At 39.1% G+C, this 71142-nt stretch overlaps 5 protein-coding genes across 15 annotated transcripts in view; 4 read left to right on the forward strand and 1 right to left on the reverse strand.

Moving 5' to 3' along the window:
* Nucleotides 1-10601: 10601 nt before the first annotated feature.
* Nucleotides 10602-16104, forward strand: LOC122014758 (uncharacterized protein At1g51745-like). 4 transcript variants are annotated; one of them, XM_042571168.1, is made up of 4 exons: nucleotides 10603-11267; nucleotides 12478-12827; nucleotides 13040-13513; nucleotides 14310-16104. In XM_042571168.1, exons 1-4 carry the CDS (start codon nucleotides 11071-11073, stop codon nucleotides 15581-15583), a joined length of 2295 nt encoding a protein of 764 aa, XP_042427102.1. In that variant the 5' UTR covers nucleotides 10603-11070; the 3' UTR covers nucleotides 15584-16104. The 4 variants fall into 4 exon arrangements, with proteins under 4 accessions (XP_042427105.1, XP_042427102.1, XP_042427103.1 ...); XM_042571169.1 differs by having other exon boundaries at nucleotides 12478-12710; nucleotides 14253-16104; XM_042571167.1 differs by having other exon boundaries at nucleotides 10604-11267; nucleotides 14253-16104.
* Nucleotides 16105-16665: 561 nt separating this feature from the next.
* Nucleotides 16666-23460, forward strand: LOC122014887 (lipid phosphate phosphatase 2-like). Of its 3 annotated transcripts, none has more exons than XM_042571387.1 (9): nucleotides 16666-16803; nucleotides 16875-16996; nucleotides 18788-19009; nucleotides 19102-19189; nucleotides 19285-19394; nucleotides 19472-19565; nucleotides 22447-22635; nucleotides 22735-22794; nucleotides 22947-23460. In XM_042571387.1, the coding sequence occupies exons 3-9, from the start codon at nucleotides 18794-18796 to the stop codon at nucleotides 23135-23137; spliced, it is 948 nt and encodes a 315-aa protein (XP_042427321.1). In that variant the 5' UTR covers nucleotides 16666-16803; nucleotides 16875-16996; nucleotides 18788-18793; the 3' UTR covers nucleotides 23138-23460. The 3 variants fall into 3 exon arrangements, with proteins under 3 accessions (XP_042427321.1, XP_042427320.1, XP_042427319.1); XM_042571386.1 differs by lacking the exon at nucleotides 16666-16803 and having other exon boundaries at nucleotides 16834-16996; nucleotides 18788-18861; nucleotides 18934-19009; XM_042571385.1 differs by lacking the exon at nucleotides 16666-16803 and having other exon boundaries at nucleotides 16837-16996.
* Nucleotides 23461-25491: 2031 nt separating this feature from the next.
* On the reverse strand, nucleotides 25492-27770 carry LOC122016079. Its single transcript, XM_042573257.1, has one exon. It carries the CDS (start codon nucleotides 27558-27560, stop codon nucleotides 25725-25727), a length of 1836 nt encoding a protein of 611 aa, XP_042429191.1. The 5' UTR covers nucleotides 27561-27770; the 3' UTR covers nucleotides 25492-25724.
* A 9044-nt stretch (nucleotides 27771-36814) lies between these two features.
* On the forward strand, nucleotides 36815-38870 carry LOC122015635 (40S ribosomal protein S13-like). Its single transcript, XM_042572634.1, has 5 exons — nucleotides 36815-36932; nucleotides 37031-37103; nucleotides 37189-37327; nucleotides 37446-37632; nucleotides 38619-38870. The coding sequence occupies exons 1-5, from the start codon at nucleotides 36910-36912 to the stop codon at nucleotides 38650-38652; spliced, it is 456 nt and encodes a 151-aa protein (XP_042428568.1). The 5' UTR covers nucleotides 36815-36909; the 3' UTR covers nucleotides 38653-38870.
* A 16163-nt stretch (nucleotides 38871-55033) lies between these two features.
* LOC122017042 (AFG1-like ATPase) overlaps nucleotides 55034-71142 on the forward strand; it is a 22473-nt gene continuing 6364 nt past the window's right edge. For 2 of the 6 annotated variants that reach the window (XR_006121249.1, XR_006121250.1), the window contains exons 1-8: nucleotides 55034-55403; nucleotides 57044-57180; nucleotides 57297-57439; nucleotides 58154-58299; nucleotides 58585-58664; nucleotides 59702-59959; nucleotides 60329-60439; nucleotides 65300-65422. Coding sequence is in view for 4 of the 6 variants with exons in the window: in XM_042574507.1 (XP_042430441.1) it covers nucleotides 55244-55403; nucleotides 57044-57180; nucleotides 57297-57439; nucleotides 58154-58299; nucleotides 58585-58664; nucleotides 59702-59959; nucleotides 60329-60439; nucleotides 65300-65422 (1158 nt within the window). In the remaining 2 variants the exon portion in view is untranslated. The remainder of the gene's footprint in view (nucleotides 55404-57043; nucleotides 57181-57296; nucleotides 57440-58153; nucleotides 58300-58584; nucleotides 58665-59701; nucleotides 59960-60328; nucleotides 60440-65299; nucleotides 65423-71142) is intronic. The other 4 variants (XM_042574507.1, XM_042574508.1, XM_042574510.1 and 1 more) reach the window with 3 other exon arrangements.

A 71142-nucleotide genomic window follows, 5' to 3' on the forward strand; every position in this document is an offset into this window, starting at 1 on the left:
CTTCATTGCTTGTTGAAGGCGCCTTGAGCCAGGTCAGAATGACCGTTCGAGCACCGGATAAAATTCTATCCACTCACCGAGCTGGAGGCGCCTTGGACCTTGTTGGAGGCGCCTTGGACCCTCGGGATAGAATTTTCCGGAGCTATAAAAAGGCCCCTGGAGCTAGGAATTAAACAACAACTCAAGCAATCATTGTGTAGCCATTCCTAGCAATAGTTCTAAGCTTCCAAAGTGTAAAAGGCTTCTCCGCCTTCAGCAAAAGAGATTTTTCTACTGAGCTTTTTCTACTGCCCTGGATTAACAACCTCCTTGGTTGTAGCCAGGTTAAATCCTGTCTACTACTTAATTTCTATTTCCTTGTTTTAATTTTACTATTGCTTTTCTGAGTTGAAATCCGAGGAGGGTATAGTTTTATTTTTGTTATCAGCAATTCACCCCCCTCTTGCCGGCCTCCGCTGCACCAACAATTGGTATCAGAGCCTGATCGCCTCAGAAGGACTAACCGCCAACTGAAGCACTACGATCAAGACGATGGCCGGAGCGAACATCCATCCCCCGAAGTTCGACGGAGACTTCGCCACATGGAAGCGCAAAATGGAGGTATTTTTTAAAACCGAATTTGACATTCTGTTAATAATGAAATATGGCTATGCAGTTCCGAAAGATAAGGAGGAAAATACCTGGACGAAAAAGGAGCAAGCAGATTTCGTCGCCAACGGAAAGGCTGAGTTCCATCTACTCAGCGTTCTACCACCGCAGGAGGTAAATCGGATCGGAAGTTACGACTCCACGAAAGATCTCTGGGAAAAAATTTTGGAGCTTCACGAAGGTACTTCCGAAGCGAAGCTAGCGAAGCGCGACATCCTCCGGAACCAGTTAACGAACCTTCGGATGAACCAAGGCGAGAAGGTAGCGCAACTCCAAGCGAGAATCAAGGAGCTGATAACGCAACTAACGAATCTTAGAGAAGAGGTAACCAACCGGGATTCTATTCGATACGCGCTCAATGCCTTCCCGAGAACTCCAGAGTTAGTCTCATTAGTAGATGCATACTACATCTCTAAGGACCTCGAGGTAAGTACGTTAGAACAATTATTTTCAACTTTTGAACTTCACGAATCTCGAGTTTCAGAGCCAAATGGAGTAGAGAAGACCAGTCAGAACATAGCTCTAAAGGCAAAAGTAAACGGTTCTGACTCCGAAGCCTCAGTCGACGAATCCGAAGCGGCACTACTGGTAAGACGGTTCAATAAGTTTTTCAGTTCTAATAAATTTAAATCGCAGAGGCATCATCGAAAGAAGAGGACGGTTCGTTGCTACAACTGCAACGAAGAAGGGCACATCAAGGAGGACTGCCCAAAATTGAAGAGAAAGGAGAAAGAAAAGGAAAAGTCAAAATACAAGAAACTAGAACCCTCCAAGCACAAGAATCTGAAGGCTACTTGGTCAAATTCGTCAACCTTTGAGTCGGACATCGAAGAATTCTCAGGGTTAGCGTTATTGGCGAACCATCAACCGGAAGAAGACTCAAGCTCAGAGATGAGCATCGATGAAGGGGGAGGAACATCAGAAGAAGAAAGCAGCAGTGAAGGGGGAGCGTCACCAGATCAGGTAAGTAAGGTACGCAATCTAACCCCGTCTCAGTCATTTCGATTTATTAAATCGCTTTCTAAAGACTTATTCGAAGTAGAAAAAGAAAATAAAGAATTAAAAATGAAATTAGCAAAAGCATGTCCACTTGAAATGTATGATAGTGTAAAATCAGAAAATGATAAATTAAAATTAGAAATTGAAAAACTGAAATCTGATGCATGCTTAAATCAATTTCTAAATTCAAAATTAAGAATTTATGGTAAATTAAATTAGTATATAAGGAAGCATCAAGGTCAACTTAGGAAAATACCAAGAAACTATGAACCCCCTAGATTTTTGAATAATCTTGTAGGAAGGAACCTCTATTGGGTTCCAAAATCTGTACTTAATTAATTGTTCAAAAATTAAAAACTTACAGTGAGAAAATTAAACATTGAAATTCTTTATGGAAGCTTTGTCTAAGGAAGTGATTGTTGCTCCAATAACCAAGAAGGCCTAGTGCCTCGCCACGACCTGGAAGCTAAAATATTGAAAGAAAATGTTTAATTAACTTTCTGAAAAAGCATTAAACAAGAATTAAATAATGCTTTGAAAGTTTATCAAATATTTGTTAAAATAAACAAAAATTCCTTAGAATTTTTTTTAAAAAAATTCTAACTTAATTTTTTTTGGGTTAGAAATTTTTTTTTGGAAAATTCTAAAGGTTCTTTCACTTGACTTAGAAATTTTTTTTTTTTTTGGAACATTTGAACATTTACTTAGCATTTTTTTTTTACTTAGAAATTTTTTTTGGAAAATTCATTTTGACTTAGCAATTTTTTCAAAAACTTCAATCTTACTTGAAAATTTTTAAGTCCCCATTTTTACTGTGATCAAAGGGGGAGAGAAAAGTACAAGTTTAGGGGGAGTTAGAGAAAACTTAAATTAAATTTAAGTTTATATAAAAAGTGTTGCAATTTTACTAATTGCAAAAATTATTCTTAACTTGTTAGTTTAGTAATTTTTCTTTAAAATTACTGTTTATGTACATTTTTAACCCTAACTTGAACTTGGGTTGATGCACATCAAAAAGGGGGAGATTGTTGGACCCCGTGGTAGTTTTGATGTGATCAACCAAGTTGGTTAGGTCCTGCCGTGTTTGATCCCTGTGTCTGAGTGTGCAGGAGCTTAGGAACACAGGAAGTCGAGCGGAAGGCACTAGCGAGAAGGGACGGAAGGGAGTCGGCTCGGTCCGTGCGAAGGGAGAGAGGAAGAGTACTCGGTGGGCGTGAAGAGCGTGCGGCGTTCGAGGGACGTTAAACCGAGATGGAAGGCTGCCGAGGAGAAGGCCGGAATTGGGTGAGCCTATTGGTTGGCCGCAATCACCCAAAAGAACAGGAGCTTCGGAAGCCAAAGCGAAGAAGAAAAGGAGTCAAAAGAGGCTGGAAATTACTGTAGCAGAAGTACTGTAGCTTGAAGGCGCCTTAAACAAGCATTGAAAGGCGCCTTGAGCCAGGTCAGAATGACCGTTCGAGCACCGGATAAAATTCTATCCACTCACCGAGCTGGAGGCGCCTTGGACCTTGTTGGAGGCGCCTTGGACCCTCGGGATAGAATTTCTCGGAGCTATAAAAAGGCCCCTGGAGCTAGGAATTAAACAACAACTCAAGCAATCATTGTGTAGCCATTCCTAGCAATAGTTCTAAGCTTCCAAAGTGTAAAAGGCTTCTCCGCCTTCAGCAAAGGAGATTTTTCTACTGAGCTTTTTCTACTGCCCTGAATTAACAACCTCCTTGGTTGTAACCAGGTTAAATCCTGTCTACTACTTAATTTCTATTTCCTTGCTTGTTTTAATTTTACTATTGCTTTTCTGAGTTGAAATCCGAGGAGGGTATAGTTTTATTTTTGTTATCAGCAATTCACCCCCCTCTTGCCGGCTTCCGCTGCACCAACCGTCTATGCCTCCAGCGAGCGCTGCTGGCTTCTGTGGGCACCGCCCTCGCCTCTGGGCAGGGTCACCTGTTCCGCAGGTTGCCGGCAGCGCCTCTAGAGGCCACCACTGCCGCCTACAACGAACACTGTCGCCACTGCCATCGCAGCCGCCCCTAGCGGCTGTCATCACCGCCTGCAGCGGCTGTCGCCGCCTCTGCCGACTTCCACCTCCGATGTCACCCCTAGTGACAACCACTAGCCGGCCTCCGGCCTCCACGGTTTGTATTATGCTTGGCGCGTTGTGTTCCGGCCATCGAGCCGTTGAGTCAGTGACATTATACGACCTGCGTGCCATGCGACGGCCTACGAGGTGCCATCACATCTGGCCTACGTGCCGGCTCTTTAGACATTGGCTGCATCATATTCTATGTCACGCGTCCTCAGATCGGGCTCCTCAGTTGGCTCATACCCCTCTACTCGTCCGGGTCGCTACGACTCGATCAGCACTGCGATCAGCTCACCGACCCATCCGAGGGCGCCCCCCGGGGCCAAGGTACGTCACTGTGCATATCTTGCATTTATGTCGCTATTCTATTATTATTAGGCTGCTTACATATTCGTGGGATTCACCTCGAGCACCGGGGTACCGGAGACCAGGGCAACCTAGTCCCTGGCTACAGGTAATGTTGGCCAGAGGATTCCAGGTGACTTGGTCAATACAGGAGACAGCTCATCATTCGGGTCATGGAGATGCGGTCAACATTACACGTTATTCCGACAGGTTCGTCTTCTCAGCTTCCCGACAGGAACATCCCCCTTTGCTAATAAATGAGCAATCACTCCCCCTTCACCTAAGCTCCCTCTTGAGCTAGGATTTCTTGCAAAGGTATGTAGGTTTCCCACTTAAACCTAAATTTCTCCCCCTTTGTCATACATCAAAAAGAGCTCCAACAATATCCCAATTATTGGACTCTTTGACCTCTAATGACCATAAACATCATGTATTAATCTCTCATAAGATTACATACATGTTCACCACTCTTTTGGTCATTTTCTAATGCAAAAAAAAAAAAAAATCAGACCGTATCAGTCGACTGCTATAAGTTCCAATCGACTGTCATCGTCAAAATGAGCTTACAGAGACATTCTGTGCTCATGAACAGTGTTACCAGTCGACTGGTATAAACCCAAATTGACTGTCATTGTCAAAATGAGCTTACAGAGGTATTCTGTGCTCAAAATTACTGTTACCAGTCGACTGGTACTCTATGTTGGCAAAAATCAACCTTTTTGACCCACTTTCAGAAATGTGCCAAAAATTCCACAGACCTCCAATAAATTCCAAATTTTGTGGAGAGGTGTATTTTATCCATATCTACTTGGGAAAAATATATATAAAACTATATTTATCACAAATCCCAAGATTGACACAAAATTTAAAGCTAGCTAAATGGTTCAATTGAACCTTAACCTAAAGTCTTAGTTTTGGCTTCCTCTTGATGTATCTGCTCATACTAAACATAATGCATCCCTAACATTGGTTTATATGGCATCTATACATCAAAAACTAATTTTCATGTAATATGATTCCAATGTCATATTTTCATGCATGATACCATCCTAATTGTGCCAACCCACTAGGTTAGAGACTCAAGTCCGTCTCCTAACCACTTGACACATTTGATAACATATCTGTCGTGGGTCCCAAAGGATCTTCCTAATCTTAGGACTCTTAGCCTTAATCACCTCCTTAGGTGACTCATCTACCATGGTTATACCCACATGATGTACCTTAGTAGACTTCCTCTTCTTAACCTTGGACACCTCATCCTTTCCATAATCATATGCAACCCTTTCATATTTCTTATCACAGACCTTAGATGATTTTCCCTTGCCCTTTGTCACTCCTCCCTTGCCATTTTCATATGTCACCCTAGCACTTGACTTCCTCTTGACATGAGAGGGACCTAATTTGACATTTTTGAGATTTTGACCACCCAAACACATGTCAAGTCCTCTAGGTCCAATAATGAACCTATCTAAGACTTTCTCCATTTCTTAAAGTCTTACCTTCAAGGCTCGATTTTCTAATTCTAGGGTTCTCCACTTTAGACATCCCTAGACCTACCCATCTTCCTAGGCATATGTCTCCCTTTCTTAGGATTAATGCTTAGGTTTTCACCCACTTTCCTTCCCTTAGGTAAAGTGGTTTGGGTCTTATTAGGTATACCCTTAATGCATGATTTCTTAGGGTTATCTACCGTGTTAACCCTATTCCTATCATTATACCTAAATCCATAATTATACATGAGTACATAATTTTCAATATTCCTAACAAGCATAAAGGAATTTGAACTTGGATTAAACTTCAAAATAGGGATTACCTTCCCTTTTACCTTTGAAACTCCCCCTTGACTTGTCCTCCTTTTCTTTTCCCATTTCTTCAAGTGCGCCAATTTCTTGAGCTCTCTTCTCCTTGGGCACTTTGTGTGGTAGTGACCTCACTCACCACATGTAAAGCATCTAATGTGTTTCTTCTCCTTCTTCTTCTTACAACTCACATTAGTTTCTAAATTAACTTTAGTGAGTTTAGGGTTTACTTCCTTTACCTTCTTGAGCGAAGGACACATACTCTTGTAGTGCCCCATCTTACCACACTCAAAACATTTTATGTGGTCCTTTGTGCTCTTCTTGATAGTTGAGGTGGAGGGTTGAGTTTCTAAGATCTCCTCTTCCTTGGATTGCTCTTCTTCCTCTTCACTTAAAGATGTGGACGGCTCCACTTCTTCCTCCCTTGATGATGTGGATGATACCTCCTCATCTTCCTTCTCCTCCTCGGATGTTGAACTCATGTCAACATCTGATTGGTCCTTCTCTTTTTGGACCAATGAGCCTTTCTCCTTGGGCTCCTTCTCTTCTTGGATTAGTGTAGGACTCTCATAAAGCGCAATTACCTTTTTCCAAAGGTCGCTTGCATTCTCGTATTCACCTACATTCAATATCGCATTAGGAGGTAATAAATTAATTAAAATTCTAGTTACTTCCTTGTCCGTCTTCAATTGCTCCCTTTGCTCCTCGGTCTAATATCGAGGTCGGAGACGCTTTCCCTTCTTGTTTGTTAGATCTTTAAACGGTTCCTCCAACGCAATCCATTGGTTCCAATTCATTTGGAACCACATCTCCATGTGCTTCCTCTAATAGTCGAAGTCCTTACGCTCGTATGGAGGTGGGATTCGGATGTCCCATCCGAGAGGTCCCTCCGACTCCATCTTCTTCCTTTAGTCACTCTCTTGGCGATTAGTCCAACAAGAGCTCACCTAGCTCTGATACCACTTGTTGGGACCTTGACGTCCGCTAGAGGGGGTGAATAGCGTCTCATCCAAATCGTTGCTTCCTACGTTTGTTAGTGCACAGCGGAAATACAAAACAAATCTAACAAATAGAAAACTAAACCTAGAGGCAATATCCAAGACAATCAAACATCTAACACGTTTATGTAACGTGGTTCGGAGATCACTTACTACTACTCCACGACTGTCCGTAAGGTGGATGATCCCGATCCGTCGGTGGATGACTCCTTGGTAAACTCCGGCTAGCTCACGTAGCTCCTTGTGGGTGGAGAAACATCACCACAACTCTCACAAGAATACTTGAGACGCTAGGGCACAGGTAGACTACTAATAGGGGTTAACCACCTCTATTTCGTCAACCTCAACCAAGCTCTCAAGTCTTGGTTATATAGGTCACGTGTTGGAAAATCCTACTTACCAGTCGACTGTCAAAACCATCAGTCGACTGCCCTCTGTGGAAATTCGATCGTTACAGCCTAACGGCTCGATACCAGCCCTCTGTTCGCTCCCAGTCAACTGCACCAGTCGACTGTTACAGTACTGCTACAAACTACTACATTAACGCTACAGTAACCCCTAATCCTAGGATTTAATCCCCGAGTACATTCACTCAGCACTCGTCCTCGCCCGACCAACCTAGACTTAACCTTCTAGCCTCCTCCATCAGCCTTGCGTCCCTCGGATGTCTCCCCATCCTTCACGTCTTACCTTCTGGAGCTTCCATCGATCTTATCATTATTGTCGGGTCTTCCTTTACCAAGAGGTCGCGCCTCCGAGACTTCATCCATTGCCAAGTCACACTTGGACTTACGTTGCCAAGACTACATGCTTGGATTTACACCGCTAAGAGTCATCCTTGGACTCTCCTCCTTTGCCAAGATTACACTTGGACTTTCCTTGTTGTACCTGCACCCTGCACACTCACAATGCATATCAAATACAACAATAAACATAACTTAAATATTTGCCAAAATATCAAAATTTAGGGTACCCAGATTGCTCCAACAGTAGCGTTGTGCCAGCGATAGCCAGCTACAGACCAAAAAGCTAGCACGGTAGCTTGCTGTCATAGTGGCAGTTGGAGAGAAGGATTTCAACAGAGCCAACATTGATGGCGTAGGTTCGATGATGGGGGCAGCCGACAGCTAGGGCATAAATCCAGCCATGGGGGCTTCCGACGAGAGAGGAGACAGGGGCGACTACGGAGCTGGCAGCCTTTGGAAGCGACCTGGTCGTGGAAGAGAGAGAGAGGGAGGGTCAACATCTGCATGAGGGGAAGGTAATCGGCGAGGCGACATCGGATGGTGGGCAGTGTGAGGAGGGCAGCGACGTGCGTGAAAGTCAATTGGTGAAAAAAAACGAAGAACCCCTTCCTCTTCTCACACCCTCCCAACCTAAAGGAAAAAACCAAACTAAAATGACCAAAATGCCTTTCTAATCCTCCATATGGTCATCCCCCTTCCATCCACCATATCAATTATTATTATTAGTGTTCCGGTTAAACAATGGATGATCAAGTCATCAATTAATGGGTTGATATGCGTTCTTTGGAAGTATTAAAGAGCTTGAAAAGCACTTCAACGGAGAATTATAATGTTACTGGAGAGGGATTTTGGCAAGCCACTACTACACTCAAAGATATGATTTACTTGATGTACTTTCCTTCTCAAGTAAAGGAAAAAAAGTAAAGATTCTTGGAGCCAAAGAGAGTGAGAGTCTCTTTCATTTACCTTCTCTAGTGTTTATATAGTTATCATAAGAGCATTTCTTCAACAGATGTTGTATTCTCCTTTATTATCCTTGTATGAGCAAGTGAAGGGACCAGAGTCGATACTCGTTAGTTGCATCTTTATTCACCAAGCGCCAAGTTTTTGAAGGAGGGCATTTAAAAGAGCAGACTTGATAACCACTTGATCACCTCTCCATTCATCAATGTCATGTGTTTCGGAAATATTCATCGCCATTGTATCAATGAGGTATTAATGAAGTGGTTATGTTGTTTCCTTATTCACACACCCCTCAAGTGTTTTTAGCGGCCTCATAGAGTGTGAATCCGATCTGAGAATTGATAAGGAAATGACATTAATGTCAAGTGGTATTGAGGATAGATGAAGTTGATGACTAAGGCTGAGCCAAGGAGAATGTTGAGATCCGAGATCGAGGCATGGAGGATATCGTCGATTGAGACTGAGGTAGGGAGGATGTCGACGATCGAATTCGAGTCCGAGTCAGGAGAGATGTTAGGATCTGAGGTTGAGCCGAGGGCGATGTCAAAATCTAATGTTGAGGCATGAATGAGCCTAGGATCTAAGGCTGATGTCGGGATTTGATGCTGAGGCATAAATGATATCGAGATCTAAGGCTGTGGCATGGATGATGTCGGGTTTCGAGGCCAAGCCGGGAGCGATGTCGGGATCTGATGTTGAGGAATGTATGATGTTGAGATCTAAGATTGAGACATGGATGATGTTAGGATTAAGATTGAGATAGAGAGAACGTGAGGCTTCGAGACCCAGACATAGATGATGTCAATTCCAAGACTAAGTTAGGGAGTCCAGATCAATCTAGGTAAATTATGTATTGTGGTAAAAAGCGAATGCGCTCGCTCCCAGTGCTCTCGCCAATCCGTCCCAAGGCCAACACGGAGGAGATAAATCACGGGCGACTACTAACATTTGGAATAATGACTAGTACATAAGGGAGATATTTACCTTGGCTTTACCAAGATTCGAATCCCAGATCTCATTATGACAACATCTTATCCGCTAATCATTAGATTCATCCGAGGGGACATAGGTAAATTATGTATGTAAATGTATGTTCATTGGGATGAGTGTGATGAGCAGATTCGAATTTTATCGGGGCGGATTCTGATTCCCTTTAGATTATGTCTGATTTATTTTTATTTTAATTGACAACTCATACGACTTTTAACCATATATATCATATATGTGGGAGTTGTTATATTGAAATTTCCCAAACGTAGAACAGGACTATGATTATTTGTGGCGCCGGTAGCAGCGCTGCACGCCAAACTAAGTTTAGCAAGTATAAGTAGGCGAGATACTTGTAATCGGTTTTGTAGCACAGTAAAGTTTCTATCATTGATGACTTGTGAATAGGTTCCTTTGAATACATTTTTTTTTTGTCGGTTTTATCGATTCAGCTAGTGCACAAAGAAAAAAACACTCGCACATTAATAATCCATGGAAAAATTTTCTGATGTAAAGGTTTTTACTTAAATTAAATTGGATAGATTCAACGTATGAACCACGAAAAACAAATAAAATAAAGAACTCCTCATTTGCTCCAGTTGCAAAGATGCCGAAGGTCAGGCAACAGGGACAACGAAAGAGCCCCAACTGCACCAACAGCTGCCTGGTGAGGAAAAATCAGTGTGTGTTTTAATTTTTAAAATATTCCATGTGCGGCTTTGTTAGCCAAATTGACCAAAGAATCGTGGCGGATAACGAAGCGTGTGTTGGGTGCCTGTTCCGTTTCGCGTTTAGTTAGTATCTATCTATCTGATCACGATGTCAGCAGCGTGTATTGTGTACATGTAATAATTTGCCTAGGCTGTTTATTTGGGTCCCGTCCAGGCATTGCCTCGTGCGTAGAACACGTGCCCCCAAATGCTCTCCTTCGTTGGATCGCCATCGCACAGCCATCTCCGACTCAATGGCTCGTGAGTCGTGAAGGCGGACGTAGAAAAAAATGTGAACGGCGAGCGCCTATTTATTTAATTACCGAACCAGCGATTCGTGGAGCGGTCTCCGGAGGTCGTCGTCACCGTCTTCCTCCATTTACTATTTTGAATAAAAATTGAAAAAAAAAAAATTATTCCTCCTTTCGTCTTCCTTCTCTTCGCCATCAGCGTCGCCTCATCTCATCCCTCTACTTTGTGAGCGAAAACGGGGTGGGAAGAAAAGGGTGAACTGCACATCGATTCGTCTGTGGTGCGAGGACGGCCGCCGTTCAGTTGGTGGTTGTCGCGATCGGTGAAACCCTAGCGGAGTAAACGAGGATGAGATCTCGTTCGATATCAGTGGGAACTCATGTCGGAGCTGGACTCTTCTTGATTGGATCTGTAAAATCCGTGTTCCGCCGTCGGGATCATCGGTGACATTGGCTGCCGGGCACTCGTCGCGGTGGCTTCGATTTCTAGGGCTCCTTTTAGTTCCGCTGGGCCTGTCGTAGGGTGCTAGGAAGGCGGGCGATGGGGGGTTCAGAGGGTGGGGATGGAGGAGGGATCGGCGTCGATTGCAGCGTCGGGACGATCGTTTGGGTGCGACGGAGGAACGGATCCTGGTGGCCGGGGAGGATTCTCGGGCAAGAAGAGCTTTCGGCGTCGCATCTCATGTCCCCGAGGTCAGGGACGCCAGTCAAGCTCCTGGGTAGGGAGGATGCCAGCGTGTGAGATCTCTGATTTACCTGTTGTTTTTCAACTTACATAGTAAACTCTTTATTTGTTGATGCCGGGCTCACAATTTTTCGTTCCCAGAAATGATGTAGTGTATCTTTCGCTGGCTCCATCCTTTGCTTTCTGATATGACTTAATTTTTGAGATTTCTTCTTTTGTTTGTAGTATGAAGACTCCATGCAATGGTTATTGTAACTGCCGAATGCTCATAGTTCAATAAACACTTTCCTCCCTAGGGCATTGTAATGGAATTGAAACCATTCCAAATATCTAGTTTAACTCAAACATAAGCTAGTCTCAGGAGTACAACAGTACAATATAATGCTGTGGCTAATTTATTGTTGAATAGATAACCTAGAGGATTGGTGTTTAATTGAGGCATAGGATTTGGTAAACTCTACAACTACTGGAACTATTGTTTATTGGAAATTGAGAATTATACATTAAATTATGGAAGCCTGTAGAATCAAAGGAAAGATAGTTATGTACCATCTGGAACAATTTACATTTTTCTCGACCAAGGAACATGTCAGTCTGTGTGGCTGCCAATTTTGATTTATATGTCCTGTGTTTTAGAAGAGCACTACAATTTGGATGAGTCGAAGTCCTTTTCATGGTTTTACCCTTCAAGACTATTTAACAATGGCAGGACAACCCTTTTACCATCAAATTCTTCTGGGTTCGGATGGAGGCATTAGTTAATAGTTGCATAATCATAGTATACATATAGGTGGGATTTAAACCAAGACCTTGGTTATAATTCATTCCTACAAATCAAACCATATTCAATTATTCTAATGCAGTTCCCTAATCCTAATGCTTATCAAGTCTAAAACAGGGATACCAGTGGCTTTTGAAGTTTTTCTTCTTTTGTTGTTTTTGAGGACTTGGAGGGGATTTGAAGTAAGACCTTGGCAATAACATCCAAGGGCCAGTTGAGCAAAGATAGAACCTACTCTTATCTTCATTAATTGGCACTGTGCAAAGCTGCAAACGCTTCCAAAATCTTTAGATGGACCTCCCAACAGTTTCCTTATTCATGGCTATAAGCTTCATATTGTTTTTTTTACCTTTTGCTATAAGTTTGCACATTGGAGAAATTAGTTACTTGGCTCATACAAACCTTGGATTATATTGAATTTTGTTTATCTGGTTATGTCTATGTAATAGTAGTAGTGATTTTTAAGATGAACCTACCTGCAGTGACTGGTACAATCTGGAAAAATCAAAGCGTGTTAAGTCATTTCGCTGTGGAGAGTTTGATGCTTGCATTGAGAAGGCTGAAGCTTCATTAGGAGTACCTATCAAGAAACGGGAAAAATATGCCCGCAGAGAAGATGCTATTCTTCATGCTCTTGAACTTGAGAGAAAGCAGCTTGAGCTAAAGCAACCAAAACAAGCGATTATCTCAAATGGAATTACCAGCAAGCCTTTAGGTACTCTGAAGATAGAGTTTAATAACTTGTCATCTTCAGATAAATTTACCAGAAATGATGAATCGTCATTTCAAAGTGATTGTGCCGCTCGCAAAGCTCCACTTATTAGAAAACCAGGTTTGTTGCTTGAATAAAATAGGAGCAATTGTATGATTTCAAATGATGTAAAAAAATTGTAAGCAAATAGGAAATATTTCTGAAATTATTTTTTGGAATGAGAGAACTCCAGGATTTTGGTTTGCCTATTGCTCTAAAGAAAAGGGTCTCTTTGTCTGTTTCTTTGTTGGCTAGCACCAAATTTGCTGAGAATGATGTATTCGCTTTTGTAGGTTCTGACGATATAGTCGGAGGTACAAGTCATGTCAATGGAGATAAAAGTAATTTGACAATCAAGAGTAAAAGGTCACATGGTGGATTTTCTGAAGAGTATTCAGTCAAAAAACGTGATAGACGTCGTCCACTTGTTCAAGTTCTACAAACTAGTGCAAAGATACCAGCATCTCATTCTTCTCGTTTTGATTGTTATCCTTATGATTTCTCATTGAAAGACGAGCAAATCCATATGGGTATTTATCAGGAAAAACAAAGTAGCTGCATCTATCTTTCTGCTGATTCAATTGTCTCACAGAATGATAGAGATAATTCTTCTGAAGAAACTCAATCATTGTCAGACAAGTGTGGTTTCAATCAACCTGGTTCAGTGGCAGAAGATTGCTCAACTTCTGAGATGAGTTTGACAAATGATTCAGATACTTCTCCAAGGGATTACTTGGACACTGAGATGGAGGGACATATCTCAGGAGGTATTGCTCTTGAATAGTGTGATCTTTTATCTTGATCTGCATCATCATTGGCACATTTAGGGTCTTAAGTTTGTAAGTCTTATTTTTGTTTTCTTTTATTTCTTTTACTTACCTAAGCAATGTTTAGTTTAGCATGACTCTGTGTCATATTTGTTGGTATTACAAATGTGGCCACAAAATATATCAAGTCCTTATATCACTATATTGCTTCAATGTAGATGATTGCAGTTTTGCGAACTAGTAGTTTGCTCTGTTGTTAATTAACAGCTGAAACCTTTTGCACTTCAGTTAATGGATGGCACTAATCCAAAGCTTCAAAGCTTTTGCAGTACCTTATAATAATAAAAATATATATATTCAATGATGCGGTCAAATGGTAAAAATAAACATTAACATGAAATCTTGCTGGATGAATTGTAGCTCTGAGCCAAACAACTTTAGTTACTGAATATTAGTGAGAATTTAGACTTGCAGGGGCAAAAGCATATAGTTGGCAAGTTGGTTATTTTTTATTGTGCACCTCATGCCTTGTTAAACGTTTCAGACAAACAAGAACTTAACCCTGCTTTCTCATTTGTACCAATCGTGAATAATACACGAATATAAATTTGAAAGAATGAAGGATATTTGTGTTATTTTCTTAACCCAGTATTAGTTTCTGATTTTGATGCTTATTTGCAGTATTCATTAACTAAATTTTCTATTATTCTTTATATTATCTATGTTGGTTTCGTTTCAGATACTGGTCGATCCCTTGGATCAAAAGATTGTGACCCTCCTCAACATTGTGTTTCAGATGAATTCGAAGAGATGGGCAATGATGAAGTGCCTTCTTCCCGCATCATATCCAACCTTCATCCTTTTGAACAATCTGCAGCCGACACTACTGGGGTCGGAATCTGTAAATGGCATATAAAAGGAAAACGCAACCACCGTAGTGTAGTTAAGCTGCCAATTGATGGAATGGATGGCAAGATCTGCATTATGAGTTCAGATAAATGGGATTGTTCTATGAGGGAAACAACAAATGTAATCAGGTGTGGTAGTTCAAAAATGGAGATGGAACCTTGCAGACAGAAGGCTCTTGATCAAGGTTTGTACATAAAAAAGGAGGTTAGTTATGCTTGTGATGAGGTTGATTTGATTCGTGAAGATTTCCTTCACGAGCAGGATGAGTACAGAAGACAAAGACATAAACTGGCCTCTAAAGCAGCTAGGGATCTTGGGCAAAACCATATTGGCTTTAACAATTTGGAAGATGATTCTCATTTGATGTCAACATCAGGCTGGGAGGCTGATGAGCCACCTTATGGACTTGAAGGTAAATACTGGGAAGACTCTGACGAGTGTTTTGATCCTGTTTATCCTGCTCATGCCATGAGAGATGTGGGAACCATTTTGTATGATGTTGACCTGAAAGTTAAAGCTAGCTATCAAGGCGAGCGTGTTCCTTTGGTTTCTTTGATGAGTAGGTTGAATGCAAAAGCAATTGTAGGGCACCCCATCCAGATTGAAATATTAGAAGATGGTTGCACATGTGAATACTTGTGCATCAATTATGCTAATACTGATGAAAATGCTGCTAACCAACCAGTTTGGAGGACTGCAAGAAGAACAGTTATGCAACGAGTTCCTCGTTCTCATCCAGTTGCATCTTCTTTGGAAGATGGTGAAGCTGTGGGGTCAAGATATCAAAATGCATCTCCTTCCTTCATATATCCCAATCCTTCTCAGAATGTACCTAAGGTAGCAAATAAGAAAGTTTCTCATCGCCACCAGCACCAATTATCATCAGGAAAAATTCAGAAAAAGTCCCATAAGAGAGTAAGCTTGTCGAGCCAAAAAACTAGAGCACTATCTTCTTTCACAATTGAAAAAAGATTTGGTGGTGGGGCTGTTAAGGTATCACATGCTAGAGGTAGCAATATGTTGGGCGGTTTGATAAAACCTTCAGGGCAAGTGCCTTCTGTTACATGTGTCCCTATGAAGATAGCCTTTAGTAGGATTCTTGAAGCAATTGGAAGGCCATCAGCTTTGAGCAATCGTGTCAGAATAGCCATCCAACAATGAAAAGATAATACATCATAGTTTACAGTTATCAGCTAGAAGTTGTTGATACTCTACGGTCCTGCATTCCATGCTTCATATAAACTATTTGACTCTGCATCCAAAGTGAATGCTTCTGTCAACTGACTTCATTAGATCAGCGATTATGCCCATCCGAACTGCTGCTGATTGTTGTTGATCGGTTATATATATATATATATATACACCTGGTTAGGAAACTAAGGCAGTATCTTGGTGCCCATGGCTGGCTGCCCTTTAGCAAAGGGTCCGTGTGGAACGTGGGTATCATGGAATGCTGGTGTGCTTTTCTGTTCAAGAATTCAACACCGTGGTTGTCTGACTTCTTGTAAATTACTAACTGCTACCGTGAGTGTGTTCTATCATTCGGAAATATACATGTTACAAATTTCATAAGGTCTTGTAGAAGAGCCAGTATCTGTAAGATTTATATCGGTACAAAGCTTGTTTATTGTTCAATGATGCAACTGTTCGTGGAAGAGTACCAAATCATACCGTTCAGCTAATGCTACTGCATTTTAAATTCTTATTCTCTTGCTGATCCAAAAAGATTCTCCGTTTCATGGTCATTGCACGGCTAATCATCTTATCAGGGAGTATAACCTGTGTGCCTTCCTGATTTTTAAACATACAATTCACTTTCAGGAACTTTGGTCAATCTGTCGGTGACAATAAGAAATTTCAACCTAAATACTTGAAGAGTGATCATTATACTTCAACTTTCAGATTTCGTAGGTAGTTTGCTTCAACCTAAATACTTGACAAGTTAAATGATTCTGGACAAATAATTGAAAATTAAGCTGAAAAATAAAGTGTACAAAACTACTTCTGGACAATTTAAATTTTCGATGTATTTTATAACTTTGGAAAATATAATTTGATATCGTTAATTTGTCTATGAAGTTGTTTTGTCAAACAATTTAATATAATGAAATTGAGAATTTTGTTTCATAATTTTTTAATAATAATTTACCTTTTTTTTTAAAAAAAAAAAGTATTTTAGTTCATCAACATGTTTCATGACGAAGCCTGATTATCAAGCGTTTTGGTAAAATAACTAGATAACTTTTTAGAAATTCTAGTCACTAAAAATACAAATAATTATAGAAATTCCAGTTTCTTCATTCACTAAAAATAGCCAATTTTTCTTCAGACCCACTGCCACTAGGTTTTGTTCGATGCTTTTGCAGCAATCATGATGTGACGTATGGTCTTTCTCCTTCAGCGTCGCTTTTAATTGCTTGATAACTCATCTCTTTCGATAAGATGCTTGCAGTTGCCGACACGGACGAGGACGAGGACGAGGACGAGGACGAGGGTTTACTTACGGAAGGTCTTCAGGTTCCGCTGCTTCCACAGACGGAGAGTACATCTTCTCCGATACGGCAAAGGAAATCTGTAAGATAATGAATCATCAGCCTTTCCGCATCCTCTTTGGTGTTTCCTTAGATTTGACTTCTATGTCGGGGAATTTTCTTCAAGTAAACAGTTGTCCTTCTAGATCTCGCTTTGTTGGGCGCATTGATCTTAAGAAGTAACAAATGAGTGGAAAGTATGGACTTATAATGTGTCCTCGTTTAGGCCCTGTTTTTCTTGTGTCAATAACTGTCAAAATTGTGACTTCACCCTTTTTCTCCTGACGGATGTAATTTCTCCCCTGATGGACGTAATTTCTCTCTGTCCTACTTCCGCTGGTTCTGTCCTTCTTTGGCTTAATTGGTTCTTGAGTGTTGATTAGATAATTCTAGAAAAGAAAAGTCAAAATTTTGGAGTTTTCTGTAAGCCCAATTTTGGGACTAAACTATTTTAGGTTTCTCGTGTGCTTGCTGTGTCCAAAAAGATGCACCGAGTGGATTTTCTAATCTTAAGCAGGCATTCAATTTCAAACTAATTATCTTCGTCCATCCATGCCGCTCACCCTAATCTGGTATAATTTGGCATCATAAACGCATACCTTGATTGACAATGAAATCTTCCACAGCCATAGCTCTTAGGAGGGAAATGGATACGGAATTTCCATGAAATTAAAATCAAGGTGTGTCACATGTAAAGAGCCATAGCTTTTCTGAATACGGTTATGTGTCAAATATAAATATCCTGTGTAGTTTCTGTAAATAAATTATAAAATGAATCGACTGTCCATTGGGTTACTGCAGATGTATGTTGCATTGAGCTTAAGAAACAAAGCATAAGTATAGTAATCTGCAGTTTATTTAGCCTAACAGGAAATTCATGCTTGTTTCTTCGCAACTTAGTGTACATAATAGTATTTTTTTCCCCCATTATAGCTGCTGCTTGGACCATAGCTCTCAGGGAAGCAATAAAAGGTATTGGTTCAAGAAGCATCATATGTTCTTCCTGGGAAAAACTACACATCATGTGCCACATACATATCATTTGAATTCATGTCATTCTTCGTACATTACCCTATTGGGTATGTAAAATAGATAGCTAGGGAATTATGTGATACATTGTTCACTGTAATCATGCATCTCTACTGATCCTCCACACCTGATATTCATGGGCAAAACCATATATACAGGAGGAACTAATATTACACATCGGTCCATAGAAACAATTATGCAGTGGGAATTATTAATACTCCACTTGTAAATAATAAAACCTTCCATTATGTCGCACTCTTTTTCTTCCTCATAAATAGATCATAGTATTGATTGACCTTTAGCTTTGACACATAATGTCAGTAGTCCTGGTCAAGAGATAAAGAATAACCATTGATAGGAAATGTTTTTATCATTGTAAATAGGTGCAGAAACTTCAGTGCGCATATTTCTTGCAGATATAACAATCTTAGATACTCTCTGGGCATCGTATTGACTCAATGAAGTTGATCAAGAGTTAAATTTCATACTTGTATCATTAACAGTAACAAGAGTGACATAAGTATTCATTATTAATTATATGGATCATTATATTGATTTCTGCGCCGTCAGTTCTATTAAGCTTATGTTGTTGCACTAGTCATTAAATTCTCTATGGTGTTTCTTGTTCAAGTGCTTATCAGTTTTTTCATGATGTGTTCATATCTGTGTCTCTAATTGCAATTTTTTTAATCCGGAAATAGATGAACTTACCTACATCTGTACTTACATTTAACAACTGTTAAAAATAGATAAATGCAAATTCAAGAATCATTACAGCGTAATTCTTTATCTATGCATCTTTCAGGTGAAAATGCCAGATATACAGCTAGAATCTCACACATTGAGATCCCATGGAACCCAAGTTGCAAGATTTCACATGCATGATTGGATCATACTCATCCTCCTTGCTGTAATAGATGGTTGTTTGAATATAATAGAACCCTTTCACAGGTTTGTTGGACAAGGCATGATGACAGATCTGATGTATCCGTTGAAAGGCAATACTGTTCCATTTTGGGCTGTTCCGGTACATTTAGTTGTCTTTTCTTAAGTGTTCTCCCTTATTTATTACTATTTAGTTTCACATTGATATATTTTGTAATAATATCTTTTTGGCAGGTGATTGCAATTCTATTGCCTTTTGCAATTATTATTGCAATTTATATCAAAAAGCAGAATGTGTATGATTTACACAATGCAATCTTGGGTATGCTTAATTTCTCTTTTTTGATAGTGATAATCAGTTTTGTTTGATAATAAGTTACTGGCATTCTTTGAGTTGATTGGTACATTTGTATTCAGGTTTGTTCTTTTCTGTGCTTATAACTGGAGTTTTAACTGATGCAATTAAGGATGCTGTTGGTCGGCCAAGGCCTGATTTTTTTTGGCGTTGTTTTCCTGATGGAAATCCTGTGAGTCTGGAATTTAAAATTTCACATAAATCATCATTTTGTCAAACAGGGTTGTGTACTTGTCTATTCATATACAGCTATATGATAACAAAACAACTGGTGTCATATGCCATGGGGACAAAAGTGTTATCAAAGAAGGGCACAAGAGTTTTCCAAGTGGGCACTCATCATGTAAGCATCAATAACCTCTTACTCAAATGTTATCACTTTTTGCTGTATTGACAACTATCATACATTGTTCTAAGTGCTGCAATGGTTTTAAGTTTAATATGGTCCAACTTACCCACTCGAAATGTCATTTCTTGTGAGCTATCAATATCACTTGTAAATAAAAAATTAATCACATTCTCTCATGGTTGGTGCATTTGATCTTCTAAAATTTAGGCTCATTAACTGAAATCATATGTATTTGTCATTGTAATAACCAGCCAAGTACGAAAACTAACCCACTTGACAGGTCCAACTTTTTCCAAAATGCTTAAGATCAAGTTAATACCAATTCAGCCATTATAACCGTATAAATTCCTTTCATTAGCTCACAATGTGCCATGGGAGAATAAATTGGGATGCCATGTCTTCACCACTAAGGTTTGACATCCCTATCAAGTTCAAAGTCTGACTCCAGGCCAAAATCATCCCAAGATTCCCAGGATTGTTTGTTATGCTCAAACTTTTAATCCATTTACAATCTTAGTTACACCACACACGAAGCTCTTTGCAATCAGAAACCTATCATTTCTTAGGCTTTGGTTTGCTTTGATAGCAATTATAAGAATCTTATTGAAATTAGGAAACTGGTTCAATAACTTGAATGGTCCAATGACTCCAATCATTCTAAAAAAAGTTTGAGCATAAGTGTTGATATGGGGAAATAATAGGGCCTCCACGTAGCGTTAGATATCTGTCTATGTGGATAGAGAAGTCAAAAAGGGACCAGCTTAAACCCAGCCAACCGGGACGAAGATTGCTTAGCCGATTGGTGCGAAGACAACTCAACCGGGGTGAAGGTCACTCCCGATCGGCTGAAGAATCGCTCAACCGACCAGGACAAGAAATCTCTCGGCTGACCGGGGCGAGAATCTCTGAACCAACCGGGACGAAGATTGCTTAGCTGATCGGAGCAAAGACAACTCAGCCGATCAGGGCGAGGATCGCTCCATCTTAAATGATCATTCATGGCTAATCCCGAGCAGTTAGGCCTCTGAGGTGAATGGTCCCGACAGGCTGATAATTCATTGAGATACAGTAGTATTCAAGAGGTTGAAGATGAATGGTCAAGGGCATTTAATGATCATTAGGTGTTAATAATCGTTAGGTATTAATGATAAAACATTAATAACCATTAAAACACCAGGAAGGGGAAACAGTAGCAAAAGAGAATACTCCATCTGCATTTATTACAGCTTCATTAAATATGAGGAAGAAGTGAAGACAAAGATTGCTCCTATTTGCGATTAATGCAGCAATATCATTAAACAGGAGAAAATGGAGGGTTTAGGCACTGAGAATGCTATAAAATGATATGTCAAGTACGAAGGAAGTAAGTTTAATCACATCTCTAAATTCCTCTACTATTCTTATTCCTTTTTCTACCACTGCTTCTGACTTGAGCGTCAAAGTGGGAACGTCGGGGCAATCCTAGCGCCCTTCTAACCCTCCATGCTTGTCTTGAGTTTTGGCCATTCCCCAGGGGCTCCGGAGAATGGTGGTTCCTCCCTTCAGCCTCTTTGGTGGTTCCAAGCAGCAGCAGCAGTCCAGATCATTGCCACATCACCGGTGATATCTCTAAAAGTCTTGGCGGAACAAGTGTATGGTACTTTATCAGGCCACAATACCCACCAGGGGGTGTCCCAATCTCCCCCAACATAAGTTTGGCAGTGTCATCAAAATTCAAAGTCTTATTCATAGCTAAGAACCATTCCAATGGCATCCCTACCAGTGCATTCAAATGTTTCCAGCTGTTACACTTCACCATGCTTTGGACAAGTATTTTCTAAAATGATTTGCGACAATCTCACCAAATTAGCAAATGAACCCTCATACTTTATAGGTCAAACTGCTAGCCCAAAAATACTTGAGCTCAATTTCATAGTAGCAATTAGCTCAAAACTCCTGTACAAAAGAAATTCTATATATGAGACTAAATTGAGTTGTTAGAATCATAGATGAAGTGTTATCATACAACAATTCTTGGGCAGAATGATAAGGATATTTCCTTTTATTAGTTATCTATAAGAGTGACAGCTTTCTAACTGTGTGATTGTAGTACTTCAGGAGTAAAATGCCTGTTCTTGGTACTTAAGAAACTGAGAAGTTTTAATCTAGTTATGTTTATGCAATATAGATATCTTCTCAGCTCTTATCTTATCCAATGTTTTGCAAGAACATAATTTTTTTAGTTCTTATGAAAAGTATTTTTCCAATTTACAAAAGAAATGGCATGGTCTTATATCAGATCTACAGGCGACTGATACTAGAGTTTATTCAGATGATCAATGTCAAGATCTGCAGCATAATAGGATTGAGAAAATGAAACTTGATCAATCTTGTATTTCTATTATGGTTATAAAAACGTATAATTAATAGTATATTCCTATCCAGCATGCAAAGGAGTTCTTCCACCATCTGCAAAATACATAAATCCACGGATTCTGTAATTCAATCAATCAGAAAAAAAACTAAGGACTCGAATACATCTCCTGATGTCATGTTGTATTTAACACACGACTCATTCTAGCATTATTTTTACTGTATTCTGATACATTACTTAATACAAGACTAATTGGCTATTTACTTGCATGGTATTTTTTTTTTTCCATTGAGTCAAATGACTGACTTTTCTACTGACCAGATCATTCTGTTTCAGAGTTTCTCAATCATAATGTCCTAACTGTTAGTCCTTTCCTCAGTATGGACTAAAGCAAATGCATGCAAAATTTTTGTGGACATGATTTGACACGAGTGCTGAAACGTAGCCAACATTAGATAATTTGTGATATTTTTATAGGAATTTGGTGGTTCTGTCATGCAACATTCTTTATGTTTTTTGCAGGGTCTTTTGCAGGTCTAGGCTTTTTATCTTGGTACCTTGCAGGGAAAATTAAGGTTTTTGACCATAGGGGTCATATTGCAAAACTGTGCATTGTACTTCTCCCACTGTTGTGTGCAGCTCTTATTGCAATTTCTCGAGTTGATGACTATTGGCACCATTGGCAAGATGTCTTTGCAGGAGGTTTTCTCGGTATGTTTTAAAATCAAGTTAATTTTCATATCACAGTGTCTATATGTTTGTCAATGGATGTCTTATGTGTGCCTATGACCAATTGTTTGTCATTAATAGGTTTGGTAATTGCTTCATTTTGTTATCTGCAATTCTTCCCCCCTCCTTATGATATCGATGGTACGTTCCTTTACCTGTTCAGGTATATGCCTTGAGTGTTTTTTTCCCCTTAAAAATCTAATAATGATCGTGTCAAACATGGAGTTGGTAAGATCTCATTATGATGTATCTTTCTTCTTAAACCATATTTACGGCTCACCTTGTTCTTCCAGGTTGGTTTCCTCATGCATATTTGCATGCCATGGCTGATATTAGAAGCAGTACACAGACAACTACAAACCCTCTGCGGTCGCGGCCTTTGGAGATGGAGACGGTCTATGTTTCATCTGGAGTTCAGCATGTAGCCCAGATGAGTGATGCCAATTTAAGTCTCGATACAATGGAAGCTGGTAGATGGCATTGACTCTCAAGTTTGGATGCTGCTGAGATTTAGCGTAGATTTTTACGTGTCAGAAAGATTTCAAATATTGGGATCCCTTGATCGTTAGCAACATGTCTCCTCCTAGATACGCCTGCGACATCTGTTTTTAGCCTCGTTTTTTTCTTCTTTTCTTTCCTGCCATTCACGTCATTTTGATGTTTCATGTATTTTGGATTCTAAGGTTTTCTACTCAGATAAAACAGTGCAAATCTTTGTCTGTATTTTAGCACTTGCAGTTTGCTTAAGTTGGTCAAATTCAATTGTGTTCATACTGTTTCGCATCAGAAAGTTACCTTGATTCTCAAGTTTCGCCAAGTTTGTCAATTATATTAATTGCATGCATTCTTTACACTCATTTTAGTTTGCCTGAAATCAGTAATGCTTGATGTTTATTTAGCGCAAGGAGTATCATATTTTTCATCCATTCGGCTGATGATAAATTGAATTAACGAAGTCTTCTGTTCGATGTTCAGTCAGCCTCCCCAGGAAATTGTGCTTTTGATTATATACTTGTGTAGCCTGAAAAGTTCATGCAGCAGTGATGCTGAGAAAGGAGCAACACTAACGCTCCAAAAAAGATTTCCAAGTTCTGCAATGCCAAGGAGGTAGGCGGCATGCTTCTTAGCGTTCCATTGCCAAGCAAAATGGTGATTTTGTTCATCCCCACCTCCCTCGTTATTGGTCTCATCGTGAGATGAAGTGAGATAAAAAGAAACCACCAACTAATCTGATAGTGAGATGAAGTGAGAGAAAAATAAACCACCAACTAATCTGAAAAAAAAAACAAAAGATAATTTTGCTGATCCCAAATAGTTTAGTCAGAAAGATAAATATTCCCGAGAATCTTCCTATGCCCAATTCAATAAATCTACCATTTGAGTACCAATTGCGCTACACCAGTGGGGACAAAGAAGCCACCAAATTGAAAGTAAAAATATGATAACGCTTACGTCAAGCACTCCTCATCACCAGTCTTACGTTCTTACAATGAAATGAAGGGAGATAAATCAAATACTAATCGATCCTGTAAGTGGGAGAGTTATTTGTCACAGTCATAACTCAAATTCTTACCATTAATATAATATAAGTTTAAGGCCAAATCCTCTTGACCCCTTTTGCGATCCAGAGAATGCTCACTTTGTATGTATTGGTGGGGATGCATGATCTCCAATTGTAAAATAGATGGGAACCATATATCCCCACTAATACATGGAAAAGGAATATCCTTTACAATTCCTTTTCATGGAAAAAGAATATCCTTTGGACTGCAAAAAACAATCCAGAGGATTTCCTCTCTATAAGTTTACCACTTGACTACTAACCCAGTTAGGAAGTTAGCAGACAAAGAAGCCACCAACTTAGCTAGTGGTCAAATTTCCAAGCACAAAACTGCTCACATTTGTCATCATCAACTTTTAAATCTTTGTGCAAGATTATATCTTTCTTGATATGAAATTAAGAGTGTAAATTTGGAAGAGTCAGATATATTCGGATTGGATTAGAGATTGGTTATTAAAAAAAAATTCACCCGAGTCTGATCCAAATCGAACTCAATCCGAAAATCGTAAATCCAAATTCAAATCCGGATAATCTGATTTTTTTTATTATTTTTCTATAATTTTTCACTTTTATTAAAATATTTTATCATTATTATACATTAAGTACATAAACATTTTAATTTTTAAAATAAAATTTAATTTATCCTTACAAAAAAAAAAAAAACTTTTAAATCCTAAATCCACGCCCTCCTCATCACCACCTCGATTCTCTCTACCGATCACCTCTTCGCGGTCACCAACCTCCTCCGATCATATGCCTCCCACAACAACCTTCCTTCTGCCCGCCACCTGCTCGACCTGAGTCCCAACAGGACGACACTCCTCTGTAATTCCATCAAACGAGCACACGCACGCGGCACGCCTCCGCCAATTCCCAGTTGCCTACGCCCTCTTCAACCTAATGTGTCAAAGCCTCTGCATCGGGCGAAGAATTGTGATGTCCATTGCAATGGAGCCCATATGATCCATGCATTTGTTTTCCGTAATGGCCTTGGCTTGGCTCCGATTTCATGGTCAGCCCTTATATATCTGCTCTCCCGCAAGCAGGACAATAATCTAAGGAAACTCTAACGTTGCTTGGAGAAATGACAAGTTCGGGTAAAAGGCCAGAGAGGAAACAATACTCTAACGTTGCTTCAGAACAATACTCTTATCATTTAAAGTTCTACGCAATGCAAGAAGTAGCCTTTGTATCATCCTGACCAGTATCTCAACTAGGAAGAAGGGAAGAAGAGTACAAGTATCACATTAAGCTTCCTACTGTATCAAATAAAAACATAAGAGTAAACATGATGAATTTGATTAGGACAGTAACCACTGATCAATAAATGATAAATCTATTAACCAACAAAAAGACATAGCAAAATAATCAAGATGGCGATGGGGGAAATATGAAAGGATACAGATCAATTATGCTCACACGACAAGAATTTCAACAAGTACCTGAAAAGCATACGCAAGCGCGAATAATATCTGCATACTCCTCAGCCTCCATTCCTGCTCAAGTGGTGCTAGCATGTGTTGATACCATCCTTACAATCCCTCGTCAAGTTGTTGAACGTCTCTACTCGATTTTTTGCTCTATACAGCACCTCAGTGTCCACTGCCACCCTCATGTACCCATCAAACTCAACAGGCCGCCCATTGTTGAGAGACATTGTCTCGTTATACCATTCGCTTCTGCTCCCCCATAAATCCTTGTAATCGTCAAGCAAATGCACCTTGTAGTGCGATCGCAGCTTATCAAAATAGTTGTAGAATGGTTCGTTTGTGGCAACGTAGAGGTTTCTCCATTCACGAATCATCTTTGTTAGCTTCTGCGCAAGAGCCTCGGGGGAGGTATCTGTGTCCAGATTGGGCCAGAGCTGCTTGTTCCTGGCCTTCTCTCCCCTGATCACATGGACAGCATCATAGTCCCAATCCATTCTTCCTGCGATCTGCGACACAATGTTCATCAGTCGCTTGGATTTCCAAATGGAATGCCATGGCCGCTGGATGGACTTAGCGGCGCTCCCCTCGCACACACGGTACCAGTAATTCTCGGGCTCGGCCCCCTCGAATTGCCTCCAGATGATAGCGCTCTTGTCCTTCTGGAGCTGCATTGGAGTGACCTTGTAGGTGGGCACCTTTCGGACCGTGATCTTTGCGCCGCGCTTTTGGCCGGAGGCCTTCTCCCACCGTCGCCAGTCTCTCAAGAATTCACTCTCCTCCACCACCGAAGCTGACTCCTTGAGGTGCTCGAAATCGAAGTAGTATCTAAAATCCTTGCTCTCATCGTTCCGCCCACTGGGATTGTACGTGGCGGGGAGGCAAATGTTGAGATCCAGCACGAACGTTCGATTCAAGAACTGGGCCTCGCCGAGGCCGCAGAGGAAGCTCCACAAGTACTGATTCATCCCCTTGCAGTAGTCGCCGCCGCGCGTGTAGTAGAGATACTTGCCCTTTCGGAAATCCGACTCGGATCCGAGAGTCGGGATGGTGTCATTGATCTCGGCGTCCGGGATCTGGGTGGGTGGGGCAGGGGAAGAGGAGCGGCGAGGAGAAGGAAGGGGCTTAGGGGCTGCATTGGAACCGGAGTGGAACTTCCCGGCAGAGACGACCACGTAGCTGCAGTTGTCGGCGATGGCGAGGTGGAACCGGCGGTAGTCCCTGTACCGACGCCACGACTTCTCGCGTCGGTTGCGGAAGCGCCAGGAGGCGTCGCACTCCCCGGTGACAGATCCCGGGACGGATTTCTCGTAGTTGAGAAAGATGATGGAGCGGCGGAAGACCCGGGCGTTGAACCGTCGGATAGCAGCCAATGCGCGCGGGTCAGAGCAGTTGATTGGGGCGTCGGACTTGCAGTCGGTGGAGGGTGGCGGAAGCGTAGGGACGAGGGCGGAGGTGGCGTTATCGGCCGCATCAGGGGTAGAAGCGTTGTCGGCGGGATCTGGGGTAGAAACGTTGTCGGTGTCATCAGGGGTGGAAGCGTTGTCAGCGGGGTCAGAAGAAGTGGGGGCGATGTCGGAGGTATCAGTAGAGTTGTCGGAAGCATCGGGCGAGGCTGTGGCGTTCTTGGGGGAGGGGGAAGGGGCAAGGTCTTCGCCGGTCCGGAGGACGGAGTCGTCAGTGCGGAAGGTGGCGTTGGGGAGGGTGGCAGCTAGGGACTTGGAGATGATTGCTTTGGGGGAGTCGAACCATGGGTCAGGGGGCTGGTAGGTGATGGCGACAACGGTGAAGACGAGGACGAAGAGGACGAAGGCGGAGAAGCAGACATTGCCGAGCACCTTGATCGCCTTCTGGCTCAGCGGCAGCTCCCGCACCGCCGCCCTGCCCACGAGTGCATCTCCTTCGCCTGGATCCTTCATGATTATCTCGAGATCCAGAAGGAGGAGGCCGGGATTTGAAGGCGGTGGCGGCTGGCGGTGGGTGGAGAGGAGATCTCAGAAGAGTGAAGCTGATGGCGAAGCGCCAGCGACCTGCTGCGGTGGCCGATTCACCTATATTTGTTCCGTGTCTAAACCAGGCAGGCTACAGGGACTTATACGCTCAAGCCCAGCGTGACAGACATCCTCTGGTCGCACCCCGTGTAATGCAGTGATAAGTGGATATAATAACCCACTATTAGTGATTGATGGATTCAATGACTCCATTGATTAAATAGGTATAGATGATTAAATCTCGTCTATCATTATTCTTGGTCTAGGAGCGGACCAGACCAGAGGATCTCGCTTGAAGTGGAGCAAAGATCCTCTAATCCGTATTTAGTAGACCAAGGCCTTGGTCTAATACAGTGATAGATGGATTCAATAGCCTCCACCTATTAAATAAGTGGAGATCAATAAATCTCGGGCAGGGATCCTCTAATCCTGAATCCCTGTACCAGCCCTGGTCTCTTGCTCATTCATTATTGGATGGGTTGAATCCCACCTGTTTAACAGATGGAGTCTGATTCACCCATCCAATGAATGAATAGAGCCTCTTCCGGTCCAGAAAATTCTGGACCAGAGGATCTGGCCTCATAAATCTCACCTATAACTGCCCCTCATCAAGGAGCGGACCAGGACAAGCAGGACCAAAGGATCCTGCTTGAGGCGGAGCAAAGATCCTCTAATCTGCATTTAGTAAATCAGGCCCTAGTTCAATACAGTGATAGGTGGATTAAATGACCTCCATCTGTTAAATAGGTGAGGATCATTAAATCTCGCCTATCACTGTCTCTGGTCCAGGAGCAAATTAGGACAGGCGGGACTAGAGAATAATGTTTGAAGCAGAGTAGAGATCTTTTGATCCATATTTAGCGGACTAAAATCCTGATCCAATAAGTGATAGATAAATTTAGAGCTGTCAGATGTGTCAACCCATAGCGGAGTGGGTTAACCATTTGGCAGGATGGGGTGGGCCAATCCGTCAACTTGACGGGTTGGAAAATTTCCAACCCAACCCAATCTAAAACAGGTTGCGAGTTTGACGGGCCAACCCGCGGGTCTATCAATTTTTTTAAAAAAATAATAATAAAAAATATTTCATATCTTCAACGTTTTACTTCGGAAAAGTTTTATCAATCAAATGTATTCATAAACATGTAATTTAAATATAAATGGATACAAACAAGTACTCATGTTAAATGAAAAGTACTATTTTTATTTCAAAATTATAACAAAGAAAGATAATAAATTGACATAAAACTTAACTTACATGTGTTTTTAAATCTGTGGGTCAACCCAAACCCGTCGTGGACCTAGGTGGGTCGGCCCGCAGCAAACTTAAGTTGATAAAATTTCAATTCAATCCGCTTAAATTTTTTGACGGAACGAATTAATCCGATGAATCTAACCTAAATTAACGGTTCTAGATAAATTCAATGATCTACATCTACTAAATAAGTTGGGATAATTGAATCGGCCTGTAGTCCAAGAATAGATTAGGACAGACAAAAGCGTACTCGAAGTCTTACTCGATCTACAATTGCTGATCGTGAGAGAAGCAATTGGCTGTCCCGAGGTAACATTGCAGCGGCAAGACGTTTTTTCTTTCACACATTTGTAAGGTGCTTGATCAGAGGAAACGACAGTGAAGAATAGAAAAGGGATTAAAATTTTAAAAGTGAGTATTTGAATGGACAATTATTTAATAAAATGGAAGGGATAAAAATTTACCATTCTTATTTTTCATTTCTATCCTTCTGATTCTCATTACGATCCCTTTTCGTGAATCAAGAAGCCCCTCAGCCTTCGTACTGTCCATTTCTGATTTATTTTAAGGCCAATGTAAACTTTCTATTAAATCGGATTCAGCATAAAGCATAAATTAAATCAATTAAAAAATAGGAAAAATTACTAAAAACAATTGGTTTATGTTATATATATATATATATATATATATATAACGGACAAGACAAATTTTTTATTATTATTATTATTATAAAACTATTTTTTTAAAAAAATTATTTTTAAATTGGAAGATTAGGCTCGGAGGTGGTGATATACCAAATTTTTAATAAATCAAAATTTTAATATAATATAAATTTTATACTGTTTATGTTAAAATTTTAATATCATACTTTATTTTATATTAATATTAAAAAATTTAATATACCAATTATATTGATATATTTTTAAGTATATTAGCCTCCAATTTTAGTAAAATATTTTTTAAAATTCGGCTTAAATTTTGTTTTCCAATCGGTAATTTACCAAATCACCACCTAGATATCTTAATTAACCAAAAGGCATATGCTACTTTGGTATTTATCAAAGGACGCACTTTTTCAAGTGTACTTCCCTTTTTATCCTTCTGACGAATCAAATTTTTTTTTTGTCGTTTTTTTTTCTCCCTCTTCTCTTCCCTATCTCCTCTTTCATCAACGACATTTAAAATTTAATTAATTTTTTGATAACATTTTAATACATTTAGATAAGCTAAAATAAACTATGAATAGCAAATTTGAACTCCTTGCAACATCAGGAATCTACAGGAACTAAAATGGGTATAATCTGAGGTCTCTAGGTCCATCAGTGGGTTTCGGTCCATTTTAGTTTCTATGGATTCCTGGTATTGCAAGGAGTTCAAATTTGCTATCCATTATTTATTTTGACTTTTAGAAGGTGTTAAAATATAAGAAGAAAGAATCAGCAAAAAAAATTCATATCAGGTCCACGTTGAGCCTGATATGAATCATATCAGGCCTAACGTAGAGCCTATTTACTGATTCTTTCTTCTTATATTTTAACATCTTCTAAAAGTCAAAATAAACAATGGATAACAAATTTGAACTCCTTGCAACATCAGGAATCTACAGAAACTGAAATGGGTGTAATCTGAGGTCTCGAGGTCCATCAGTAGGTTTCGGTCAAAAAGGCTCCACGTTAGGCCTGATATGAATTTTTTTTGCTGATTCTTTCTTCTTATATTTTAACACCTTCTAAAAGTCAAAATAAATAATGGATAGACAAATTTAAACTCCTTGCAATATCAGGAATCCATAGAAACTGAAATGGGTGCAATCGGAGCTCTCTAGGTCCATCAGTAGGTTTTGACCGAAATCCACTAATGGACCTAGAGACCTCAGATTACACCCATTTCAGTTCCTGTAGATTCCTGATGTTGCAAGGAGTTCAAATTTTCTATTCATAGTTTATTTTAGCTTATCTAAATGTATTAAAATGTTATCAAAAAATTAACTAAATTTTAAATGTCGTTGATGAAAGAGGAGATAGGAAAGAGAAGAGGGAGAAAAGAAAAACAACAAAAAAAAAGTTTGATTAGTCAGAAGGATAAAAAGGGAAGTGCACTTGAAAAAGTGCGTCCTTTGGTAAATACCAATGTAGCATACGTCTTTTGGTCAATTAAGATATCTAGGTGCGTGATTTGGTAAATTGTCGTTTTCCAATTGACTCATCTGTAACCATGTCTTACAATCTCATTCATCCATTCTTTACTTGCTTTCGAGCTCAACCACACATCAAATCCGATCCAATAATCCAACCATATCTGTCTAATCAATCAAGCGTCGTTGGTTGCTCAGTGCGACTTCAAAGATTATTCAAGGCCCTCTATATAAACAGTAAGCAAACCCTATTTGTCCTTGTTGCGACGGCTATTGCTTTTGCTCATTGCTTCATCGCCGTCCGCAGTCACCACCATGGGTCGTGTAAATGCTAATAAATTAAGCTCTATGTATTTAATATCATGCATTTGAATATATAGTAACTTAGGCAGGTAAAAAATTGAGTGAAAGATGTAACGAATGAGAAATATGGTATGAGAATTAAGTCGATGGACTCGATGCATTCGAAGGACGAGGAGTTACGGAAGAGTACACTGGTTGAGCGAGAATGACACGCGTGTCGCTTCCGAGGGACGAGAAACCGAAGCGAAAGACTACACGAGGAAAAAACCAGAGTTAGATTCGGATGAATACACCTTTGGAAGGTCGGAGTATCACCCAAGTGACCAGAGAAGAAGCCAGTGACTGGAGAAGGCGTCAGATAGTCAACACTTGGCTGATCGATCCGGGCGCCCAGACTATTGGGGCACTCTAGAGTTAGGGGGTGAATAGTTCGTCTCGCTTCATCGATGATAATTTGCAGTGGAAAATACGACACAAGTTCCTCAAATGTCAACTCTAAGGATTTATTTGGTATCCACCTCAAGAAAATGTGACTAATCCAAGGATTCACTCGGAGCACACTATCCATTATGAAATACACTCCTTATCGGACCAATCCGGAGATAGAGAAACCTCGTACAACTCAAGAACAAGAAAATACGACTTGAAATAAGGAAGCAAATATAAATACAAATCGAAACACGACTCAATACTTTGAGCCTTTAATCCCTTAAGCTTGAGCGCCTCTTAAAGCTGGGAAATACAACAGCACTTTGTCTCCCAAAACTTCAAAGAACTGGCGGAGAGGAGCGTGTAAGCGTTGTTACGTTTGAACCTCGACGTCACCTTTATATTCCATGATTTAAGGCTTCCAAATGATTGAGTCTGCTCCTAATGGATTTGTCACGTCAGATCTAATCGATCCCGGTCATCCAAACCTCACATCCTGTGCAACGATCAAAGACAAACAAAGGAAAATTGGCTTACTCTACAGTGATGAGCATGAGTTTTTGGAATGGTGTGACACTTTGTTTGAAAATATTTGCTCCTTTGGTAAGAGTTTTTCGATTGGTAGATGGAGATAGAAAGTCATTGATGGGATTTCTATACGGCAAGTTTCTTCAAGCTAAAGAATATATCAAGGTGGCTCTGAACAACGTGAAATCAAATTATCAGCCTATCATAGCCATTATTGAGTCAAAAATGAAGGATAGACTTGATACATCATTGCATACCACTATTTTTTTGTTGAATCCTTATTTTTACTATAAAGATAATTCTATTGCTCTTTATGAGGAAGTCACGACGGGGATTTTTGAATGCATGAAAACTTTGCATGTCAATGAGTTAGATCTACAAGATACAATTATTAACAAAGAATTTCTAAAATATAGAGATAAGACTGGGTTATTTGGAAAAACATTGGCAGCAAAAACATGTGAAAAAAATGATGATACATTTGATCCATGTGCATGGTGGAGTACATACGGTACTCACAAGTTCATGTGGGTGTGAAAGAAATTGGAGTACATTTAAAGGAGTAAGTTTTAAACTTTCAGTCTTTAATTAAATTAGCTATAATTTTTAACGTCTATACTCTATATTCAGGTACTAACTATAATATTTACCTTTTCTATTTTTTTATATTCATACAAAGAAAAGAAATCGGTTGGATGCCAACAGGTTGAACAATCTAGTATTTGTCCAATTTAATGCTAGATTGTTGAACAAACAAAAAAGAGAAAAAGAAAGAAATATCGATGTCCTTCTTGCAAAAGATGCTTCAAATGCAAAAGGTTGGATTGTGGATGGTGGGAAAGATGATGAAGTTGAACTAGGTTCCAGGCTCACTTGGCAAATGGTTGATGAAGCAAGTGGAGTAGATGAAAATCTACAACTCCGAAGAAACTCTAGAGTGAGAGAACTTCATGAAGATGATTTTGCATCCGAAAAAGAAGAGGAGGATCACAATAATGATATTGAGTTTGTGTCTAATGAAGAACAAGTTATTGAAAATTATGGAGAAGAAGAAGTAGAATAAATATGAGTGTATGAGATATTATTAGTTGTGTAATTTTGAACTCATTTTGTTAAGACATGATTTATGTTATTCAACAATTATATTTTGCTTAGTGGTTACTGGTTCACAATGCATTGTAATCTTGAATTGAACTATTGCTACTATTTTCTAATGTTTTCCACCACTAAAGTTGTTTTAGCTTATACCAGGTTTTAAAATTCGAGTTGGATATATGTTCTACTGTTTACTACTGTTTCTTTTACTCATATTTACTAAGTCTAGTATATTTCCTTTATACAAAACTATTAGTTTTCTTTTATAGTTTTTCATTTTTTGGTATTGGAAAGTATGCATTTATTTCAGTATACATAATTAGATCTCTATTGCTATGAAATTGTTTAAGACAATATTTAGATTTGCATATGACATTATCCACAGTCCACATGAAACAAGGGATACCTAGGAATCCGCCTAGTGACGCCTAGTCCTCGCCTAGGCGCTAGACGTTGGTCTGCCGCCCGACTAGCGCCTAGCGAATTTTAGAACCTTGGTCTCAATCGACCAATGGTTGAGAACCAACAACTCAGAATTATGCAGGATTTGTAGTTGTAGAGTTATCAGTTGAATGCTAAAGTTATCAGTCGAATGGTGTAGTTGACTAGTAGCAAACAGAATGGTTCTGTTAACTAGCCCATGAAGATCAGTGGATTGGTAGCGAGCCGTTGGAGTGTAATAGTCTATTTTTTTCAAATAGGCCAGTCGACTGGTGATTTTACAGTCGACTGGTGACAGAAAACACAACTTGTGTTTTCTCCCGAGCTTTATTTAATTTTGCTTGGGGTGGGCGATCATGGTTGACGAAATAGACTTGGTTAAAGTCTATTAGAATCTTCCAAGCTCTCGTGCGATCAAGCGTGCTTGTGCGAGGTTGTGGCGAGGTTTCTCCACCCACAAGGAGCTACTTGAGCTAGCCAGAGTTTTCCGGAGAGTTATCCACCGACGGATCGGGAACGTCTATCATACGACCAGCTGTGATGTAGGAGTCCTAATCTCCGAACCACGCTAACGCAACGTGTCAGTTTATTTTCTTGTTTATTGTCTTCTAGGATTTAGCTTTCTACTTGCTAGTTTGTTTTTATATTCCATTGTGTGCTAACAAGTTGTAGGAAGCAAATGTCCTGGGTGATCGGCTATTCACTCCCCTCTAGCCGGACATCAAGATCCCAATATAGGGTTCCCTTGCCCAACTTCTGGTCAACCTTGACTTGTTGAGACTTTCTTGTGCCTAACATATGGTTAGCCTTAATCTGCTAGGACTCATCATCAAGTGTCCGGTCAATCCTTTAACCCACTTGGACTTTTCTTCCCGTGGCAACTGCTAATTGTCCGATCAACACCTTGACCTATTTGGACTTACTATCTTGTGCCAAGTGTCCTATTTTCTATAACCCACTTGGACTTCCAAACACCAGGTCCAGTCAACCTAGATTTCCACATATCTAGATTCACTCACTAGGATTTTTCACCACCTGACTTTACTCATCAGGATTTTGCTCTGCCTAGCTTCACTCACCCTGGGTTTTTACCTGACTTCACTAACCTGGATTTTCATCTGTCTAGCTTCACTCACTAGGGTTTTTCGCCTAATTTTACTTACCAGGATTTTCCTCATTTCCTCGCTTACTCACCGGGACTTTCCAATTGTTTGACTTCATTCACCATGACTTTTCAGCTACCTAGTTTCACTCACCAAGACTTTTCAATATGTCTAACTTCACTTACCAGGGCTTTCCAACTGTCTGCCTTCACCACTAGGACTTCCCAACTGTCTGACTTCACTCACCGGGACTGTCCACTGCCCGACTTAACTCACAACGACTTTTCAACACCAAGTGTCGGGTCAACACCGACCCACTTAGATTTTCCTCTTCTGCCAACTTTCTCGTTGGTCTTGCCCTTGCCTAACCTTTAGTTAGGACTTTCCAGTCAACCTTAACATTGACTTCTTGTCAAACTTTGACCATCAATCTCCCATATGGATAATTGCATCTGCAATCTCCATACATTGTCAAATATCAAAATTCAAACATCACGACTCAAGCTTGAGCTAATTCAAGCTTACTCAACCTTGTCAACCTTGACTCAGGGGAAATTGCACCAACATGGATCACTAGGGCGTCGAACAAACACCTCGTCGTAGTGGATCACTTTTCAGGTCCATGTTAGCAACGGTTCAGGCATTCAGACATGGTCCAGGTGCTCAGATATGAAAAAAATTCTATTTTCCAGTCGTTGCGTGGAGATAGAGTTTGTCTTGTTGGAGGAGCTCGGAGTTCACCACATCAACAACGAAAAAACTGGACCAGAACATTATAAATAAAGCTCTGGTTCACTTAGTTGAAAGACAATACTTTATGTACTTCGAATTTCTTACTCCGTCTTTTATAGTTGTACTTTCAACGTTTATACGAGACTTCTCCACTTCTGATGATTCACTCGTGAAAAGAGATTGTGGTGAGCTTGAATTGTCCTGGAGTAGTAATTTTTCGATTACAAACTAAGTAAATCTAGTTGTCTTGTATATATTTTTTAATTTCATTTTAATTTATTTAAATATTTATCTAATTTCAATGAAAAAACACATATAAATCTGGTGCACAATGATTCAATTAGTTGTCCCATCATAGTGTTTGGCAAAATCTCATGTAATTTATCGTTTTAGGAAGCGTGGGCCGTCTCGGAAAGAGTGACAGTTCAGTTTTTACCATATATGAGAAGTAATTTTTTAGCTCAAGAAATGATGTGACGGTAGTATTAGGGATCTCTAATCCGTAAATTACGGATAAGAGGATGATCTATTGCATGAGAACTTTTGATTTGAATGAACTCTATTTTTAAATAGGTGAGATTTATTTAAATCAAGGATCTTCATACAGTAAACCATTTCTTAGTCCGCAATTTAAGAACCAGAGTATCCGTGCTCATGACGGTAGGATTCTAATCAGTTTTTCAATTACGAAAGAATTGAATTTTAATTTTAGTAAATTAATACTAATATATTTGTTAATGAACGATTAAATTAAAAATATTGGACTGATAAACTGCCTCGTGTTAGCGTTCACTCTATCTTAATAGTTGATTAAAAATTTTCATGGGGCATATAAGCAATTTACTAAAAACATTTATTTATTTTTTATAAATAACGGAAAACACAAACTGTATTATTATTCTTATTTATATAGAAATCTTCGAAAATATTTTTAAATGGAACATTAGTTTTCAATTTTAATTTGAATTTTTTAAAACATTTTTTTTATTTGGATTAAATTTTTGTTTTTCAATTTTGTTTTGCAATATTATTCATCCATTCTTTACTCGTTTTCGATCTCAACCACAAATTAAATCCAATCAGGTAATCCAACCATATCCGTCTGATCAATCAGGCGCCTCAGGGAATATTCAAGCCCCTATATAATAGAGCAGTTAGCAAACCCTATTTTTCCTTGTTACGCTTTTGCTCGTTACTTCCTCGTCGCCCGCCGCTCGTCGCCGCGCAGTCGCAGCCGCCGCCGCCGCCGCCGCCGCCATGGGTCGTATGCACAGTCGAGGGTAATATAATGCTCTAAGCTATGCCTCCTCGTATCCTTCAGTTTGTAACTCGTTTCTTCTCCCTCGATTTGTTAATCTCTGTTTTTTTTGGGCTATAGAAAAGGTATCTCTTCGTCGGCGCTTCCGTACAAGAGAACTCCGCCGAGTTGGCTCAAGATCTCTCCCCCAGATGTGAGCCATTTTCTCCTCGCTCTTTATATTCTTCTGGATTTTTTTTTTCCCTGAATCATTCTTGGCGCTCGATGATCGCTGTCAGGTTGAAGATAACATCTGCAAGTTTGCCAAAAAGGGATTGACGCCGTCGCAGATCGGTGTCATTCTTCGTGATTCTCACGGAATCGCCCAGGTCAAGAGTGTTACTGGGAACAAAATCCTCAGGGTTCTCAAAGCCCACGGTATCATTGAGATAAAAAGCTTCCCATTTTAGAATCTTGTTTCATCTTGGGTTGTTTCTATTCTTTTTATGGATCTTTCTTATATGAAAGTTTGTTCCTTCCTTTGATGTGGATGAAGGTCTTGCACCGGCTATTCCAGAAGATCTGTACCACCTGATTAAGAAGGCTATGGCAATCAGGAAGCACTTGGAAAAGAACAGGAAGGACAAGGACTCTAAATTCAGGCTGATCTTGGTGGAGAGCAGAATTCACCGCTTGGCCCGATACTACAAGAGGACCAAGAAGCTTCCACCAACATTTAAATAGTGAGTTTTCAACCAGTCGTTTATTTTATTGGCTAATTCTTGAAATCAGATTAGTTTAGATCCTAAAGCTACTTCAATAACCAAATGTTTGTGTGATTGTGTCGCAATTCTTGGGTCATAAATAATAGTACAAATAGCAATTCAATTTCATATCCATTTGATGTATACACCAATTCACAAAATTTTGGCAGTAAGTCTGTCTTTTCTTATCATCATAAATAATGAAATTTTCCATCAAGAAAAACTTCGTCTTACTTATATGCCATGTCATCCCAACTATTATCAATCAGGAACAATTTATGTTTTATGTTGATGTAAACTAATAAGAGTGGGATATAATCCTAGAGGATCAATAGGGTTTATGGTTAGAGTGGAAAGTGCAAGTGGTAGTGAGAGGCCAATCATGCAATTAGAAGTGAGATATGAAATGTAAATATTGTTAATGTTAATGTAGCTTTCCCTAGAATTCAACAGAGATTCCATTTTTCCAACTCTAGATAGTTGTAACTAACACAATTCATTAACTTGGTGACGTTGATGTGTAGATCATGCTCTCTACATACAGGAAGTTAGAGAGATGTAATGAATTTCCATAAGATGAGAGTTTTGTTATAAATGAATTGATCTTACATAGTCTGAACTTTTAGATTTTATTTTCCAGTTTACTTTGTCTGAACTCTTATACCGGAGCTAGCAGTTCAATGACAATACATAATAAAAATCTGTTCTTTTTTTTAATATTTGATAATACCGGAGCGGACAAGGATTATCTTATTAAACATCAAACAATTCTTCAAAATCCCATCATTATTATAGATAAGAGTTGGCTGGTCTTTTGGTTCCTGTTATTTAAATTGGATTTATATTTCTTTTATATTTGGTGTTCAAAAAACACTTTTTATACTTATTTGGTTGTTTGCGATTGAGGTTTTGAACATGTTAATTTGAGGTTTCAATCTAATTACTGTTTCATTGCTTTCATGCAGCGATGCAACTACTGCCAGCACTCTAGTGGCGTAGATAACGTGATCGGAAATCATGGCCCAATACTTATTCTTGATTCAGCAGACAGACTTATTTATTAAACGAGAAGAATTATTGTGATGGCAAGTTGTTTATCCATCGAATTTTGCAAACTTTTTCAGATAATCCTACCTTTCGCTCTCTAGTGTTTTGTTAAGTCAGACTTGATGGCTGTGCCTTGGCTAAATTATTTCTTGATTCCGTTCGATCAATCAGTTTTGGTGTCTATGCTGCTTTGCGTTTTTTTTGTAATTTCCGTATAATGCTGGAGTTGTTTGAGATTTTAATAGGCACAACAATTGTAATTGTTCATGATTTCACTTTTTACGGATAGATAAAGGGCGAACTAATAAAAATTTATCACAAGGTTCAAATTTAATAACAAATATTATGTTATGAATAATAGTGGATGCAATTAGAATTAGTTGAATACTTATTATCTATTTTAAAGGTTTTCTAACTTCTATGATAAATATTATGATTTTCTATATATGTAATTTATAAATATTGAATGTGACTATTAATTTTTTATATTTTATAATTTATATTAGTTTTGTTCTATAAATTAGACATGGGTGAGTCATTTGTAAGATGATATGAATTGAATATGGAATAAAATTTCTTCCTTTTCTCTTATTTCTTTATTATTCACTTCTTTCCTGGTCTCGAGACATGTTCTCGCCTTGAGCACTTGCTTTTGATTTTTAAGAGTTCTCACTCTTGATTTATAATATATTATTAGCACGAAGCTTTTGAGGAAGCTATGTTGTAATGGATGATTTTAATAAGCTCATTTATTTTATTTTAATCCCATCATTATTACATCTTATAATGATTATTTCAATAAGCTCATTTATTTTATTTTAATCCCATCATTATTACATCTTATAATGATCATTTCAATAAGCTCATTTATTTTATTTTAATCTCATCACTTTTACATCTTATAATAATCATATCGAACTAAACTAGATTTTAGGGCTCTCGACATCATCAGAAAGAATTATCTTTCATGAATCCTTGATATCGAAATACATCTTGCTGCTAATGGCCTTGGAGATGTCATTATAGAAGGAAATAAAACTACCAACCAAGATAAGGTCAAAGCAATGATCTTTTTTCGTCATCACTTTCACTATGCTTTGAAAATTGAATATTTAATCCGGAAGGATCCACTTGTTCTTTGGAATAATTTAAAGGAGAGGTATGATCATTTAAAAATAATCATCCTTTCGAAAGCTCAATTTGATTGATTACATTTACGCCTACAAGATTTTAAATCTTTGAGTATAATTCGACACTATTTTGAATTACTTTACTTAGCGCTATTTTGAATTACTTCTCAATTGAAATTATGTGGTAAAACAATTATTGACGGAGATATGTTAGAGAAAATATTCTCCACATTTCATGCATCTAATGTGCTCTTGCAGCAGTAATACCGTGCAAAAGGTTTTGAGAATTATTTGACATTGATTTCATGTCTCTTATTGGCTGAACAAAACAATGAGCTTTTGATGAAAAATCATAAGGCCCGTCCGACCGAATCTGCTCCATTCCCTGTAGTGAATGTAACAACATATAATTTTGGAAATCAAACTCGAGGTCATGGTCGTGGTCATGGTCATGGACGTGGACTAGGTCAAGGTCGTCGACCATATTTTCATGATGATCGTCCTCGTTATATAGATAAGGGATGAAGTACTAGAGAGGTACAAGAAGCCAAGAAAGACCAAGGAAATAAAATCATCGAGAATAAATGCTATCGTTGCGGCATGAAAAATCATTGGTTGCATGTCTGTCGTACGCTGAAACATCTTGCTGATCTCTACCAAGAATCAATGAAGAATAAAGGAAAGGATGTGGTAGAGACAAATTTTGTAACCAATGATGTTTATATTGATTATGGTCTAGAAAACCTTTCTTAGTTTGATGTGGCTGATTTTCTGATTCAGCTTGAGAATAATGTTAATCACATTATCGAATGAAGTTTTTTTTTCATCTATTATGTTTTTAATTTTCTTATTTTATCTTTTGGGAAGAAAATGGAAAATCCTCCAATGGAATTCTCGAACAATAAGGATAATGCATGTTTCGTAGACAGTGCATCGACACACACTATCCTTCGAAATAAAACTTTCTTTACCTCGTTAGTAATGAAAAATATATGTATGAGCACTATATCGAGAAGTGCAAGAATTATTGAAAGTTCCAGAAGAACTAATATTCTTCTACCCAATGGAACAAATCTTCATATCATGATGAAGTATTATATTCTCCTAAGTCTCTAAGAAATTTGTCAAGCTTCAAAGATATTAGTTGAAATGGATATCATATCGAGATAATCTATGAGAATAAAAAAGAATTCTTATGTATAACGAGTAATAGCTCGTGTAAGAAATGCTTATTAGAAAAGTTATCCACAGTTTCATTTGGATTATATTGTACTAAAATAAATAACATTGAAATACATGTTACTACAAACCAAAAGTTTGTTAAACGAAATAATTTTATTACATGACATGATCGATTGAGGCATCTAGGGTCAATAATGATGCGAGGAATTATTAAAAATTCAATTGGGCACTCGTTAGAGAACGAGAAATTTTTATTATCCAATGAATTCTCATATGTTACTTGCTCTCGAGGGAAGTTGATTATAAGACCATCACCAATTAAAGTTAGGATTGAACCCTTAACATTTTTAGAATGAGTACAAGGTGATATTTGTGAGCCTATAAATACATCATGTGGACCATTCAGATACTTCATGGTCTTAATCGACGCATCAACAAGAAGGTCGCATGTATATTTATTATCAACTCGTAATTAAGCTTTCGCTAGATTGCTTGCACAAATAATTCGATTACGAGCTCATTTCTCGAATTATCCAATCAAGATTGTTCGTCTCGATAATGCCGAAGAATTTACTTCTCAAGCTTTTAATGATTATTGCATGTCGATTGGGATAAGTGTTGAACATCCTGTAGCACATGTTCACACACAAAATGGCCTTGTAGAATCATTGATAAAACGTCTTCAATTAATTGCAAGACCTTTACTAATGAACACAAAACTTCCAATTTCTACTTGGGGACATGCTATTTTGCACGCAAGAAAATTAATTAGCATCCGACCTACCAATTATAATGAGTTATCCTCTTTACAATTGGTTTATGGTCAGGAACCAAATATTTCCTATCTAAAAATATTTGGATGTGTGGTATACGTACCTATTGCCAGCTTCGGTCCTTTTACAGAGGAGACCCGGGGCGGAAAAAAAAAGGGTCCAAAATAAATTTGGGCCCCAACTACTTAAGGCCCCAATTACATACCTAAAAAGATAAAAGTAAAAGACAATATCAAAAGATTCTGAAATATGAATTTGGGCTCAACTATTCAAGGTCCCAATTACATACCTATAATACATAATATTAAAAAAAAAAATGTGGGCCCTCTCAAATCATGGGCCCAGGGCCATCGCCCAGTGCCGCCCTCCTCCAGGGCCGGCCCTGCCTATTGCTCCACCACAACACACTAAGATGGGTCCTCAAAGGAGGTCGGGAATTTATATTGGATATGAAGCTCCATCAATTATTAAATATTTAGAGTCATTAACTGGAGATTCTTACGGCTAAGTATGCCGATTGTCATTTTGATGAAATGACATTCCCGACAATTAAAGCGGAAAATAAAAGGCCGGAACAAGAAATTATCTAGGGTAAGTTATCATTATCACACTTTGATCCTCGTACAAAGCAATCTAAACTTGAAGTTCAGAAGATTATTCACTTGCAAAATTTAGCAAATCAATTGCCAGATGCTTTTACTGACCCAAAGAAAGTGACCAAGCCATGCATTCCAGCTGCTAATGCTCCAATTAGAATTGATGTTCCTGAAGAACATCCAAAGATTGCAAATGAGCCTAAAATGCAAGTGAAATGTGGTAGACCAATCAGTTCCAAAGATAAAAATCCTCAGAAAAGAAAAGAAATAAAGGCTCAAAATGAGGATTATATACGACTCTAGAAGAGTCCCTAGTTATTGATAATATGATTCTAAAAGAATCTCAGGTACCTGAAAATCAAGAGATCTCTATAAATTATGTTATGACTAGAGATGCATGGAATCAAAATGAAATCAACGTCGATGATACTTTTATGTATCATATTGCATGCAATATAATGAAAGATGATGAGGATCAAGAATCAAAGTCTGTTAATGAATGCAGATGAAGAAAAGATTGGCCAATGTGGAAAGATGCGATTGATGTTGAATTGACATCACTCGCAAAACATAAAGTTTTTGGACTAATAGTCCGTACACCAGAAAATATGAAACCAATCGGATATAAATGGGTATTTGTGAGCAAACAAAATGAGATCATTGTTGGTGCAATATCCCTTAGGTCAAGGTTGACTGGTTTGACCAAGCTTGAGTCTTGGTCATAGTTTCGATGTTTGACAATACATGTAGACACATGGACAATGCAGGTGCAGTTGTTCATATGGGGAGATTCTGATCAGGGACTGATCAGTGTGAATAAAGAAGAGTCAAGTAGGTATACCTGACTGGAAGGAAACCCTGGTGAGTGAAGCCAGGTGAAAGTCCTAGTGAGTGAAGCTAGGCAGATGGAAATTCTGGTGAGTGAAGCCAGGTGAAAGTCCTAGTGAGTGAAGCTAGGCAGATGGAAATTCTGGTGAGTGAAGCCAGGTGAAAGTCCTAGTGAGTGAAGCTAGGCAGATGGAAATCCTAGTGAGTAAAGCTAGGCAGATTGAAAACCCTAGTGAGTGAAGCTAGGTGAAAGTCCAAGTAGGTCAAAAGAGTGATCGGATACTTGGCATGAAAGAAAAGTCCAAGTGGGTCAAGGGATTGACCGGACACTTGGTGAGGGAGTCCTAGCAGGTCAAGGGAGTGACTAGATGCTAGGCATGACGTACCAACAGGTTAAGGTTGACCGGATGTTGGTTTGGGACTTGGTTTTGGGCAAAAACCAAGTGCTGGATCGATCCAGACCTTTCCCAGCGAACAGAAAGCCTCTGGATCGATTAGTGGATCGATCCAGAGGTCTCAATCGATCAGTGAATCGATTGGGACGCTGCTGCTTCGCGCGATAAGCGCTGGATCGATCCGTGGATCGATCCAGGCATTTTTCCATAGCACAGAGGCGCTCTGGATCGATCCGTGGATCGATCCAAAGCCTCCCCGATCGATTGGGAATAATCGAATCGATTGGGATCCGACCGTTGAGTCATATTTGAGCCGCAGGCGAGCGTTGTCTTCGGCACTTCTTCACCGATTCATTTCAGATCTTCACCAGCTCCTCCACAGTTCTTCTCAAGCTCGAGATCGCTAGTTCTTGAAGGTTCTTCCAAGTCAAGAGGCGGATCAAAGCAAGGAGAAGAAACTAGGGTTAGAGTTTTGCACTCATTGTAAGCTTGTATTTCTTGTATCCCTTTCCTCTCTTCTTGTATTGAGTCTTGTAGGGCTTCTCCGCCTTTGGTAGTTACCATAAAGGAGAGTTTTATTAGTGGAGGGTGTGTGTGTTGGTGTGGATCCTTGGACTAGTCACCTCTTGTGAGGTGGATACCAAGTAAACCAACCGTGTTAGCGTTGTGTGATTTGTTTCTGTATTTTCCGCTGCCATATCTTTGAAGAAACAAGCAACGCCGAACACCGGGCACGCGACGAGCTATTCACCCCCCCCCCTTCTAGCTACTTTTGGTCCTAACAAGTGGTATCAGAGCAAGGTTGCTCTTCACCGGAATCATCGCCGGAAGGGTCAAGTATAACAAGAAGAGCTAGAGGGTGAAGAAGTTGAAGCAAAATTGTCAAAGTTAAAGAAATTCAAAAGCTCAACTTCTACAATGGAATTCCGAGATGGGCTCGGATTCGACACGAGGGTGGCTCCACCATACACTTCCATGAGCTTCGATTCTTGGAAATCAAGAATCGAAAATTTTCTTATGATGGAGATAGAGCAATGGTTTGCTCTTATGGAAGGCTTCAAGGCTCCAACAAACTCCAAGGGCAAGCTTCTCAAGAAAAGCAAATGGAGCTTGGAGCAAGTCCAAAGGTGCGAGGCCAATGACAAAGTGAACAAGCTTTTGGTAAATTTATTGCCAAGCACTATCCTTTGCAAAATTGGAGAATTTAAAGATGCAAAGGATTTATGGAGCAAATTGGGCAAGCTTCATGAAGAGATCCCCTCCACTGTACAAGAGCAAGAAGTATCCAGAGAGGGTGACTCTTTGGAGCAAGACCAAGAGGATGACTCCGAGGTTGAGAGATGCTCAACCTCCGAAGAAGAAGTCCAAGGAGAAGCTTCATCCTCAAGGGAATGCATCGAAGGGAACAAGGAGGGAGCATACTCCTTGTTTCATATTCAAGATGATGAAGCCTCCACCTCTAGGATTGAGGGGGAGCGATCCTCGGTGACGCCGGATCAAGAAGAAGGAGAAGCCTCTACATCCGGGTCAAGAGACGAAGAGAAGGAAGAAGATTCTACCTCCACAAGTCAAGAAAAATCAAATGGAGGGGAATCAAGGTCCGATCAAGAGGAAGCTTCCACCTCCGGATCCAAAGGAAAAGATGCCACCCCTACAAGCAAAGGTATAAATATTTCAATTAATAATAAAAATCATATTATATGCTTTAAATGTAGGGAACATGGGCACTACAAGAGCAAGTGTCCTAAATTGGCCAAGAAGAATGGCCAAGTGGCACAAAAGGGCAAGGTGAAGCCCAAGGAGACCATTCCCAACACAAAGAAGAGCAAGGAGCATATTATATGTTTCTCTTGCAATCAAAAGGGGCATTACCAAAGTCAATGCCCCAAGGGGAAGAAGATGGTCAAGGCTCAAGGAGGCACTAGTCAAGGGGGAGCCTCCAAGGTAAACAAGAAGGTATCTTTTCTTGAGCCTAACTCTTTACATTATGGTAAAAAATATGATAGTTCTAATTTTTATCATTTTAATGCAATTTACCATAAGAATAGAAAGCATGAGGGCTTTAAGGAAAAGCATGTGGCCCTACATGCCAAAACTACCCAACCTAAGGTTAGGAAGGTAGATAGACACTTGGGCGGGAACACTAAGGATAATAGATACATGCCCAAGAACAAAAATGCTCATGGACCAAAACCTAAGTATTTAATGATAGAAAAATCAAGTCTTGAGGTTAAGACTTGATAAAATGGAAAAGACCCTAAAAAGGATGGAAAATATCCTAAAAGGGCAAAATGAGCATAGCCTAGGTCTAGGAGCACAAAGGTCATCTAATGGTCATAGGGGTTTGGGATACAAACCAAAGGCTAAGAAGGATGTAATCTCTTACCATAGGGTTCCATATAGTTATGGAACCAACCCTAGGTCTAGTGGTCAAGCCAAAAATACAAGGGAAGTTATCCCTAAGAGTATTTTTACAACAAATGTGACTTAGACTTCTAAGAAGTCTAAGAAAGTCACAAAGAAGGTTACAAGGGAAGCAATCCCTAGAGTTGACCTAGAAAAAGTGACCAAGACTTCTAAGAAGCCAAACAAGGTCACTAGGAAGGTATCTAGGGAAGTTATTCCTAGTGAATACCTAGAGCATCCAAGGAGCACCAATAGGTTTTGGGTTCCTAGGAGCATCTTCTCTACCCCATAGATGGGTTAGAGAGTGTCAACTCCGATTAGAAGGGTAGTTAACCCAACTTTGAGGAAATTGACACTCAAGGAGCATTTTCAAGGTTTTTGTTAACCTTTAAAAATGAAATGAAATGATTATTTACTCCTTGAAAGAGTAAAATGTGCCTAATGGTGGAAAGATTGATTCTATCTAAAATGGCACAAATTGAGAAAACCTTGAGAAATACCAAGTTGAGATTTTGGTATTCTCTTGGAAATTTAAGGCAATCCGGGCCTTGGTTTATGTGATTACTCTTGATGAAAAATGGAATATGCCAACATTTGAAGATATGCTTAATTTTTAAGTGACATAAACAAATCAAGAGAAATAGAAATGTCAATTTAGGTTCTGGCACTTCTTTGAAGCATTTAGGGCAATCTAAGATTAACGTTTTAAGTTAAAACAAGTGGAAATAGCTAAGTGGTTAAGGATACTTAGTAGGTAATCTAGGTATATTTTATTTATGCTAAACCTTGCCATGATTGTTTGCCCATCATATGCCATGACATCATGTCTATTTTTGCATTCATGTTTTATTATGAAAAATTCAAAAATATCATGTCATGACATTCATACATCATGTAGTTATAAGATATTTTCTTTAAAAAAAAAAATTTATTTCCTTTTGATGTATGCCATAATATAATCATGCATTAAGTTTAATTCCTTGTAATTAAGGACAAATGACATTTAACAACACTTATTAACAAGTGACATCCTAGGTGGATGTCTAATATATCTAAAATGCCTAGATAGATATGCATGATCCCTAGAATAGGGCAAAACTAAAATCTCACATCTCACAAGGACTATAAGGTGACTTGTATGTGTTTTAGTGCACATTAGATACAAGTGAGATGTTAGGAAGATGAATAAAACTCAAGATGCTGATTTAGTGCATTCTTTTGAGTTTTAGAGTCATCAAAACACATAGATATGTGTTTTCCCATCATTGGGAAAACTAATGTACAAGTCATGTGCATTAAGCCCAAGGAATGTGATGGGAAATTGGTTTTGAAAATGTTTTCAAAATGATTTTGGAAAACCTTAGTGAAGGCTATCTTTTGATAGTACTCACCATTGAATAGTTAGACATAAACTTGAAGAGTACGCTAAAGTTTTAGCAAGCTTTCAAACTTGTGTCAATCTTTGAAAATATGATGTATTTTCATAGAAAACTATTTTTTTCCATGATAAAGTATACCCTAAACAATGTCTACACGAAATTTCATGATTTTTGAATTTTTGTAGAATTTTCTAGGGGCCTCTGAAGGTGACTGAAATCATTTTTCAGCAACTATCAGACCTCAATCGATCCACCGATCGATTGAGGGTCTCAATCGATCAGTGGATCGATTGGGAGCAAGCTTCTCGCGAACAGAAGCTTGCTGGATCGATCAGCCGATCGATCCACAAGGCCTGAATCGATCAGTGGATCGATTCAGAAAGGTTCAATCGATTGGAACCCAACTCCAATCGATCCAAGTTGCTGATTTTGGCTGGGAAGGCCTGATTTCAGCATTTTGAATCTATGTTAGTCTAGGTAACCAATCCAAACCCCTCAAAATACATTTGTATACATAAAAAGGGTGTTTTCGTGTTGAAAACAAGGATGGATTGGTTAAGGAAGACTATATTGAAGTCTAGGGTGAGGTTTGTTTCAAATTTTAAATATTTGAACCTCAAAGCTTCTAAATTTGGGTTTCCTAAAGGATTAGGGATTCCAAGTCATTGTTGGTGCAATGACAGAAGTTACCACCATGTTTTTAGGGGGAGGGACTCTTTAAAGGCATGAAAATTATTTTTCATGAACCTTGGAAGGTGGTTAACCTTCCGTTAAGTAGATAATGCTCAAGGATGAGCATTTGCTTACATTGAGGAAAAATGTAGGGTTAAGGATAAATGAAGGGTATGGGACCTTCATTTGGGTCATTAGACCATGTTAATGCTCCAGAGCGAGCATTATTTGAAAATGAAGGGAATGAGTCCTTCATTATCGTGTTGGTCACAACGAGTGAAGTTGTGAACAACGATGAACAACTCTTCAGGGGGAGAGTTTTCAACAATGGGGCATTTGTTGAAGTGTGCCCAAAATTGAGGCACGGGTTGATGTGTGCTCAAAGATGGGTTGATGTGTGTCAATAGGGGGAGAATGTGTGGTTTAAGTTAGACCTTCATTACCTATGGGGGAGGTCATAGGGGGGGGAATGAAGGGAACCAACATTCATACTTTGGCATGAATGGAGTTAAGGCTATGGGATTAACTTAATTCAGAATGGTCCAAACTTAAAGGTATTGTCAAACATCAAAAAGGGGGGAGATTGTTGGTGCAATATCCCTTAGGTCAAGGTTGACTGGTTTGACCAAGCTTGAGTCTTGGTCATAGTTTCGATGTTTGACAATACATGTAGACACATGGACAATGCATGTGCAGTTGTTCATATGGGGAGATTCTGATCAGGGACTGATCAGTGTGAATGAAGAAAAGTCAAGTAGGTATACCTGACTGGAAGGAAACCCTGGTGAGTGAAGCCAGGTGAAAGTCCTAGTGAGTGAAGCTAGGCAGATGGAAATTCTGGTGAGTGAAGCCAGGTGAAAGTCCTAGTGAGTGAAGCTAGGCAGATGGAATCCTGGTGAGTGAAGCCAGGTGAAAGTCCTAGTGAGTAAAGCTAGGCAGATGGAAATCCTGGTGAGTGAAGCCAGGTGAAAGTCCTAGTGAGTGAAGCTAGGTAGGTGAAAGACCTAGTGAGTGAAGATAGGCAGATTGAAAACCCTAGTGAGTGAAGCTAGGTGAAAGTCCAAGTAGGTCAAAAGAGTGACCGGATACTTGGCATGAAAGAAAAGTCCAAGTGGGTCAAGGGATTGACCGGACACTTGGTGAGGGAGTCCTAGCAGGTCAAGGGAGTGACTAGATGCTAGGCATGACGTACCAACAGGTTAAGGTTGACCGGATGTTGGTTTGGGAGGTTTGGGACTTGGTTTTGGGCAAAACCAAGTGCTGGATCGATCAGTGGATTGATCCAGGCTCTAGATCGATCAGTGGATCGATCCAGACCTTTCCCAGTGAACAGAAAGCCTCTGGATCGATCAGTGAATCGATTGGGACGCTGCTGCTTCGCGCGATAAGCGCTGGATCGATCCGTGGATCGATCCAGGCATTTTTCCAGAGCACAGAGGCGCTCTGGATCGATCCGTGGATCGATCCAAAGCCTCCCCGATCGATTGGGAATAATCGAATCGATTGGGATCCGACCGTTGAGTCATATTTGAGCTGCAGGCGAGCGTTGTCTTCGGCACTTTTTCACCGATTCATTTCAGATCTTCACCAGCTCCTCCACAGTTCTTCTCAAGCTCGAGATCGCTAGTTCTTGAAGGTTCTTGGAGGTTCTTCCAAGTCAAGAGGCGGATCAAAGCAAGGAGAAGAAACTAGGGTTAGGGTTTTGCACTCATTGTAAGCTTGTAAGCTTGTATTTCTTGTATCCCTTTCCTCTCTTATTGTATTGAGTCTTGTACGGCTTCTCCTCCTTTGGTAGTTATGATATCTAGTATTTTTTTGTGCATAATTGGGCTCTTGAATTGAGTATTTTGCATCTTCTCATATGATTAATTCTTGTTTTATCTTATATCTTATGAGTTGAGAATTATTTAGAGCCTTGTTGCATTTTCTATATATTTCTTGTGGAATCCGTTCTAATAATGGTACTTTATTTGTTTTGAAGGAATAGGCTCATTGGACTACAAGAATTTGGATTGGGCCCGATCCATTAAATGGAGCTTTCCTCTTGAGCTAACCCATGTCAAACCTTTTCATCAAATCCCTAATTTTCCTCCTAAACTAAGCCCTAAACCAAATGCAAATCCCGGTTCAAACCTTGGTATAAAATCCAAAAGAATCGCGGATGAACAGTGGCTGCGCCTACTGTTCATCGTGCCATCGGCGATTTCTTCTCCGTTAGCGCGCGCGCAAGCCCCCGATTCCAGTAATAATCTCATCTTGAGCTGCAGATCCATTGAGGAAGAAGCAAGGAAGCTGCTGACCTAATTTCCTGAAGCTGGAGATTCGCCAAAGAGGTCTCGACGGCAAGCTTGGCTGCGATTCAAATCTTTATTTCCGCCCCTGTTCGAATGGTATTGACAGCAGGAGATCATCAGCCATCATCGGGAAGAGTTAGAGAGGTCTCTCTAATGTTTTCCGATTTGCATCTAGTCACCATCAGAGCCCCATCAGCAAACAACTGCTGAGCCCAGATTTGAATCGCAGATCCAGATTTCAACAATTCTGTGCAGATTCGAACTTGTATTTTGTCAGAGAGGTTTCTTTGATCAAGATCAGCAAGTTTCAGATCTGAACACAAACCAGCTGCGTTCTTTTTCTGCTTTTCTGGATTTCACATTTGAGATTTCGAGTGAGGACTCTTGTTGACGCCAAGAGTTGTGATTCAAGAATTGGTTGTGATTGGAATTGGTTTAGTTTAATCCTGCATTTCATTACTGTTTTTTAGCTAGATCTAGATCTCGTTTGTAGCTCAGTTTAGTGTTTAGATTAGATTCTTTCCAAAATTTTGTTTGCTGTCCCTGTTCTTTAGTGCAGAATTATTAGCTTGTATTTCTTGTATCCCTTTCCTCTCTTCTTGTATTGAGTCTTGTAGGGCTTCTCCGCCTTTGGTAGTTACCATAAAGGAGAGTTTTATTAGTGGAGGGTGTGTGTGTTGGTGTGGATCCTTGGACTAGTCACCTAAACCAACCGTGTTAGCGTTGTGTGATTTGTTTCTGTATTTTCCGCTGCCATATCTTTGAAGAAACAAGCAACGCCGAACACCGGGCACGCGACGAGCTATTCACCCCCCCCCCCTTCTAGCTACTTTTGGTCCTAACAAGTGGTATCAGAGCAAGGTTGCTCTTCACCGGAATCATCGCCGGAAGGGTCAAGTATAACAAGAAGAGCTAGAGGGTGAAGAAGTTGAAGCAAAATTGTCAAAGTTAAAGAAATTCAAAAGCTCAACTTCTACAATGGAATTCCGAGATGGGCTCGGATTCGACACGAGGGTGGCTCCACCATACACTTCCATGAGCTTCGATTCTTGGAAATCAAGAATCGAAAATTTTCTTATGATGGAGATAGAGCAATGGTTTGTCTTCGGGGCATGGTGCCGCGGTAGGACATTCAGGTTGTCACCCAGTCACCCGTGATTCGATCCCTAGCTACGGCATATTTGCAGGAGTTTTCCTCCAAATGGGAAACTCAATCAAAGGATGTTGGGCGTTTGGGTTGGCTACCGTGTGCGCTTCCCGATTTACCCTGGTGGCCAGTGGAAAACTTCCGTGGGGTCCGGCCAGTCACCCTAGGGATAGTCAATGAGGTTAACTGGGATTATCATTTTTTTTTACAAGTATTGAATGTGACTATTGACTTTTTATATTCTATAACTTACATTAGTTTTGTTTTATAAATTAGACACGCTCAAGCAATTTGTAAGATAGATGTGAATTGAGTATGAAATAAAATTTCTCCCCAACCCTTTCTCCCATTCTTTCACTTTTCTCTTCTTTTCTTGTCTCGACTCGATGACACACTCTTGCCTTGAGTACTCACTCTTGATTTATAAGAGCACTCACTCTTGATTTATAATATATTACACTTTTTATAGTTTTTGTTATTGATCCTGTCCAGAATCTGAGTCAGATGAAGGTCGGATGAGTTGTCGCTAGTGTTGACGGAGAGACGACTATGACACTCTTATCGTATGTGCCCTCGAGAACGGACTCCCATGTGGCGTTGACGGATGGCGGTAACTAAACCGACGATACTTGAACTCTGCATGCACTCAGACAAGCACACGGAATGTTAGAGATCAGAAACCAGGGAAAAAGTCCCCGGAGTAGACCCTCTAACGCTCAAGTAAAGTACTTTTCCCCCAGAAGAACAGTGTACGAAGGAGAAAGGAAAGTAGAAAACAAGTGCGAATGTGTGAGAGAGCGTACCTGCTTAAGGGAGAGGACCTCCCCTTTTATATGACAGTGCGTATCTCTGGAGCCTGACTAATGTCAGGGAATGTCGGGTGTCGGGACTTGTCTAGTGATGGAGGATGCGTGACACCCTTTTGTGGACTGGAAAAAGGTTCCATTCGCAGATGACCACAGACCATTAGAATATTCCTTGACATACAATGGTTATTCTCTGACATGCGGTTACGATTCCCTGACCTTGTTGTCGCGTAACGCCTTTTGCCCCGCCTGAGTATGACTAGGGGCAGTTCGGGATGATCTGTCAGGTATACCACCCGACCTAAGTCTTGAAGGGCAGGAAGAGCTATGGTGAGATCGCTCAAGAGTTGATCGGGAGTTGGCCTACTGAGAGAACCAGACCTGGACATAACTGCGCTGTGAAAACTCGACCAGTCGGAGCAGACCAGGCATCACCCGATTGCACATCCTGATTCAGATCTGAGATCCTGATCTGTAAGCACCCGACCGGGCATTATGCATCTGACAACACTCGGCGACTGCCACATCCTCTTGACTGTTGACTGCCACGTTCTCCTGATTGTTGATTGTCATGTCTCCTTAATTTTTAACTACCACATCTCCTTAAGACTCGATCAGATCCTACTATTTTACACCGTATCAATAATCATTGTTACTTTTACTGCAACGGAGTGACATGTTAAAAGTAAAGTTTCGATCACTTTGTGGAAAGTCAAGTTTGCAATTAAGTGATCAAAATTTCTAGGGGTATGGACAAAAAGAATGTTGGTGTTGAACTCTACAATTTTCAATTTTTTGTTTCTTCCTCCCGTACGTTCTCAGCCTTTAGGTATGTTTATTTTTTTTAGCACATCCTCTTGGCCGACTAATCTGGTTGGTTGAGTCAGTTTCCACCGGCCGGCTCTCAACCACCTTTGTTCTTCACTGCGCAACATGGGGTCAGCTCCAATACTTCTTCCCAAACAAGAGTCGTGAATGACATCCATTTGGATAGTCTGCAATTGCCCCGTTTCAATCGTGAATATTTAAAACAATGCAAGATTTGAGATAGTAGGAAATTGAAAGTCTTATTGTTCACTCTTTCCACTTAAAAACTTCAACTTCTGGAACGGAGACTTATGGTCTGTTTACCTCGAAGCGTGGATCAGTAAAAGGATGGATAGTACGAGCTTCGAGATGATTTCTCATGTTTACCTATAAAAAAGTTATTGACGGACAGATTTCAAATGCGTAAGTTGATTATTTTTAGCCATTTTTTCATCCTCTCGAAATCGGACGGAAACAAGAGGCGAGCCAGTCTCCCTCGCCTTCTCCTTGTACACTCGCCAAATGGAAGCTGTCGCTCCTTCGCAGTTGTAGCGACACCGTCTCCAACATCCCCTCCGGCTTGCTCCACGGTGTTATTCCCCTCTTCCACTCCCTTCCTTCTAACGACAGACTTCTGCTCTCCTCTTCCACCGCCATGATCTCTCTCGCCAACTCATCCTTGAGTCCATCGCAAACCCAGCGTTCTCTTGGCCGGTCCATGAGTACGTCTGCTCCAACCTCTTCGGAACGATTCAATGCCTGGCGCTCCTCCGCCGTCATGCTCGGCCGCTGTCTCTGAGAATTTGATCGACTCTGTACTTCCAGCTTCAGCAGCTCGCCGTCGGCCCCCTCGCCCTTCTGATGCCAAGTCCACGGAATTTGAGTCCGAGATACTCGAGCTCTCTCAGGCTTTCTCCGCCTGTTCCATCTTCAACTCTGACATCTCTGGGGAGATCCAGTAGTTAGCCTGTGTTAGTCCATTGGAGGCACAGTCGAGTCATAGGGCACCCGCCGACGCGTTAGATTATGTGTTTGCTTTGTCTTTGTCGTCCTTGGAGGTCCTCGAGAGTGCTACGGTGGAGAGCATCGAGCCACTGACACCGCTATCGTCTTACTCTATGATTCCTTTCCCTTAGATCTTTTGCTGTTTCCTTCTCTTATTTGTTTTCCTTCACCTTTTCTCTTCCCTTCCATTGAATACAGTTTTCCACCGTTCATTTATTTCTGTTCTTCATTTATGCTTTGGAGTAAACAGAGCATTAAAGAGTTGCAACCGCCAAGCAAATAAAGCTTTATTTGCCGGTCAAGATCTGTAGGTAAATTCAGAAGTTCGCAGTGGATGGTTCAACATTCTGGGTTTGTCATATTCTAAAATGTACTGTAATGTATTATAATTGAAAATTAAACTACGAGTGTTTGGAAGATTGTATGGGTACATTGCCATTGTACTCCAGCTCATGCTCATAGTGGGCGGTTCAACATTTTAAGTTGTCATCCTATTTGAGATGCCACCCTTTGTGATCTTGTTGTTGCACCATAAAGTTGTAAAGGGTGTTAATCCTACTCAATGAATTTGCCTAACTAAAACACTGCCAACCAAATGGAAGATCCAATTTTGAAAATTATTTTCCTTAGCAAATCTCCACTTCATCTCCTTTTTCTATCAAAAGCTTTCGTTAATCGACAGCACCAGCAATTCATAAGCTGGGGTCTGATAGTAATAGCTGCTCGAAATCTACCAAGTTTAATTTAATTGAAGGTGTCAATTGACTAAGTCGATATTTTAATTAAGATTATAGCTAATATATTAATTAAAATGTATAATTTTGACTAGATAAAAAATTTTAAATGCAACTAAATTTAGTTTAAAAATATTTATTCATCCTGTATTATTTTTTTCTCAATTGATCCATTTTCCTTTTTTGCTCCGATGTCTTCCACGACACGCGCTTGTCTTAATACAGAATAGCGCCGGATGACCGATTCCTTCTCCAGCCACTCTCCTGCTTGGTGATCTGAGTGGCCACGCCGCTCCTACTGCGTTGTCCCTCCTCTCCACCTTCCCTATTACGCTTCTCTCTAGTCTCTACTAGTCTACCTCTGCTCCCTTAGATTTTTCCACATCGCGATGAGAGGCCTTCCGACTTCCTCTCCCATCCTCTTCTCACGGCTCCTCTCGCTGAGTCGACGAATCCCGGAACATGGATTCACCGCCCATAGCAATCCCTGGATCGGAGTTCGTTGTTTCTCCAGTGGTGTTTCGGGGTCTTCGTCAGACCGGCGCCGAGGTGAGTACACCACCGCACTGTCTTCATCTCTAGATGTCATATCCTTAGCGATTATCCGTCAGACTTCTTGGCTGTTTGTTATTTCTCGTGGCAAATCCTTCCTGGATTTTGATCGTTTCTGGATCAGACTTATCGGATACCTCATATTTCTTGGAATTTGTTAGGGCCTAACGCATTTGGCGTTTGAAATACTTTCTTTTTTTTTCCTATTCCATTTCTAGAGAATGAGATTCTAGTTTGCTCTATCGGTAGTCTGAGGGACACACAGTGGGTTACTTCTCCTGAATTTTGCCATTGGCATCCCCTAGGTTAGAAGCAGCACGATGTTTGACTACATCATGATTTGCAAATGTTTGGAACTCCGAGCAGGATGATATCTGAAAGAGGAGGTATCGGGAATGTGTTTGGCAGGGTCATGTTCCTATTCTCAAGTCAAAAAATTCCACTAATAAATAAACAATAAAAAACATTGTGATGCAAGAATAGGTTGCGTACCTTTGACATGGCGATCAACTTAATCTTCCTTGATACATGTTGCAATATGAGAATGGTCGACCATCGACTTAACTTTTTCATAATTATGAGTAATGAAATGTGCTGATTGCTTTCTCTAAATTTGCTTTCAGTCTACATTAACCACGCGGTTGTCCTTGTTTGGCTGGATTTGTTCATAGATGGGCATAATCCACTTAAGATTTAATCAATTATTAGGTTAAGTCATGAGCTTCTAATCAATTGCCAAATGATTGAAAGTCATATGAATCTAAAAGATTCATATGTCAATATGAGGACACCTGGGTATTTTATTTTCATAAAAGATTCATATGTCTACAAACTCAAGTATCCACTCTTAATCATTAATATACTTCTAACTTGAATATTTGACCAATTAAAAAACTTAATTTAATTAGCAAATTGTAAGCCTATTTTACTCACCATAAAAATTTTAAAATTTGTCATATTAAATAATTTTGAAAAAGCTTTAAAATATTATAGAATACCAGTGACCAACTCAAATGCTTCTCAAAAGAATTTTTTCCATTTAATTAGTTCTGAAAATAAAAGTGATATTGAAGGAATTATTCAATTTTACCAATGAATAATCAGGAGTTCATCTGATTGAAAAATTAATATAAATCAGCTTAAAAAGTCATTCAATTGTCATGCATGAATAAAGATTTATCAAAATTAGTATCCGAAGAATTCCAAGAGAATGTGAATTTCTTGTACTGTAATATAGTTATAATTTATTCATAAACAAGATATTTAGATAATTAAACATTGTACATCTCAATTCTCTAATCCATTAATTAAATAGTTTAATATTTTTTTAAAAAAGAAATTAAGTAACGTTAGAAATCTAACCAAATCAACACCCTAAAGTCTTGCCATAGCAACTAATGTGCATGAAGCAGGTTGGACATCAGGTGCTGTTTGTGTTTACTCTTTTGTATTCCTTTATATCTCTTCTGTGTTACACTTACATATGACTTTCTTTGAGGCATGTACTTATGTCTCTGGAAGTTCTATGGCAAGGGCACACTTCTTTATAACTATTAGTGCCAGCTTTCTAGTTTAAGCTTCTTGACTATCTTTATTCTTCTCCGTTTATTTGTCTTTCTTGTTACTTCATTTTGAAGGTCCGCTGGTTCAGTATAAAAGCATGGTTAGTGAAGGAAAACTTAAACACGATATTTATCAGGAAAAGGTTGCTCTTGAACTTGAGGAGTTACTGGGAAAGCTGCAAAACTACGAAAAGGAAATGGAGGATTACCATGTATAATATTCAAATTATCCATTCAATATTCTGTATAATTTCATGATATGCTTGTCAAGCATATTGCGTTAGCATTCCTCTTACAAAGTACCATCTTGTACTTTCATTGTCATCAGGTTAAATTGGCAAACTGGGAGAAGAGTAGAGAGAATGAAAGGCGGAAACTCCTATTAGAAGAAGCTGAGCATAAACAACAAGGCGGTGTATGGATAGATACTAGGAATCACAGGAAGAGTTTAATTGGCAAGTGGATCTCAAGGTAGGAATCATTTGCGATTCTTTTTTTTCCCTTCTGTTTTTGCAATGTGAAATACAGAAATTGCAAGTAACTAACATAGTTTCGGTCACCCATATTTATACTGATATGCAGATCTGACAATGACTAGAGCAAGCATTGTTTCACAATAATAATCTGATCCCTGTTGTTGATTTTCTATTATTATCTGTTTACTTTTTGCCAGAGGTAATCAGGAATGTTGTGGTTTTCTACCTTGTGATAGTCATGCCTAATAATTAAGATGGCAAATTTAGCAGCCTGTATTGTTTATTTTTGGTATTAATAGTTATCTTCTTTCACATGTTAATATTTATCTTTTTTTTTTGAGTTATGAATCCTTGAATTTGTTTACAAAATGGTCTAAGAAGGAAAGTGAAGTGCTCAAAGAAGTTGAAGCAACAGTATGGCTTTCCTCTACTTCATCTTTGTGTGGTGATGAATATTTAAAGATGAAGGTGACAGTTCATAATAATGAATAAATGGTCTACTTTAGTTGAGTACTAGATGAAGGTAGCTGAAGTGTCATTTCTTGCTATCCTTGCTATATGGAAAGGCTTTCTAGTGAAATAAATGGATTGTATGACAACTTTCCTCTAATTATGATGTACTTTTTCAATCTCTCTTCTCTCTCTCGTGCTGGCCTATTCCTAAAATTATGTTCTTCCTTGGTGTATGCTATTTATGATTATGACTCAGGAGAAGGCACCAGAATGTAGAACCAGGTGTTGGAAAGATGGTCTCATTTCTTAACCGCGAGAAGAAGCTAGATTCACTAGTTGGTATCAAGCCAGTTCCTCCTCCATCTCCAAAAGGGATTTACTTGTATGGAAATGTTGGAAGTGGTGCGTTATTGTCTGTTTTTCCTTGTAATTCTAGCTTGTAAACAATAGTTGTTAGAGTTCAGTCAATTCACTTTTTCTATGATCCTAAAATGTCCATTGATAATAAAAATCAAGTTCCCTTCTACTGGAGGGATTGTTTGTGAAATTTTCTCCATCAGGAATATTTTGCATTTCAAAATCAATTATAACATGCTTTAATCATATTGGTTTTAGGCAATCTTTGCAGTTTGGAGGCTAGCAATACTTCTGTATAAAAGGACTAAGAGGATATCTTTCCCGATGCAGGAAAAACCATGCTAATGGATATGTTTTACTCTGCCACTGAAGGTATTGTTAAACATCGTAGACGGTTTCACTTGCATGAGGTGATCCTTTTTTCTCTTCTTTAATTGTCATATGACATTCATCACTTGCCATATTTTGTTAGTGTCTGTGTGTTGATAACAGATGCATTTGTCACATATATGCAGGATCACAAAAACTGAGATAATTATTTCATTCACTTTCAAATCTGATGATTCTAACTGGATGGATGGTCCTTGCACCTTCAATTATTTAATTTTGGGAACATCAAGATAGGAAGAAGGCTAATTTCATGTCTGTCGTTTACTTTTACTCTTTCTTTGATTCCCTCGATGGCGCTTGCTTTGTATACAACTAAAATTTCTCCATGCTATTCATATCATCATAAGTTATAGTGCACTTGTGACACTGTAGTTTAGTTTTACTTAAGGAATTATTGTCTGATAAAGAGGGTTTATAAGCTTAAATATGTGAGTGTTTTCTTGTTTAGCACACATTGATATTTTAAGTTTACATTTTCTATATTGAGTCCTGCATGTAACTATCCCTTTACAATAAATGCAATATCATGTTATTTTATTGTTAGGATTTTTCCTGCAACAATACTCCCTATGTGGAGGTGGCAATTGCAATACAACAACAACAGCCTTCCTCTTCCACTTTGACTTTTTTCTTCTTCCTGGTGATTCTTATTTCAGAATTCATTCGTTATCTGTCACACTGTGGCTTTCATTCTTCATCCTTCAGCCCAGCACGAGACCACCTCTTCCACTCTACAGTTTGCATCTCTCACAAAACAAGCACGACGTTACGCTCAATGCTATTTCTATAGCATGGTATTGACTGTAGTTAGACAAGCAATTGGATCTGACACTTTTAGATGATGTACAGCTTAGCTAAATTATTGAATTATCATTGTACTCACATGGTAACTGAATGTATTAAAATATTTCATTTTTCCAAAAAATATAGCTAAACCCAAAGAGACCCAAATCCAATTGCTTCACTTTTTTCAAAAGAGTTTCCATGTATCCTTTGTTTTTGTTGCGCTGATCCCATCTATCTGTTAAAAATTTGCTGTTCACGTTTTCTTTGGCAGGCAATGCTTGAAATACATGAGCATATGCATGAAGTATGGAAGAATCAAACAGTGGATCGGTCTCAACATTCAACTGTTTTTAGTTGGATAGATGGTCTCCCATTTAGTGAGAAAGTCAAAGAATGGTTGATTGGAGAAGAGAGATATAAACAAGAAGTACATACAAAGCATATACTCTCTGCTGTAGCAGATAAATTTTTAATTGACAGAAAAACAGATGAGACTGGAGCAAGCATACTTTGTTTTGACGAGATACAGGTTTGTGCAACAAGCGTGATAACTACTGCTAGGTTACCTGTTAAGCACTTTTTTCTCATCTAGGATGTTGTACTTCGATTTAACATTTGATAACACCACCAATTCAAATGGACCTAATTTCTTGTTGTTATTGAGATTTACTTAAATGAATCAAACCTTAAAAGTGTGATGAACATGGAGTGAATGTGTTCGTTTTGAAATTAAGATGGACAAAGTTTCTAGAGCACGCTGCATGCATAAATCAGATCGACACTGGTACATTTTTTCTATTGACAATGTAGCACTCAAATTACTATTTATTTTAGCAATTTATTTATTAGATAGTAAGGCATTGCTGAAAGATTGAGTTTGTTTCATGTTGTTGTACAGACAGTTGATGTCTTTGCTATCATTGCTTTATCTGGTATTGTCAGCAAATTACTGAGCACTGGTACAGTTCTTGTCGCGACCAGTAACCGGGCACCAGAGGAACTGAATCAGGCAATTATCTATCTGCCATCTTAGTGGGTTGTGACGTTTTATTCCTCTATTACGCCCATATTCATATAAGGTTGAACACATAGTATATTATTGTCATTTTTTATGAAAGGACCTAAGAAGGTCAGCTATTTTGATAGGTTGTTTCTCAGTATATTTCATTTTGACCAATGAGGTATTGCTATTTGTGTGAGGTTTGAAGTGACACAGCACTCTCACTAAATACCTCCAGCTGAAAACAGCAAAAAGTATGCATGTTTTTAGTACCATTGTGCTTTAATTGTCTATTTGGACCATTGTTGTGTTGGAACCCCAAGGTATTTTGATGTGATCAAACAAGTTAAGTTAGGTTCTGCGTTTGTTTAACCCTTGTGTCTAAGTGTGCGGGAGCTTAGGAACACGAAGTCGAGCGGAAGACGCGGCTAGCGAGAAGGACGGCACGGGAGAGAGCCGACGGGCTCGGTGCGTCCAAGGGACGAGGTGTCCGCGGAAGAGTACACCGGTGGATGAGAAGAGCGTGCGCGACGCTCGAGGGACGAGAAACCGGGAAGGAAGGCTGCTCGAGGAGAAGGCCGGAACATGGGTTCGGGTGAGCCCTATTCCGGAAGGCCGAGATCACCCAAGCTAACGGAGCCGGAGCGAACAGACCCGGACCGAAACGAGCTAAACCGGAGCGGTGGAACCGGACCACAAAAAGTCAACAAAGTTGACTTAAGAGGTCCGGGCGCCCGGAATCATTCCGGGCGCCCTGGGCGCTATTGAGGGTCCGGGCGCCCGGAACCCCTCCGGACGCCCGGAGTTGGATTTTGACTAGGATCGCGTCAAACGCGATCTGATCATTGGGGATAGAATTTTATCCCCTCCAGGGCGCCCGGAACTCCTTCCAGGCGCCCGAACCAGTACTATAAATATAGTACTGGTCTGCACATTCATAATATCTCACTTGTAATCAATTCCTTCTGTGCTTTCAATTCTGTTCTTTTCATTTGTGCTGTCAACGTTGTAAAGAGGCTACTCCGCCCAGAGGAGAATCAGATAGTGCACTTACATTCCTTGGATTAGCAATCCCCTGATTGCAAACCAAGTAAAACTCTGGCGTCTGCTTTTCTTTACTTAATCTCTTTTACTTTTTTATTACAAATGTTCATTATATAGTTGAAATCTGAGAAAGGTTCGAGTTTTATCTTGTAGGGCAATTCACCCCTCCCCTCTTGGCGGCCTCCAAAGGGACCTACAAGTGGTATCAGAGCAAGGCGCTTCAGGAGGACTAACCGTCGATCGAAGCAACAAGATGGCCGGACCAAGTATCGTCCCACCAAAATTCGAGGGGAACTTCGCAGACTGGAAGCGTTGTATGGAGGTATTCCTAAAAACAGATTTTGAAATTCGGTTTATTATGAAATATGGTTTTGTAGCTCCAATAGATAAAGATGGAAAAGAAAAGAAGAGAGCGATTGGACAAAGGAGCAGAATGAGTCGGTAGCAAACAGCCGTGCAGAACATCACCTGCTGAGCGTGTTACCGCCTCAAGAGGTCAACCGCATCGGAAACTATTTATCTGCTAAAGAACTTTGGGAGAAGTTCTTGGAACTCCACGAAGGCACGTCCGAAGCAAAGCTCGCTAGAAGGGACATCCTCCGCAACAAACTGATGAATATCCGTCTGGAGAAAGGTGAGAAAGTAGCCGGTCTACATGCAAAGGTAAAAGAACTAGTTACTGGTCTTGAAAACCTTGGTGAAACGGTAACAAACCGGGACATTATACGCTACGCGCTCAACGCGTTTCCAAGAACTCCGGAGTGGACATCAATTGTCGATGCTTACTACATCTCAAAAGACCTGGAGGTAAGTACTTTAGAAGAGTTGTTTTCTACCCTTGAATTACACGAGACTAGATATGCAGAGATATCAAAGGACACAACCCAGACTACTGAACACAACCAACAAGGATGAACTGTTCCTCAAGACGATCAAGAAGCGTACATGGTAAGAAACTTTAAAAAGTTTTTTAGATCTAATAAATTTAAAATGCAGAATAAAAAGAATAAAAAAGGTAGAAGAAAGGTACGATGCTACCAGTGTCAGAAGGAGGGACACCTAAGGGAAGACTGCCCAGAACTCAAGAAGGTCAAAATGAAGACACCCAAGAAATACAACCTAAAAGCAACTTGGGACGACACTTCTTCATCCGAATCAGAAGCTCAAGAATATGCCGGGATAGCACTGATGGCAAGCTACGAAGGACAAAGTACATCAGAACCCAGCATCGATGAAGGGGGAGCGACCTCAGATGGAAGTAGCGAAGCAGGGGGAGATTCAGGCTTTAAGTCTGATATGGTAAGTGAGGTATGCCTCTTACCCCCTGATGAACTTTACTTTGGTATTAAGGCAATGACTAAATCCATGTATAAATTAGAAAATAAAAATGCCAAATTAGAAAATGAAATTTTAGAAACAAAGAGAATTTTGGCAAAATCATGTCTTATAGAGGATTTTGAAAAATTGAAAATGAAAAGCTAAAAGAAGAAATAGAAAGATTGAAAAAATCTAATGGTTCAAATATTTCTACTTTTAGAAATTATAGAGGTTTAAATTGGTATTATAGATTTCATCAAAGTCAAATTAGAAATATATCAAAAATTTATATACCTAGGAAATACTTGGTTAATCCTGTAGGTAGGAACCTCTACTGGGTTCCAAAAACCTGTTTAATTTAAAATTAAAGTTAGACTTAGCATTTTCAGCAAGGAAATTAAACAACTAATTTCATTATGAGGTTTTGTCTAAGGAAGTGGTTGTTGCTCCAATAACCAAGAAGGCCTAGTGCCTCGCCACGACCTGGAAGCCAAGTATCGAAATGAAAATTTTAATTGACTAACTGAAAAAGCATTAATTTAAATTACTTAATGCTTTAAAAGAGTTATTCAATTTGTGTTAGAAAATAGGTAAAAATTTTAACTTGACTTAGAAATTTTTTTTATTATCTTAGAAATTTTTATGAAAATTGACTTAGAAATTTTTTTTATATGAAAGTTATCTTAGAATTTTTTTTGATAATATTGCCTTATAATTTTTCTTCAAATTGACTTAGAATTGTTTCTTATGAATATTAACTTAGAATTTTTTTTCTGAAAAATGTTTTACTTAAATTTTTCTCGAAAGAAAAATTCTGAAGAGTGTCTTTACTTAGACATTTTTAAATATTTTACACTCAAAATTTTTGTTTGAATTTACCTTAGACTTGTTTATAACCCCAATTTTTATGTGATCAAAGGGGGAGAAGTATGTTAAGTTTAGGGGGAGGTTAGATAATTTTTTCATTTGAAAAATACTTGGACTTATTTGAATATAAATTGTTTTTATTGCATATGTTTACCCTAACTTAACTTGGGTTGCTCATATCAAAAAGGGGGAGATTGTTGGAACCCCAAGGTATTTTGATGTGATCAAACAAGCTAAGTTAGGTCCTGCGTTTGTTTAACCCTTGTGTCTAAGTGTGCAGGAGCTTAGGAACACAGAAAGTCGAGCGGAAGACGCAGCTAGCGAGAAGGACGACACGGGAGAGAGCCAACGGGCTCGGTGCGTCCGAGGGACGAGGTGTCCGCGGAAGAGTACACCGGTGGACGAGAAGAGCGTGCGCGACGCTCGAGGGACGAGAAACCGGGAAGGAAGGCTGCTCGAGGAGAAGGCCGGAACATGGGTTCGGGTGAGCCCTATTCCAGAAGGCCGAGATCACCCAAGCTAACGGAGCCGGAGCGAACAGACCCGGACCGAAACGAGCTAAACCGGAGCAGTGGAACCGGACCACAAAAAGTCAACAAAGTTGACTTAAGAGGTCCGGGCGCCCGGAATCATTCCGGGCGCCCTGGGCGCTATTGAGGGTCCGGGCGCCGGGAACCCCTCCGGGCACCCGGAGCTGGATTTTGACCAGGATCGCGTCAAACGCAATCTGATCGTTGGGGATAAAATTTTATCCCCTCCAGGGCGCCCGGAACTCCTTCCAGGCGCTCGGACCAGTACTATAAATATAATACTGGTCTGCACATTCATAATATCTCACTTGTAATCAATTCCTTCTGTGCTTTCAATTCTGTTCTTTTCATTTGTGCTGTCAACGTTGTAAAGAGGCTACTCCGCCCAGAGGAGAATCAGATAGTGCACTTACATTCCTTGGATTAGCAATCCCCTGATTGCAAACCAAGTAAAACTCTGGTGTCTGCTTTTCTTTACTTAATCTCTTTTACTTATTTATTACAAGTGTTCATTATATAGTTGAAATCTGAGAAAGGTTCGAGTTTTATCTTGTAGGGCAATTCACCCCTCCCCTCTTGCCGGCCTCCAAAGGGACCTACATGTTGTACAATTTTTTTTTAAAAAAATATTAATACAGTTCAAATCCTACTATCCACTTGATGTCTCGTCCTCATTGTTCTACTTGATCTGTTGTATGACAAAATGATTAGGATCAGTGTTAGCTTACGTGAGATATGAAACAAATTGCAATTATCTTTGGGTCATCACTCTTATCATTATAACAAATGCCAAAGGTGCGTATTTTGCTCTAGTGCATTATAACCTAGTTATCGTGTTTAAGAAACCAAGTGGGAAGCACACACTCAATATTTTTGTAGGGCATTTCTCAGTAGTCTTTGTGTTTTCAGAAATATATTAGTGTGTTTGACATATCTCATATGCATGCTTTTATTAATGTTAGACTCATACTTCGTTTGCTGCCAACAATGTCTTGTCAATATGTTTTCTAGCTATTTGGATACTACAAATAATCTTTACATTTTAGTTAGTATGTTGTCTTTTGAAGTATTACCTTGACTTTTTAATAACTATTTTTATTTGAAATTTTAGGATGGTATGCAGAAAGATATATTTCTTGCTTTTTTATTGAAATTGGAGGAAAATTGCCAGAAAATCTTGGTCGGAAGTGACATAGACTATCGTCGCTTAATACCAAAGACAAGGATGGATCATGTAAGCTTAAATTCTTTCATTGCTAAATCTGATGGTTCTACTGCATTGTTGCTATCTTTATAAATATTTTTGAATATGAAATTGTTATTAGAACAGTGTTTCTCCCTCTGTTAATAACTCACAGAGTGTTCATGGAAAGGACAGATATTCATAGATGTGATTTTTTTGTACTTTTTACGAGAAATGTGAGTGTCATTATGCTAGCAATATCTGTCCTACATGCTGCTGGATGAAATTTGTAGAATTTGACAGGTCAACCACACACATGGAAGAAAGTCATGCAATGTAACAGATGACTGCCATGCTAAAGGCATTGCTAGGCTAACTGAACTAACAAAAAGTAAATTTTCCATTGTGGGCTTGGTCTTAACCAATTACCATTTCTTGCATACAAAATAGTTAAATATAGGTCTTCCTAATTTTCAATAGCTGTACAAACCTCTGCAAAAATTTTGTATGGTATTCTTGAATCTGAATGCATAGGAGAAAATCTAATACCATGACTTGGAGATATCCACTTATTTACAACCTAAATAATAGTCAGATGGACCCCACCTTTTGTAGATAGATGATAACCACTTGAATTTAATTCAAAATTAAATTAAAATAGCACGAGATCTTTAAAAATTGGATGTCATTCAACTTTTGCCAACCATGATTTGTCCTAGCACAAATGCTAGAGTGCTTCGATTCTTTCTGACATATTATTATCAAACAGTACTGAAATAAACATAAAACAGCTACAGAGTAGGAAATCCAATAAATTAAGGGATTTAGTTAGAAAGATATCTTTAAGAATAATTAGTTTCCTATTCTCTCTTCTAATTTCATATTTTATCTATTGTAATTTTATATATAATACTGGGCATTCCTCATCTGAAAAATTAGAAAATTTCCCACATCAATTCTTTTCACATGATATTAGAGCATTAGACCTTCATTGCTAATTCTCCTTTTTCTTTTCTGCTTCTGCATTTCTTCATCATGGCCGATTCTCAACAACCTCAGGCACACCTTTCGAGCAATTCCTTACTAAAGACAGCTCAACCTTAGGCAGAGTCAACAATGTAAAAATTGAGAAACTGTGAGGATTGTTGGGTTCTCTTGATAATCCATTTGGCACATGCTCTTTGACTCTCTCTAGTACCCCATCACTCCCTTTTTGTATGAATACCTCAAACTATTTTTTTTATAACTCATGGATAATAATAGACTTTGGTGTCACAGACCACATGACTCTCAATTATCAAAATTTTCACACTTATAACCCCAGCCCAAGTAATAAAAAAATTGCAGTAGCTAATGGATCTTTAGCTATCGTTGCTGGTTTTGGAAATATTCACCTTACCCCTAGCCTTATCCTTAAAAACGTCATCATGTACCAAAACCATCTGCCAACCTTATTTCCGTTCAAAAATTAGCTATTGAACTTCACTGTCATGTCATTTTTTCCCCCTTATTGTGTTTTTCAAGATCAGGACTGGGAAGGAGAATTAGACTTGCTAAGGAATATAGTGGCCTTACTACCTTGAATCCACTAAGAAGAATAATTTGTTTTTATCTTTTCACTGTTCTTCCAATATAGACAACATTTGGTTGTATCATAAATGTTTTGGTCATCCCTCTTTTAGAGTTTTGAAGGTCATGTTTCCTCATTTTTTTTAAGTTTCAGTGTGATGTTTGTGAATTGGCAAAATATTTTTGTGTATCCTTTCCTATTAGCAATAAAAGAAGTTCTACTCCCTTTCATTTAATTCATGGTGACATATGGGGTCCTTCTAACATTCCCAATGTTCTGGGGCTCAATGGTTTGCCTCCTTAATTGATAATTGCACTCGGGTTACATGGTTGTTTCTCCTCAAACAAAAATATGATGTTAGCATTATTATTCCTAATTTCCACTAAATGATTCCAAATCAATTTGGAGTGAAAATCAAAAGCTTTAGGACCGATACTCTAGAGATTACTTCAACCAAACTTTATCCTCCTATTTCCTCTTGTGTTCATACACCCTAACAAAATAGAATAACAGAAAGAAAAATTGGACATTTACTTAACACTACTCGTGCCATTCTTTTCCACAACAATGCCTCTAAATCCTATTGGGAGTGGCTATTCTTAATGCCACATACATGATAAACAGACTTCCCTCACATGTCTTGCACAACAAAAGTCCCATGCAACTCAACGATTTTTATCCTCATTTCCGAATCACAAATGGATTTACTCCTAGGATTTTGGGTTGCCTTCTTTTGTCCATATTTATAATCCACTACGTAGTAAACCAGACCCTTGTTCCATCAAATGTGTTTTGAATACTCATCCACTTAAAAAGCGTACAAGTGTTACCACCCTTCATCTCAAAAGTTTTACATCCCGATTGATGTTACGTTCTTTGAACATACCTCGTTGGTCTCGAAGTCTCATTCTCAGGGGGAGATTTCAGGGACAGAAGATAGCATTTGTGAGTCATTTGAACCCATTAACGCTCTTGATCTTCCTCCTACTCAAGTCTGTACCGAATCACCTATTCCTATTCCATCTAGTAAATCACCTCCATCTTCCTTTCCATCCAGTGTTTCTTGTGCTATTCTAAGTATTCCTCAAGTGTATTCAAGGAAAAAGGCCGCTCCAAAAGCGATACAAGTCCAAGAACCTCAACCACATACCTCCGACCTTGATACCGGGATCATGGTAAGATCTGACCCACCTTTACAACTTACTGAATCATCCATTGACCTAACTGATAGCCTTGACCTTCCCATTATTGTTAGAAAATGTACTAAAGAATGCACCAAACACGCTCTTTACCCCTTATCTCACTGTGCTTCTCTTAAACATCTATCACCCGCTCACAAAAGATTCATTGTGAGTTTAAATACCATGACTATTCCCAATACTATTCCTAAGGCATTGTTAAAAAGGGAATGGAGGGATGCCATGAGGGAGTAAATGGATGCATTAGAAAAGAATAAGACATGGGAGGTTGTTGAGAAGCTAAAGTGGAAGAACATCGTCGATTGTAAGTGGATTTTCACACTAAAATACAAAGTAGATGGATTTCTTGAGAGATATAAAGTTAGGTTGGTGGCAAAAGGTTATACTCAGACTTATAGGGTAGATTATTAAGAGACCTTTGCTCTTGCTCACACTCTTCCGGACATAGCATATGCATTGAGTGTAATTAGCCAATTCATGTATGATTTAAGAGAATCTCACCTTCAAGCTGCTTATAGAGTATTACATTACTTGAAAGGTACTCTGGGAAAGGAAATTTTGTTCAAGAGAAATGAGACGCTAGCTTTAGAAACTTCCACAGATGCAGACTATGCAGGTTCTCTAGTGGATAGAAGATCAACTATAGGATATTGTACTTTCCTTGGTGGTAATTTGGTGACATGGAGGAGCAAGAGGCAAAATGTGGTGGCAATGTTGGTCCCGCTGCGGCCGACAAGAAGGAGGGGGGTTGAATTGCTTGAAATTAAAAATGTACCCTTCTTAAAGCTTTTGACTTTAGCTGATAAACACTTGTTATTAAAGCAGAGATAAATTGCATAAAAATGAAAGAGGCTACCAAATTTTACTTGGTTAGAACCAGGGAGATTGTTAATTCAAAACAAATGAAGCACACTAAAATTCTCCTTTCGTTGTACCTCTTACAGAACGTTGAAAGCACATAAATTTAAAAACAGAATAAGAGAATTTGAGTTGCTTGAAATCTCGAGCACCAGGTCTCCTTTTATAGGCTCACTAGTTGAAGTGACCGTTTGATTATGGGGCCCGATCCGGGCGCCCTCAGCTAGTCGCCTAGTTGGTCGTCTCAATTCACTTCGCAATGGTAAAGGGATAAATATTTATCAACTCCTGGGAGCCCGGACCATCTCCGTGCGCCTAGACCACTGCTAACGTAGACCTGAAGTTGATCCACTGCGCCGAGGCGCCCATTGGGCACCAAAGTGATCTGAGCACCCTGTTGGGCACCAAAGTGATTCAAGCGCCCGGACTTAGTCCAGGCGCCCGGACAAGGTCAACTCAGGTTGACTTTGTCCGGTCTTCTGCTCCGGTCGCTTAGGTGATTTTCTGGCCATCTAAAGTTAAGCTTACCCGAATCCAACTTCGGCCTTCTCTCCTTGAGCAGACTTTCGCTCTAACTTCTCGTCCTTTGGAAACGCCACACACATCCTTCTTGCTCCACCGGTGTGTACTCTTCCGCAACTTCTCGTCCCTCGGATGCGCCGAGCCCGTCGACTCGATTCTGTGCTATCCTTCTCGTCCATTGCGTATTTCACTCGATTTCTTGCGTTCCTAAGTCCCTGCACACTCAAACGCAATACATTAAATACACAGAGGCTAACTTAACTTGGTTGATTACATCAAAACCAGCACGGGGTACTTACAATCTCCCCCTTTTTGATGTGATCAATCCAAGTTAGGGTTTAAACCAAGACAATAAAGTGAAATGACTATGCAAAATTTAAATGCAATAAATAAATATGCAACATTTAAATGCAATGCAAATTAATACTTAATTTTCAAACTAAAGCAATGGTATACCTCCCTCTAGACTTAATATCTTATTTCTCCTTCTTTGATCACATTAAAAATAGGGGTAAAAATTGAAGAAAAAAAAAATTTCTAAGGGATACATAAACAGTGACTAATACTTAGAAAAATTGTGGGAATTATTTTTTGAAAATCTGAATTTTTGTGATTTAAAAACTAGTTTTTGAAAATATAATTTTAAAATAATTTTTAATCTTTGAAAAATTCTAAAAGTCTTTGTCAGTATTAAACGCAATAATCCAGAATTGTGATAAAATTAATATCAACAATAATAAATTATTTTATATAGACAGATGTAATTTCTAAAAAAATATTTTAAAAATAAATTTTAAGCTCGAAAAATCTTATAACTTTTTCTAAGTATATAAAACAGAGAGTATATCTATAGATTTTTTTTTCAAATATTGACTTTTTGTGAATTTTTAATATTAAAAATTAACATTTTGACAAACAATTCATAGAAAATTAATTATCTGTCAGAAAATTTCGAAAAGATTTCTTTTGACGGAGAACATAATAGTTTATCAAAGAAAAATAATTATTTCCAAAAATAAATCTGCGAAATAATTTTAATTTTGAAAATATGATTTTTGTTGAAAAATTTATAAAAAATAATATAACAGAAAAAAAATTCAAAAAATTTTCTTTTAGTAGATAATATTTCCATTTTCACAGATAAAATTTTGAGCAAAAAATATGACTAGAAAGTTGACGAAATAATTGATTTTATCAAAAAGAATAAATTAAAGAAATTAATTTTCTAGCATAAAATTAATTTATTGAGCTAAGCATGATTTTAGTCTCCTAAATAAATTATTTCGATTAACCAAATATCTTATGGAAATTAATTTTCTTTCTACTTTTGTAATTTGACTCTTATAATATCTAAAATATCAATTAAGCCTAGTATAATTTCTAAAATTAAAAGGGCTTGAATTTAAGCATGCATCTTTCTTTTTTAATAGTTATATTTGCTCTTTTAATTTTTCATTTTCAATTTTTAATTTGTCGAAATCTTCTAATCGATATGATTTTGCTAAGGTTCCTTTTAATTCTAAGTTTTCCTTTATTAATTTTTCATTTTCAGTTTCTATTTGATAAGAACTTTTAGAAAGCATTTTAACGACTTTGTACAGTTTATCAGAGGGTAGAGATTG

This window comes from Zingiber officinale, chromosome 8B (assembly GCF_018446385.1).
Source record: "Zingiber officinale cultivar Zhangliang chromosome 8B, Zo_v1.1, whole genome shotgun sequence".
NCBI lineage: Eukaryota > Viridiplantae > Streptophyta > Magnoliopsida > Zingiberales > Zingiberaceae > Zingiber > Zingiber officinale.

Coding starts and splice junctions, on each gene's coding strand:
- LOC122014758 (XM_042571167.1), top strand. CDS start 11,071: ATGGGGGGTTCAGAGGGTGGGGATGGAGGAGGGATCGGCGTCGATTGC. Junction 11,268..12,477: donor GGTAGGGAGGATGCCAGCGT/GTGAGATCTCTG, acceptor ACCTACCTGCAG/TGACTGGTACAATCTGGAAA. Junction 13,514..14,252: donor GGAGGGACATATCTCAGGAG/GTATTGCTCTTG, acceptor GTTTCGTTTCAG/ATACTGGTCGATCCCTTGGA.
- LOC122014887 (XM_042571385.1), top strand. CDS start 16,865: ATGCTTGCAGTTGCCGACACGGACGAGGACGAGGACGAGGACGAGGAC. Junction 19,190..19,284: donor TTTACACAATGCAATCTTGG/GTATGCTTAATT, acceptor ATTTGTATTCAG/GTTTGTTCTTTTCTGTGCTT. Junction 19,395..19,471: donor GTTTTCCTGATGGAAATCCT/GTGAGTCTGGAA, acceptor ATTCATATACAG/CTATATGATAACAAAACAAC.
- LOC122016079 (XM_042573257.1), bottom strand. CDS start 27,560: ATGAAGGATCCAGGCGAAGGAGATGCACTCGTGGGCAGGGCGGCGGTG.
- LOC122015635 (XM_042572634.1), top strand. CDS start 36,910: ATGGGTCGTATGCACAGTCGAGG. Junction 37,328..37,445: donor CAGGGTTCTCAAAGCCCACG/GTATCATTGAGA, acceptor ATGTGGATGAAG/GTCTTGCACCGGCTATTCCA. Junction 37,633..38,618: donor CTTCCACCAACATTTAAATA/GTGAGTTTTCAA, acceptor GCTTTCATGCAG/CGATGCAACTACTGCCAGCA.